General features: G+C 42.5%; 1 protein-coding gene across 3 annotated transcripts; it reads left to right on the top strand.

Moving 5' to 3' along the window:
• The first annotated feature begins 25,243 nt into the window (after positions 1 to 25,243).
• On the top strand, positions 25,244 to 59,902 carry UGT8 (UDP glycosyltransferase 8). 3 transcript variants are annotated; one of them, XM_058024177.1, is made up of 7 exons: positions 27,309 to 27,350; positions 27,516 to 27,570; positions 40,252 to 41,075; positions 53,564 to 53,706; positions 55,262 to 55,338; positions 56,454 to 56,673; positions 57,605 to 59,902. In XM_058024177.1, exons 3-7 carry the CDS (start codon positions 40,254 to 40,256, stop codon positions 57,966 to 57,968), a joined length of 1,626 nt encoding a protein of 541 aa, XP_057880160.1. In that variant the 5' UTR covers positions 27,309 to 27,350; positions 27,516 to 27,570; positions 40,252 to 40,253; the 3' UTR covers positions 57,969 to 59,902. The 3 variants fall into 3 exon arrangements, with proteins under 3 accessions (XP_057880159.1, XP_057880161.1, XP_057880160.1); XM_058024176.1 differs by lacking the exons at positions 27,309 to 27,350; positions 27,516 to 27,570 and adding an exon at positions 25,244 to 25,385; XM_058024178.1 differs by lacking the exon at positions 27,516 to 27,570 and having other exon boundaries at positions 27,297 to 27,350.
• The last annotated feature ends 1,046 nt before the right edge of the window (positions 59,903 to 60,948 follow it).

A 60,948-nucleotide genomic window follows, 5' to 3' on the forward strand; every position in this document is an offset into this window, starting at 1 on the left:
TTTTCTTTTCCAGGGCCATTCACTACACATGTTTCATCTTAGGACTCCAACTTCCTCTTGACGGATCATGAACCATGAAGAAAAATTCTTGGGTCCTGGCCACTGACCATTTTTAAGTGCACAGTTAAAAACAGCACTGGGAAATCATTGTGAACTAAGGTTACAGCTGATTGACTTCCCCATTACACAGGGGCATCTATCAGCAACAGGCTGAGACTCTGGCTGGGAATTCCAGGCTGATGCTGAGCACACTGGAGCTGGGTTCAGTACTTCAGTGCTTATGGTATAATGGCATTGTTGCCAGAACACACTTGCACAATTTCAACTATTGCTATGGCCTGTACACAATTAGTAAGAGACCATGAATTATCTTGGATTGAATATGAGTCAGAAGAACACAAGTGGGCTTCCATTACAGCTCAAGTAACTTATCAATTCAAGAAGTAACTATTGCATAATTTTATCTATGGTTGTCTGGTTTTAAATGTGTGATGCCCAGCAGATTATGCTTTTCCTTATAGAAATAGCAGCTTAACATCTTCATTCCTGTCTTAGCTTGCTTTTAGAATGTACAGACCATGCTCTATATGATGTATTGTTATCTCTAATATTTTGTGTACACAGACAGAGAAGTACTTGTGTATAGAACATTACCAGAGCACAGCCCCTTTGGAATGACAGTCATTTTCCTATCCAAGAGGCAAAAGCCATAGAAATGACAAGCTGTTATTTTTAACTACAATGCTAACTCCTATTCCTCAGCAGCCTCTATTCCATCTGAGTTAGGCTGGAACAGATTACATCTTAAAAATGTAGTTAACTCACGTTTGCTGTGGAGCACTAACAGTGCAACAAGCTCTTTGGGTCTCCTTGACTTGCTGAATCTTACACTGCCAGAAGAGAAGGTAGACAACACAGAGCATCACTTTTTGTCAGCATGTCAGACATTGTGTTAAACAGCAAGAAAATCTGAGGAGATGCAGGTTTTTGTCCTTTTCACAGCCACATAACTTGCAGTTGGACACCCCCATCAGGACTGAGAATTATGGAAACAACATTTGCACAGGAGCACACAGCAGTTTTAGCTCTGGAATGACCTCATACTTTTAGGAAATAAGAACTGTATCTGCTATTAGTGCAATGATAACATTAATAAGATGCAAGCCCAAGAAACATGCTACAGAAAAAAATAAACCAAACAGCTAGTAAAAATAATTAAATCTTGAACATTTACATTGATCAAGTACTTTGTATACTAATAACTTGATCATATTGCCTCAAGCCTTCAAGTCTTTTAAATGTGAACTAAGTATGTTTATTCTTCAAATAACATCTTTTGCTGAAAAAGGAAATTAAGACAAACATCATATCTTTGCTTCTCTAAAATGGATCAGTTATTGCTCTCATTTGTGTTTTCAGACACTCCCAGAACCCAGATACTGCTTTGCTAAGATACAAAAACACAGTTGAGAAGAAATGCTTCTATTTTTGGGTTCAAATTCTACTTGATAGTGTAATACTGGCTACTTAATGACAGGAAAAACAACTTCCATGTAATTGTTACATTGCAACATTCTAAGTCCTTAATACCACATAATAGCAGAAATAATTAAATGCAATTATGTCAGTGATTGTTGCTGATAGATACAAATCACACATTAATCACAATTGTGACCAATCCCAAGTACCTCACCCTGGACACCATGGCAAAGTTTATAATTAAAAGAGAAAATCCAATTGCAGAAAGGCAGCCCAGAGGCTGCACAGAACAACTTGATGTCCTCGGAATCACAGAATGGTTTGGGTAGGAAGGGACCTTTAAAGATCATCTCATTCCAAGCCCCTGTCACGTGCAGGGACGTCTTTGACCAGATCAGGCTGCCCCAAAACCCATCCAACATGGCCTTGAACACTTCCAGGGATGGGGTATTGACAGCTTCTCTAGGCAACATGTCTCATCACCTTCATAATGAAAAGCTCCTCCTCATATCCCTCCTAAAACTATTCCCATCAGTTTAAAACCATTGTTCCTCCTCCCCATTCCCACAGCCAGCCTCTTTCTGCTCTGGAACCACTGATACACAACCCTCAAGGAAGAATTCCATTTTCTGTACAAACAGCTTTTCTGAAAACTAATAAATTTCCCAATTGCTATTAATACAGACAGTACAAAAAAAGCTTGCATACACATCATAACTCCTTGGAAGAAAAAGCCCAACTACACAAATGGTGCTGTGAGACCTTGAGGAGTGACCTCGAGGCTGCTGCAATGCTGTGAGCAATTGTGCTACTCAGGCTGTTCAAATTAGGCTCTTCTTGCTGTGACAGCAATTCCCAGTGCATGCCTGACTGAGCTTTCAGAAGGGATCTATTTGTTGTTTCAGTGTGGACCCTTTGGAAACAACCAGGACTTCCAAATCCAAAATGCATCATTTTTTCACTAATCTGCACATTACTGTTGGTGCTTGGAACCAGAGTGCAGCTGTACCTGTAATTTCCTAATAACTGACCTACACTGGTTTTATAGTAACTCTGCAATAGTAAGAAAAATTTCTGGACCATAAATCAAGGACCACAGCTCAGAAGTTGACCAACTCACAACAGAGAAAATAAGGCATTTTTTAGTATTTCTGTCTGGGATAAGACAACAATTTCTCACATATGATGATTTAATATATTCCACAGAAAGCTCTTTATTTCCCCAAACTAACCAGTAATAAAATACAGCACACCACACACAGGGCGTACATTCTGTGATGCAATCACCTAGATCTGTCATGTTCCTCAGGCTACTCTTCCAAACAAGAGCAAACACCTGCCTCCCCTTGTACCAACACAATATCTGTATATGGAACAGTGACCTCTGTCACTATGAACTGAATTCTGGTTGGAGACTGAGGTTCCCCAAAACTGAACATGCAAGGCATCTGTGACTGTAGAAAAAGAAGATAACACTTCTGTACAATTATTTTGCCATTTAGAAACCTGTTTTGTACGAACACAGAAGTAACTAAGTTGATCAATAAAACTAGCATCAGATCAGAGACTCAGAGCTGCCATACAGAAAACCAGGAGTTGTATTTTAGTTTTTAACTGAGAGATTTTTCTCTGCTAATAACCATAAAGTGTACAATAAATTACTCACTAAAATGAGATCTTACATCTCAGGTGTAATAACATCTCTACTCAACTTCTAAGCACTAACATGGCTGGGAATGCAAACACCCCAAACTCAGCAAGTACCAGAAAAAAAAAAATCCAACATTAAACTAACAAAGTAGAAACAGTTTAGTTGTGTCTCAATAAGTCACCTTTAAGGTTATCTTGTCCTTTTTCTTACCCTTACACATGACCTCCCAAAACCACCCCATCCAATTCCCCAAACCCCAAGGAAAAAGTTGACAATTAAATCTATGCAGTTCATCAAACAGATAAAATGCCTTTGGATAGCTGTACGGGCACCTGCCTGAAGCATTGCATCACTTAACTGCATCACTTTCTACCCCTTGGTTACAACCTTGATTTTTTTCCCCATGATCATAAAATTTGGCTGAAACTAAGCTAAACACATGGCTTCCCCTGTGGAATAAAACTCCCTTTTAGGACGAGGCTGTCTTTGATCTGCCACAGCAGGAGTGCAGCAGCAGTGCCTCCAAGCATCTCTAGTCTCATATCCGTTTCTCCCAGGACGCGGAACTCCCTGGACAGCCCAGAGGCCGGCCCTCGGCTTGCCCTCAGCTGGTGCCGGCAGCTCAGGCGGATGCAGGAATTCCCCAGGCTACAGTTTCCGTGCCCTGGAGCCCCGGGCAACACTTGCTGCTCCGTACAGACTGCAGAGTGTATTACGAGCCCCATTGGCTCACGCATAAGAAATGAACTGGGTTTTTTTCTCAGCCTCACCTTCTGCACTGTTGTACCGTTGGAATCAGCCTTGCCTGGTCTGACACCAAGCACAAGATAGCACCCAGGTAGTGACAGGGCAAGCCAAGCTTCATACCACAGTATTCTGACATTTTTAAAAGCAGCTTGTGGTCCCAGGAGGGGTCACCACGGTTTTAACAATGGACCCTATTCACAGGAAATAGACCCAAATCTGGTTACTCTCCATGGACAGGGAAAGGTAGGACTTGCTGTCATCCCTGCTTAATTTCTTATTTAATTCTACATCTCTATTTCCCACAAAATGATGCCTAAAAGGGGTACTTGCCAACAGCTTGGGACTCTCAGTGAGGCATTCGCACCTCCTTGGCCACTGTGGGAATTGTGTAGAGGGGACATATTCATACTTCCCAACAGCAACAGCAGACAAGGAAATTACTTCTATTGCACAAACAGTACCTTTTGTTTGCATGGGGAAAAGATACAAAGTGAAGGTACGTTATTCAGAAGAATCCCATGTTTATAGTGCAACTTCTTTTACTAGATGTGACTGCCCTGCTCATCAGAGGAACACTTTTTATAAACATCTTTTCAGGACCACATCAAAGGACAACAAGTTGATAATATTATTGGTACTTAGAGGTCTAACAGCAAAATACTTCAAGCCAAGAGCACGTTAAACTTTTCTGCTTACTTCTGCTTACAGAAATCTTATTCTGCTAATTGAATTCTAAGACAATCTAATTTACTTCATAGCAAAGCAGGAGCACAGGAAAGCTCTGTACAACTTGGGGCAATACCAAAACTTTTAACAATGTGTGTGGATCCAGCATCACCAATATCTACATTCCCATCTTTAAAGCACATATTGAGATAGCATTATTTCAGGTAACTCCCAGAACTAGACCTGAAAAGGAAAGTACAGTTTAAGAAGGAAATGCATGAGATAAGAGAACATCCCTTAGGGACTTACACTGCTGTGTAGTGGGCAACACCCATGAAAGTTCAGTTTATGAACCGTTCAGGTTATACCTTGGAAACCACAGTTTGATTTGCTTCCCTCCAACAGCTCTAAGTTCTGGAGAGAAGGCTAACTGAGCTCGTCAGAGGCTTGCATTAAAACCAATGGTGTCCTAAAAGCATTAATACCTACAGAGAGCTTTAGAAGCCTTGCTGAGGCAAACAGAGAAGGTTTCTCTCCTTTTTTTTTTCCTGGAGGGAGGAACAGAGCTTTCCCAATAGTCAAGATGGCCATCAGATGTCAGAAGTTGTGAACACTAGGTGTCCTTGGTCAAATTGCCTGAACAGGTGAGAAAGTTCAGCATTTTTTTATTCTAAGCTATATTTTGGTAATTTTTAAAAACAATTTTTTTAACCATTGGGACAATTCCTCATCACAGCTACCTATATTCCCAGGTTGGTATTTTTACTTCCAACTTACTATCCCCCAAGCCTGTTACTCTTTTAAAAGGAATGTGGGCATGCTACAGAACTTTTTCCTGAACATCTGTAATACTTGAATTACAGGGAGACATGATCATAAAGACCTCATATAAGAAATCAACTTGCTGGGGAAAATAAATGTTTTCTTATTTTTAAACTAACCTATCAAATAATTTGAAATTCAACAGTCATTCTGTTACAAAAATCATTTTACTGATTTTCCTTTAGTGGATCCAGAGTATTTGAGACTAGAGTAGCGAAATCTGTATCTATAGAGGGAGAGAAAACCTTAATATCAACATTCTTAGAAGCTTCTCCATACCACAAAGTTCAAACAATATTTAATTCAAGGCCAGAGACACAGAGCTGTGAAAAATCACACAGCATAGGCCTAAAGAAACCAAAATCTTCAAGATGATTTAACACCTTTCCCCCCGATGAGTTGCTGCTAAAACTGTGTCTAGACCAAATGTGCTTGTGGTCTTGTGGGCACTGTACACCAGTCAACTAAAACCAGGCAGGCTGCCACTAAATATCCTGAAAGAAGGGGAACTCAGTGTAATAAGGAAAATAGATTAAAAAGTCTCAGTACATTATGATCCCAGTTTTGTGGTCATAAACTCTCTTCATAAACCCGATTTCCCCATTGCGTAGATAACAAGTCACCACTACCAAAGCAGCCAATGGCTTAAGTTGCTTGAATCTCACCATCATAATTGAGTTCAGTTTGCACTGGAACCTGAAATATTTGTCCAGAGCTTCCTTGTGATGCACAGTGAGTTTCCCCAGCAGACTGGGTGACAGTTACTGAAAAGCCAGAGCAATGTCTGTGGTATCCAGTGCCTGATGTCCTGGGACATGGATTGTACAGGCAATCTGAACGCCCAGCATGGCTCACAGGAGATTGTTGCTGTAGTGTTCATTACACAGTGTCACATATCAGCCCTTGCCTTCCCCTGCAGAGTCTGAGAGATTTAAAACAATGGATTAAGGCAGGACGTTTGCCTCTGGCCCAAACCAGAGTTAAGCCCACATTTAACCCTCACTGAAGCCCTTGTGGGATCTCACAAAAAAGTCACCATCAATTTTTAGGATTCTGTATTGAAATTCTCATCCTAATTTCACTCACCAGAAGGTTTCAGAATGAAGGGAGAAAAAGATTGAACACTTGTGTTCAGATTTTCTTAAATATATACATACACTGATTCTCACACATATAATTATAATTTGTAGCTGATAGGTAACTTATAAACAAATTGAAATGGAAGCAATAACAGAAAGATTTTATTAGATCAGCTGAATGACTTGTCACTAATAATTTCCTAAGGTGACAAAAAAAGCCAGAAAAGAAACCTCGCTTTTTCCCATGCTATCTGGATGACATAGTGCTATATAGTCTCTCCTTTGCAGAAGAGATTAAATCACCAGCAGTTTGGGATTTGTGCAAATATGAAGCACCTCCTGTAAACAACGTGCAGATAAAGCTCTTTGACTTCCCAAATTGGTAACATGCAACAGAGAAATCTACTACATAAGAGGCAATATGAGAATGAAATCATTAAGGCAGCACCACCACAACACTTCTCAGACAATAATTGCCCTAAGAAAAACTAAACAGCAGTCTTCATTACCTACAAACAGCCTGATTAAATAGCCCATTCTGAGGGGTTTCTGATCAGAGTAATGATAATATCTATTATTTCACCTAATTACTAAGTATTATTTCTTATGTTTGCAAACATACTCAAGGTTGTAGTCTTTATGTAATAACCTGTCCCTTGCCAGGCACAAACACCAAAACACCAGAGACTGCTCTGTAGAGTCATAGCTAAGGTAAATTCAAGTTTCTGAGAGTCCTGCTTAGGAGAAGTAGTGCTGGGAAAACGGCAAGTGGCCTTTTAATGGCTCATAGGACTGGTTAATGAGTGACATTTGAACACATCTGTTGTTTGGAAAACCTTGAGCAGTGCTATTTCCTTGTATCTAGTAAGGAATGCAGTGTTCAACAACATAGTGAAGTAAGAGACCAGACAGATACAACAAAAGCCTTTCAACTAAACAAAAAAAAAATGCCATTGAGTAGAAAAATATGAAATAGTATGACACCGATGGGATTTTAGATTTTGATTGCACATTGGATTATACTACTCTTACAAATATTCTTCATAGGCCTAAAGACTACATACAATTAACAGCAGCAAGAAGAACAAAGAAGTCTCACAAGTTAAGGAAAAGATTGCAGACCTCCAGACACAAGTCCTTTGGAATGCCCTGACAACAGCCCTCTTCACCCAAAAGAACTTCAGTTTTTGTCTGATAAGCATCATTAGAAGTGTTTTTCCATAAACATACAACATAACTGGGTGACAGATTCACAGAAGTGAGCCAACTTGACCACACATTCCCAGTCGTAGTACCATTTTAGCTATAGGTAGTAGCTAGGTCACAATTTCCTACACTAATGCATCAACTTAGCAGAGCTATGGCAGAGAGTCAGATCTCAAACCTTCAAAGCATAACTGATTTGGTCCTGTGATGCCCCTGTTCATGAATCATTAACATCATCACAGGCTGATGTTGGAAGGGAACTCCTAGAGTTGTGCTCTGATGCCTTTGGAAGGTACCTGCTGCTGTCCCAGCCTTGCTCTCAGATCTGGCTGTGACTTAGTGGATGCCATGCCTCTCTGGCCAACCTGTGCTGGTGCTCGATCACCCTCACTGCAAAAAAATTTCCTCACATTCAGAGGAAAACTCCCCTGTTTCATTTTGTGCCCGGTGGCTCCAGTTCCGGCACCAGGCAGCAAAAGTGGCCAAGTTCTGTCTCCTCTGTACCCTCACCCTCCAGCTATTTATCCACTGATGAGATGCCCTGGAGCCTTCTGTTCTGAGATAAAGAAGCACAGTGCTCCCAGCTGCTCCCTGCAGACAGGATGGTGCTTTTCTTTGAACACCTTCCTGGCCCTAGGCTGCACACTCTCCTGTACCTCCCTATCTCTCCTGTGCTGAGGAGCCCACATTATGCAATGCATGGTCCCACCAGTGCTTACCACCTTGAAAAACTGCTACAAGGTCAGGAACAGTCTGCACAGGAAGTGTGCAAAACTAATTCAACTTCTCTTAAAGCATACCAGCACACAGAAGGTTTCCTGATACTAAAGATTACCATTGTCTGACATAGCTTTACGGTTTCAACCACATTCCTAACCCAGATTTTAAATTAGAAAAAAATCTATTCTTAACATTATAGTTCAATAGAGAAAGCCCAAGATGTAATACTTTAGCATCAAGTTGCTTTCCAATAAAAGAGTTCTGAAAACACCCTGGATTCTTAGCTTTGGCCACCTTACATTTTAAACAAATAAAGGTCATTTAGCACAGAAAACATGAAGTTACTACATATTTAGAATCTATTGATGTCAAAAGCAGACCTCCAAAAGGTCTATTCCATAAAGTTTACATAGCCTTTGATTTCTGGGGATCTCTTCCTGTTGCACACTGACAAGAATAACTATGCAATACACAGATGATGATACAATCTCTACTTTTGGCATTTGTTCTCCTCAGTAACTTTTCTGAATGACACCACAAAGTTAATAGCACTCCTTCCCAATCCTACTAAAGAGAATATCTAAAATTAGTCATTATCTTTTATGCCTCCACAATGGCTGGAAAAAGTTTAGGGAAGAAATAGGTAGATTTATGTTAAATTCCAAGGCAGTAAATTGAGACAGTGAAAGATCAAGTAATCTGAATGAGTCACTAAAATTTGGCAAAGGAAGAAATTAGAACTTCATTTCCTGAGTTATGACCTGAAGCCTTTTGAACTTAAGCTACAAGCTTGTTGATTTTACCATCTGTATTCCAAATGCAACACACAGAGAAGGCTATGGAGTCAGCAATTTGAATTATGCATAATAATGTATCTTCTACCAGAAACATATGAATGCTTTCCTAAGCTATGATTTTACTGCAGCAGCACTTCAGGCTTTGCTCTAAGTCCTCACCATGCTCTGGCACACAGACAAATGGCTTCCAGAGCTTACCTGTGCATGAAGAGGTGCAGACGCAGGCACACACTGATGACCCTCGCCCTGGAGCTGGGCTATGAATGCAGCAGAGATGCCAATTGCTGCACTGACATCCCCACACCTATCTGGGGCACAACCAGCCCAGGCACTGTGGCCACACTGGCACTCAGTGCCAAGGCAATTGCCAGCCTTTGACACAACCCAGCAGTTCTGCCCAAGAGGAGGCACCTCAAGCGTGAAGATGAACAGAACCACATTTAGCATGCTTCTGTTCCCATACCATAAATAAAAGAAACTGAAATATTTGTCCAGAGCTTCCTTGTGATGCACAGTGAGTTTCCCCAGCAGACTGGGTGACAGTTACTGAAAAGCCAGAGCAATGTCTGTGGTATCCAGTGCCTGATGTCCTGGGACATGGATTGTACAGGCAATCTGAACGCCCAGCATGGCTCACAGGAGATTGTTGCTGTAGTGTTCATTACACAGTGTCACATATCAGCCCTTGCCTTCCCCTGCAGAGTCTGAGAGATTTAAAACAATGGATTAAGGCAGGACGTTTGCCTCTGGCCCAAACCAGAGTTAAGCCCACATTTAACCCTCACTGAAGCCCTTGTGGGATCTCACAAAAAAGTCACCATCAATTTTTAGGATTCTGTATTGAAATTCTCATCCTAATTTCACTCACCAGAAGGTTTCAGAATGAAGGGAGAAAAAGACTGAACACTTGTGTCCAGATTTTCTTAAATATATACATACACTGATTCTCACACATATAATTATAATTTGTAACTGATAGATAACTTATAAATTAAAATGGAAGCAGTAGCAAGATGGGTTGAGCTGGAAGAAGAACAAACAGACCAAGTGAAAAGCAAGTGGCACAGAGATATCTTATAATAAAGGGGTATCTTTATTACCACAGAGAAGAATAAAAAGAGGAATTGCATAGGAATGGAGAAACCCCATAGATAATGCTTCACACATGTCACAGTATTCCTCTTAAGGAGAAAAAGAACAGATGAAGGTATTTTTCTCATTCACACCAGGATATTATCAACAACTCTGACTGGAGAACTTGTGAAAAGAACCATTTTGCTTTTCTTTAGTACATCTAAAAACATGTGAGAGAATCACATACTAAAGACAATGACCATGGACCTACAAGCTTACCCTGAAGAATTACATGCCGGGAACTCCTGCACTAATGAATCCATTGTAGAGTTCTGTTCCTCAAATTACTGTAAAGAGTAAAGTGCATTCCCAAAAACCAAACCAACTTATGCTGCCCCAAATCCCTTGGTTAAACCTAATAAAATTTCCAAGTTAATTTTTGTGTTCTCCTTAATTGCCATGAATTTGTAAGGCAGTGCCTCAGACAGCTAATGGGATCTTCAGATCAAGATGTGCAGAAACATGTCCCAAAAGCTTTGCCAGTCAAGGATTTTCACAATAAATTGAGATAGTAATTCCATAGCTGTGGTGATCTAAGAGAGGTCAGGCTCATAGGGACAGGCAGTCTCCTTAGGCAAACCCTTGGGCACACAGTCACAGAAAATTCAGTGAAAGGTCACCTTGGTGAACTCAACTGAACACACTGAAAATCAGCAGAATAAGATGACTGAGCATGCAATGAATTCTTGCCTAACGTGAAACTTAGTAGTAGGGCCACTTGTGAGGTCTGCTCTGTATGTAAAAAGGAGTATTCATGACCCATCAGCATTACAATAAAACTACAGATGCTGATGTTCTGGATGCTGGAAAATGAAACCCTTTGCATATAATGATACACATGCAAGATATCATCTATCGGATGTGGCTTTTGGGTACAAAACCTCCGACTGCTTCAGGAGCCCACCACAACTCAAATGATACTTTGCTTACCAATTAACTTCTCATGGCACAAACACTGCTTTCTTGCTGCTCACATGTGTTTTCAGTGCATTACATGGCAAATAGCTCCAAGCTATTTCTGGAAATTCACCTATTTTTAATAGCAATGTATAGATATATTGCATGACTGCGTTTTGAAATATCAATATAGGCACTTTTTATGTCAGTCTGAACACAACCACCACTAAAAACTACATTTGGGAAACCCTTTGCCAATAAACCCACTGTTTTAAAAGCTATCAGGTCACACAGCCAGATTAGTGGACACTCAAGACTTCTGTTAGCCCAGATGCATTGTAGTGGAACAGAAATCAGGGGCATGTGTCACATCTTCCCTTCCAAAAGGAGATGAGCAGCATTATGCAAAGAAAATAATTTGACAGCCATTACACAGAACAGTCCAAGAAAGGACAAGAAAAAATACCCCAATACACTGCTGTCATCCTATTGCAAAAGTCCCATGCCTTCTCTGTGGTTTCTCACAGACAGCTCCTCCTCCTCGCAGCACTGGCTCCTCCTTCTCAGCACAGCCAACCAACTCCAGCTCTCCCCTCACCCAACTAATCCACCCTTTTGTAGCACTCATCTTCTTACTGGACACAGCTGTGGCCTGTTAAGGGCAGGCCTGTTCCTGATCTTTGGTGATCGGTACAGCTGCAACTCCTCAGGGTGAGACTGCCTTCTGCACTATTCTTTTACATTCTATCTCTCCACAACACACTAATACAAGTATGATTGGGAAACTCATTTATTCATCAACTACAATACCATGGCATAGAGGCCAGTGAGATAATGAAAATTCCACCACACAGATGAAATTCAACTCAGACTAAAGAAATGAAAAAAAAAATAAAAATTGATTGACTTGCAAAGAGTAATAACCAAAGACAGCAGCAGTGATTTCTTCACCTTATTGGCATAAAAGGCCTTAAAATTACTTGTTTTATTTAGTCTTTAACCTGGTCAGAATCAGCAAATGGATCGATTGTTAGCTAGAAAAAGTAATTCCATCTTACAAAGCAAGTTTTTCTGGTCTCTTTGGTGGGTTTTTTTGGTCTTTTTGTTTGTTTGGGGGGGTTTTTTGATTAATTGGTGGTAGGTTTTTCAGTTTGGCATTTTTTGGAGTTTTTTGGGTAGTGTTGGGTTTGTTGGTTGGTGGGTTGTTTGGTTTTTTTGTTTGCATTTTTCTTATTTGGGATTAGAGTGTTTTTTGTTTAGAGTTTCTGCGTGTATGTGGTGTACCAAGAGCAGAATACCAGCACAATACCAGTAGAGGTCCTTGGTTTTCAGGGCTAACCTGCACTGCTCCAGGCCCTAGATGTTCTCATACTTGACCAGGTAAATATAACCTGTATATAAGGAAGTCCCCAAGCATGAACTGTAACTTCCCATCTCATACAGTTGGTATCTAAATCAATACCTTTTCTCACACATAACTTGACACTGCATCATTCCATGACCCTTTCATTAATGTCAATTGAATCCCACCATATCTCCCAGCTTTCAGCATGCATTTCTTTCTCGTTGTGTCACTATTTACAAAACGCTTTATCTACCAGGATGTTGCAATTTTGGAATAGGAGCCAGTAACTTTTATTTTGGCAAGCTTCACATGCTTCAATTTCATTTACCTCAGCAACCTTTTAGGACTGAAGCATTTCCACAATTTGCCCACTGTCCTTGCTGTTCCAGTCTGTAGACTTTCTCCTCCTGTGTTTCCTTCTGGGCATATACTGTCACAATATGGAGTAAAACAGGATGTAATTTATGTTGCTAATGCCATGCATTAAGTGGTGGTACTGCTATGTACCGCAGACACAAAAAATTAGTTCTGTTTCACCTTCATTATCAGTCTGTAGTCATTCCCTCTATAGTCAAAACAGCTGGTCACTCTTGCTTATTAAGTGTATCTTTGAAGCTAAGCTGCCTGTTTAAAAACCATCTCAGCTCTGTTGTAACCAGGAGCTTCATAGGGAACTCTAACTCTGACAAGCAGCTTGTTTCCTTTCATTTCTAATGGTGGATTTTACCACAAACCTCATATCAATTCGTTGAAAACTGAATGAAGTTAGGCTGAAAATATTTCTAGAATCAAAAACATTAAAGGCATTTTCATCTTGGTAGTTATAGGTCATTTTCATGGGCCAAAAAACACAGGACTTCAAATCCCTTTCTATTTAAAGATGCTCAAATTCAGATTTTGCTCTCCAAATGCTCAAACAAACAGGCTGTACCACCCTACAGGGCAAGTCTTTTATGATGGATCTGTAAAGATGCCACCCTTACATATTCACATATTTACTGGGTATCAGTAAACACTTTTTCCTTGATACTTTTAAGGAAATTCAAAGATGCCTCTGCTGCTCTATATTGGGACACTAAAAAGGGCAGGTAGTGTTAATCTGGGAGGGAAAAATAAATTTTCTAAGAGATTTTCCCATTATTAGTCACAAAGTGTTTAATCCATGCAAGACAGCAAGGTGTGACACCATCTGCCCATCACTGTGGTTGTCAATGGTAATGAAATTTAGCTGTTCATGAACATTTCTTCTGTTTTCTAGAATGAAATATGAATAATTTTACAGCGCTGCATGTATTTGTGTTTTGTTCACTGACCAGAACAAATAAGTTATTGGCACAATGATGTCCATCCGGTTAAACCCAGGCTGTCGTATGGACACAACACAGCAACTACTGCCAGCCCTGTCACCAACACATGCAAGTCATTTCACAAATTCTTTGATGACTTGTCCTGACTTCTCAATGGATTCTTCACACTGTTGTATTCACTGACTTCTCACTCAGATTCTCCATGATTTACCGCTCCTTCCGTTCCTCAATTTCCAGCTCCTGGTCACTTGCATACCTGTATCCCATGGCGTTGCCTGCTCTGCAATGGGTGGCAAAAGCTGTCTCTGTCTCTCTGCAGCTGCCTTCCTTGTCCTTGTTTCACACCCTGCTTAAGTGTGCACTCCTTGTTCCTTCAATGCCATCCTTCTTGCTGCAGGGAGGGCAATATCCTCCTTACTACCTGGCTGGATCCAAAATATGCATAAACCCCTGGGGGAAAACCCCAAACAGTTGGAAGAACAGCAGCTCTCCTCCACCTACCCCTCCTGCAGACTCATGTCTGCCCCTAGAGCAGACCACAGTGCAGTACCACCTGTTTCTCTAATACAGCAACCATCTCTTTTACTTATCATTGATCACTTCTTGGAGATCAATCCATTTGATTTAAGCCCCTGTCAAAAAAGTTTTTTAAAAGGCACCATAAAGGTGGGAGGATGCAGCCAAATTTTTCCAAAAGTGAACTAGGCTGGTAGACAATCTGGAGAAATGTGCTTGAGCTTTATTTTTAGCAAAGGCAAAACAAGAGACAGATTTACCCCAGAAAGAAGCTACATAACCTATTCCTTAAGGAGCTTGTACCACTAGATGGTGCTTTCTAGAGAACCAAACAAATCAAGTCAAAGCAGCAGACAAGCTCAACACTCCAGAATGGAGAGAAAAAAGCACAGCAAATCAAATTACAAACATTGCCTTGTGGTATTAAACTTGTGTTCTAGGTCAGGCTGTGGTTCCCTGGCAGAGAAAGGGAGCCTGAACACACCCTGCCATCACAACAGGGACATGACGAGCAATGACATAGTAATAAACATTCCGAGCTCCCAATTGCTTCCAGCAGAGGATACCAGGGCATGGAGAGAAGAAAATAGACTGGAGCACCCTCTGGGCAAGCAGATGTCCTTTTCAGAAAAGAGATGAATTACACTCAAAGTGACCTGAAGCCGTCTCACTTACCACCTGTCACAGTCCCTCCAAGTGTAAGACTGGATCACTGGGCTCAGCGGTCTGAGAAAAAAAAAGGAAAAAAGTTGGTGTTTGTCCTTAAGGCTAGGCATGAATTGAGAACTTTTCTGATTATTTCCACCATTCAGAAGCTCATTAAACCATAAGAAAAGCTTGGCAACTGCCTTGTTAATTGTGTTTTAAAACACATGTAACATTGCTGTACAGATACACAGCTCAGCCAGCTGGAAGCTTCAAGAGGTTTTGTTTTGCCTCATGCTTCAATCAGGTAATGAATAGAACATGGCATAGAACAAATATATACATTTTAATTTCAGCCTTTGCACTGTTTTATTGTTTGTTTAAGCCAGCCCAACTGAGACTCCTTGCACTATACGCCCCTGGTTGCATTCCATTGGAAACAAAGGCATATTTGAGGGAAGTACCTCTCACAAAGAGGTATTGATGAACCAGAAATCAGAGTCTGGACAAATAACCATTTTTCTATAAACACAGCTCTATTGTTTCAGCTGTTCTTCTCTGAGGGAATAAATATTTCATTATTCAAAGCAGTGGCTGAAAAAGAAGAACTCCTCCCCCTTCAACCAATAATCTTCCCCTCTACACTCTAGGAAAACCAAACTCCATGATATCCATGATGCTCCTCTTGCAATATTTGTACTCATTTTTTCGCTCTTAACTTGCCCACAGGCATTACTGTGATATTAAAAAGAGAAAGTCTGAGCCAATTAAGGCAGTAGTGTCTGCAATCCCTTGTCCACCACAATTCCAACTTGCTCTTTGCATCTGCACCACCTACATTTAACTCTTGGTTTTGCTATTACAAATGCCTTCATTTTCATTAATTCTATTTTTTTTGGCTGTACTCCATCTGTCAAACTGCCACTTCTGCAATGAGTTCCTTCCCAAGTGTGCTCTCAGCCATCTCACAGATACAAAATCAAAGGGAGGAACCGGTTCTGTCTTCCCTCCAGCCCTAGCAGACTCCAAGATCTAATCCCAATCAGGAACACTTTCTTTTTGGGAATCACTGTTTCTGATCCACACAAACCCCACAGCACCAGAGTTACAAAACAAGCCAAGATTTCAGTAGGTGTAGAGGGATATCTCCATACTCTCACACAAAATCCCCACTCTGGCAAGACTGAAAAAATGCAGGTGAATAAATTCTTTAGTGTCCTATATCTCAAGAGAGCTGAGATGAGAACTCATTACCATCCTCAGCTGTCCAGTGGAGTTGGGTAAAGGAACAGCAAGGCTTTTTGGGAAGTGCTTAGGGATAGCATGAAAGGCAGTGGACACAAAGGCCAAGAAGAGCTGCCTAGATAATTGAAAAAACCAACATAGTTGTCAAACACCAAAAGAGGTTGCCCAGATAGGCTGTGGAACCCTGATTCTCCAGTGTTCCAGACTGAGCAGAGCAGGCCCTAAGCACTCAAAACTAATATGATCAATTCCTGCCAGGGGTGGGACTAGACCTCCAGACAACTTCCACCCTGGATCATTTTAGGATTCCTATGCTCAAGGATAGCTGTATCTCCAAAACTGCGCTCCCAAATTTCTACAAGGGCAACATGAAGCAGCAGACTTCTACAGAAGGAAGATGAATTAAGGCTCCCAAATATTCAACTCTACATATGACAGTTCTGTAATGGATTTTAGCACATCGCTCCATTCACAGCACACAAAATCAAAAATCTAGGTCTCAGTTAAAAATCACATATAGAAAATATCTAAACTCTCCCTCAACCACAACAAAAGGAGAAAATTACATTAACTGCAAATTGATCAAGATTTACCATGCATTGTCAATAAAAGAATCAACCTTCAAAACTGTTGGTAAAACAAGAGTGTAAGGAGAGAGGTTAATTGGGAAATGGCAGATTTTTACTTCCCCAAACATACACTTGGATCAGCTGCAGTTCAGTCACTACAGTTAGAGTAACAGGAAAATGGGACAAAAGGGAAGAGTAACAGTTCACTGCTCCAAACATATGCAAAAGCTCATGCTTTTGCATATGTTGAACACACTCTCGATATGAAATAGGATCCAGGTTCTCTTAGCAAACCCTTCAATGCATTATTTAATGTTCCTACGAGGGCATTAACATGGATGCACTCAGCAAGAGACAATAGCATCAATTAAATCACTGAGGGCTGAGTAAAGGACAAGGTCCTGCCGAGGAAGACCATTGATACAGGAGACAAATAGAAGAAGCACATCAAAGATCACTGATATGAGGAGACAAACACAGGAAACACATCATTATGTGATGGTATCAGCCCCAGGCTGCAGGGAGATGGAAGAGCTCTGTACTGGGACACAGCATGTGCTCTGCCCCACATCACAAGCTGGGCCAACATATCTGTCTGCAATTACATTTTTCCTAGCCAATTTTGGTGTACCTGGCACATCAGAAGCACAGATGGGGTTACACAGATACCCACAGATACAAGACACAAGCTAGTTAGCTCCATTTTCACACAACTATATGAGAAGGTAGTAATGAAAAAATAAAGCAACAAAAATAAACAGTGGATTTAACAGAAGGCAAATTTCCCTGCCAAGAGAAAAGTTTGCTAGAAAATAAAAGCAGACAAAAGGTTTATTTAAAAAGGAGAGAACAGATTTTCAGTGATAAAAAATATTAGTTTCCTTTTTCTGCAGTTGTTTAAAACTGACTTCCTAGAGTTGGTATAAATCATGTTGCTGATATTCTGTACAAACTTGCTACTTGCTTAAAGATATTTCCCCTGTTCTATTTAACACTTATTGTTATTAGAATGCAGCCTTTAACATTACATTATTCAGAATTACATCAAAATTGTTAAATGTGCTAAAAGTCCAAAAGTCAATACATAAACTCATTAAGAACTTGGACAAATATACATATGATGACTCATTTGAGACCTTTGACTTGAAAGAAACTAGTATGTCACCAGGGGTACGACATGGCACACCAATAGATTTCTAATATCTACATATGTAATTAGAAATTTCAGCTTGTTGGAGCACTAATTTGTTAAGGCTATTCTTTTCCCTAGTTTTGGGAGGAATAGAAATGGGTTCCTGACATTCTTAGAAATGTCTTTCCCATCCTTCTCTTGATATTTAGCCCATCTTCTAAATAAAAGGGAAGAAGAAAGGCTACACTGGGAACTAAATTAACAAGAGCAGTTTTGAGAGAAAATGACTTTCAATTTGTTCTCTCTTCCCCAAAGCCGATCGCCTGCCCTAAATGATTCATTCTGCACTTCAGGCCTCCAAGCTCTCTGGGTGCCTTAAGCACAAGGGCAGCATGAATTAATTGAAACCAACCAAAAAGGAAAAACTTGACATTGTAGGAAATGGTACTGGACATACTCCTTAAAAACAGATAAACCAGTAAGAAATGGTAAAGCCACAAAAGGGACAATGTAAAATGACCCAGGTATTTAGGTACTGTAAAAGGTGTAGCTATGAAAACAAGACAACTTCAGCTGCAAAAGGCTGTGATCTCTTAGACTTTGATGGTGGAATTGCACAGAAGGGATACATTTCTTAGGGCTGAGCAGAAGGGACACCTAAGTGAAAAAGGCTTCTGCAGCATTCAGAAAACAGCTTGTCAGAACATTTTTATTACTAGGGCTACTTAAAATGCACAGAAGAAGGAAAACAATTTGTAAGGCAGACAGAAATGCATAAAGATGAAAGTCTTACTGTAAAGATCAAATATAAAACCAGAAGATGTTCCTGGGAAGCCTGCTTCTCCACCTGAAGCAAAGAGGTCCTCTGATATTGGGTGCAATGGTTTCAGTATGACAGTCTCAGTATCATAATGCTTGCAAAACAAAACACAGACACGCAGGCGAGGAACTAGTTTGGAAGATCTGGCAGGAGGATGTGGTGGTGGCTACCCAAACATTGGGAAACAACTTCTTGGCATGTGGTAGGTACATGGAGTGACTTTGGCATGCTTCCCCATCACCCCCAACAGCAGAGCTACAAACAAGATGAACCAGCACTGCTGCTGAGGGCCCACAGCTGTGCCATGAGTTCCATATCCCAAGTTCCCAACTTCCCAAAGCACTGTAGAGCTGAGACATGCTTGTGGCAGCTGCAATGCCATATTCTCTCCCCTCTCTCCAGACTCACATCAGGGGCCATACTTGATCCCCATAGCAGACTGCATTCACCAGACTTGGGTTGTTCTGCTTCTTACCCATTGCTGGAAGTCACTGTCCCCAACCCCTCCCAGCTTTATATCCAAGTGTATTTACATCAGTCACCTGGCACTGGAGCTTAAACTCAGGACCTCTGCCGTGCTCCCAAACATCCCAAAAAGAAGGCTGGAGAGCCCTGTTCCAGTTCTTAATCTCTCACTTCTAAATATCTGATCAGCAATTCAGGACTGAAAGGGACCTCCTGGGCTGGGACTATTAATCACATAGAACCCAGCCCTACAATGGCTTTCACAGAGCCATCAAATTGATCTTAAAATCAGAGAAGATTTCCAACAAAGAAACTGGTAGAACAGGTTAGGGTCATAATTAGTTTACCAAGTAGAACTTAGCACTGCTTGAGGAGACAGAACACATCCAATGAAGGAAGGACATGATGTCTTTTCAGCAGGCATTTAATACTGTTTAACAAGTATTTTCATACTGCTGCTTAGTGTCACCTTTGACTAAAAAGGCTCCAAAATGCCAAGGCCAGTAGGGCTTGAAAACAGGAGGAGGAAAAGGAAAAGAGAAGGAAAAAGAGAAAAGGAGCCAATTGCATAAGACACAAAGGAAATGCAGAACTTATTTTGAAGAGTTTCACAACTATCTTTTGTCAAGCCTTTACCGTGCTATAGCCGAGGCTGTGAAGACTGTCCTACAATAATTTATGAATCAGAAAGCCAAACATGCACACACCATGCCACACCCCTATCACCTGTGTCACTGTGGGATTACCAAGCAGATCTCAGTTCATTTAACTATTCCCCTGAAGCCATTTTGAGGTGCCACCCTCTCACTCTGTCCCTTACTGCCCAGATGGGCTAAGGAGAGCAAACAAGATGCACAGAGCTTTGGCATTTGGTGTTTTGTTAATAGGTGCGGCAAGAGCCCTTTTATCAATGAGAAATGGTTCACGAGCCAAATACAATACACTACTGCTGGAGCAATACATTTGTTTGCTTTACTGCTCTTTTTATTCCTTTCAGTCAAACAGCAACACCTTTCAGTAGAGTATCCAGGCACTATTAATTATTTTACTTATTATACACAAACTAACCTTTTCTGCTTACACAGGAAAGATACACAAACTATAGCTCATTATCATGGATAATTTAAGTCAGAACCACAGATGCAAAACTAAGCAGTGCTTCCTGAAGCCACTCACAGGGAGGTGTAGAAACAGAAACAAGCATCTTGTTGGATTGGCTCACTTCTCTGCAGTCAGGTTTTAAATGCAGTACTTGCTCAAAGATATACATAATGTCAGTAGGGGCTGAAAAGCCTCTTGCAAAGCTAGGCATAAAATTAGTATTGGCTCCACGCTCAGGTATTTCAGCAACTTTTTTGCCTTGTGAAATAAGACTATTGCAGTAGCCTTTTGTAATTACTTCTTCCTCTCTAATGAACTAATTAGAACAAGCAACCTCCACCAGGTAACAGACTTGGAACACATTTTGGTATCTTAAGCTGAAAAAAGACTACCTCCCATACCTACTTCATGTTGTTTTCCTCTAATTTAAAGAGATGAAGTCCTAGTGCCTCTTTGAAGGATGACGAAGAAAGCTCATCATGATGTTATTTGCTGAGATAGAAACCTGTAAAAGAGCAAACTACATGTGCAAACATTTCTAACAGCAACTAAGAGAACACTGTTCTCACATGCAGGGTTTTTACACACTTAATCACTAATTTTATGAAATTGAATTTAAAACAGCTTTCACCAAAGCATGAACAGAAACATTAATATTTCTATTTCCACATTCCTTTTTAAAAGCACACTGAGGAATATGCTACCACACAATTCAAGAAGTGACTAAGCAATTGGGGAGAAACAGTATTGAAACACAGGACTGAAACAGGGAGTGGTACAGGTTTTGAACCTCCTTCACTAAACCACCATTAAGCATAGGAACAAAACCAAGTGAACAAAAAGTCACAAGAACACCTGACATAAATAGATTTATTCAACTAAGAAGCACCTACCCCATACCTAATACTTCCTGCCTACTTTTGTTTCAGGAGTACCTAGAACTTGAAAGGGTTCTGGGATAAACACAGTCTAAGTTTCCAGAAGCAACTTTTGTAAAAACATGTTATTGCCACTTACTAACAGGAAAGCCACCTAAAGGATCTTTCCATTTTCTGGCTATATTTGCACATTTAAAAAAAGTCCTCTGCTTAAAGCAGAAAAAAAATACAAAATAATAACTTTTTGAGAGTATCTACTCCTTGGACTATGGATCTCAACACAAGAACTTCTCTGAGGATTAATAAAGTTCTGGCAAGCCACTAATCAGCTTCTAACAGTGGCAAAAGAAGACGATCTCTATAAACAGCACAACCCCTTCTGCTAACCCACTCCCTCGCTACTCACTCACAATGCTCAAATATTGCATTTGTACCACCACAGGGTCAAAGGCAACCTCCAGAGCTGAAAGAGAGCACCCTCAGCCACAAACTGCTCACCCCACAACAAACCCTGCTCACCCAGCCCGCCTTTTTAACTTCTTGGGGTAATCAAGGAAATCAAGGTCAGCTGCTTGTCATTAAAATCTTCCTGTCCTCTCCTCTCCAACCTGCTTTGGTGCTCACTGCCCTGTTCTTGAATCACAGCTTCTAGTGAAAAGCAGCGGTGTAGCTGTCATCTCTACCCCCTTCATGCTTTTGCAGATCTTGACTAAATCCCCTCTCAGCTATTCCCTTTCCACACAGAAGAGTTCCACCTTCTTTAGTCTTTCCTCAAAGGAGAGATGCTTGATCTGCTCAAATGCTTGAAGTGCCCCTCCCTGTGCCTTCTCTAACCACAGAACATGCCTTGCAACAAGGCAGAGCAAAGTGGGATTTTATTGTTTTAACATTTTTCAACATTAAAGCCTCCTGGCCCCATGGTCAACAAACCTGCTCAGAAACTTACTGCCAAGCAAGGAATAAACAAGCATGAGGTCTCACCTAAATTTGTCCATAAAGGATTCTTTCTTCCTTTGTTAAAATGTTTGCCCCAGGAAATAGAACGTTGTGCTTTGTAATTACACGGGCTGCACTGAAAGAACAACTGCAGGTGCATCACAGATTTCTCACCGAGGAGAAAAGCTGTCTGCTGCTACCCAAACGGCATCGGCCAAGTAGAAATTACCATTTCACACCTCCACGAGCCACAGAGCACGGGGTGGTCGCTTTAGCTCTCTGTTGGGAGCCGCCGTTTACAGCTGTAGCACACAGTTAAGGGCTCACCCTTTGTGAGATTTAACCTCCGGCAGAATTAACTCGTGTGTTAGTGCCACTTGTGGCAGACAATAAGGCCAACACTTGCCTACTGCAAAGGCAGACTCATTTTGTACATTTTTCCCACTTTGGTGGGGATCTGTGAGCAGGTTCCAAAGACCTGACAGGCAGACCCAGAAGTGCTGGTTGTCTGGTAACACTGCAGTTCAATTGACTACTATACATTTCAGATGATCAGTTCCTTCTGGCATATTGGGAAGGCTAAAGAACTACAAGCCCTATTTAAATAAATAAATAGGCTGCTTGTGGTTTTGGCTGTTTGTGACTGCATACCAAGTAGGCAGCAAAGGCAGCTAACACTGCCTTGGGATCTGAGTTACAAGGAAGGTGATGGTTGTACTTTGCTCTGTAAAAAAGGTGTGTGCATGTATAGCCAAAACAATCAAGGCTGAGGACAAAACACTTGAAGAACGCCATGTGAATCATCATGATCCAGCAATCTACTGGAGAAATTCCTTCCTCTTTGGCCAGACCTGTGCAAATCAGCAGAAAGGCACGAGGGACATAATCTTCAGTATACCCTACACATATTGTCCAGTTCAATGAACTGGATTTGCAGAATCACAGATCTGGAATTAACAGTGTAGCATTTCTTGATTCTTATGAGCATGATAAAAACTTCACCAGGACAAAAACATGACAGGGAGCCATTGTCTTCCTCCAACACAAGTTCTAACCTCATTCTCTTGGATGAAGGCACTCTACAACCTCAGAGAAATATGTCACATCAAGAGGCATTTCTTGCTCCTCAGTGAGTAAAAATAACTTTGATGACATCACTGTCCAAATTAAAAGCAAATTAATTAAATTCCTCCCTTGAAATATAATATGAAGGTGTCCCTTTGGACAACAATTGAAGGTTCTTCAAAAATGCTTTGAAGTGTTTATTAACTCTGTAAAACTTTAACAAAAATTAAGAATGCTTCATATTTATAGCATTTTGTGATTTTATTTTTTTTTTTATTTGAATCTGATTTCTGTATCACAATTTCAGATTTCAAGACTCCAAAACTTTTGCAACACAGAATTTCTTTGACAGGGTCTGGAACATACTGGAGAGTGAAAAAATCCCTGTTTCAGTATTTTGCTGGATGCCTTATACACCTTAGAGTTATAATAATCATACCTTAGCTAATAATGAATGCCTCATATTTACTTTGAAAGAAATACAAAATTATACACATATCTGGAGTTGGAAATAAAATCAATTTGGCAATAACAGGCAGAGACAGGACACTATGATGTACATGATGGAAACTCAAGGCAAGTTGCCATTAGAAGGCAAGGAAAGATGTCATTACAATAAGTGTAGGATGTTATGAGAAAATCATTAGCTCTTGAACACTTTAATTTTTGGTAAAACATTGTGTCTGACCTATTCTCATCTGCTCAAGACAGGAAACTGGGAAGGCAGAACAATGACAAAATCAACCAAGTCTGATGTACTGACAGAAGAGTGGGTAGGAAATAATACAAAAGATTTTAGAAGTAACATTCACTCCTGAGAATTAAATAGCACTCAGTAATTAAATTCAGTATGCTACCAGCACTGTGAGACATCTTCAGTACAATATTCCATGAAGAAACCTTTAATTTTTTAGCAAAGTCTGGTAAATAATTGTAATAGAATTCCCCAGGTACCTGCACCAATTGCCACTTTTAGAGATTTGAGAAACTTTAATGATTTGTTCCATGTGTAAGAAACAGAATAGCTCTTAAAGAGCTGTATAACGAACATAGAGGAAAACTATAGGCCCCAAATAAATTGGATTAATTTGAATGAAAGTTGAGTTTCATTTTCTTTTGTGAGCCATCTTGACTAAAATGGAAATCAATGTAAAGCTTATGCTCATTTTTCTTATCATGCTGTTTCATTAACCTATCATTCCAATTTCATTAACTTTTTTGTTTTGTCTGATGAAACTTAAACCTTCACTTTTATTAAAGGAGTAACCTGATCTGTCAAATCAGGAAGACAATCTGACACTTCTTGTCCTTTAAAGCTCATTGCAAAAACTGCAGTGAACGTGAAAGTGAAAAGAAACAGGGAAAGTTTGGACTTTGGAGTGTGTGAGAGGTGAGGGGCAAATCTTGTTGTTTTTTAAGAGCTTTACTGTCTGTCAGCTATGCGATAACAGCTTTATTATATTTTGACATATCATTATTAGACAACGAACAAATAACACGGGAGAAAACCCCAAATCCGCATCCACCCAAACCACACAGACGTGAAACCAACTGGGTAGTTAATGCTTGTATTTAAAGACGGTCGGGGAAGCGAAATCGCGATAACAACGTTAAGTTGGTGCTTAGTTGGCTGAATAGTTGAACGCGGCTTGGAGCATCCTGGTCCGGCAGAAAGTATCTCTGCCCCCGGCGAAGGGCAGGATCTGGAGAGCAGCCGCGCTGGGGCCGATTGGTGGGGGCGGTCCCGGTCCCGCCCGCCAGAGGCGGGCCCAGGGGAGCTGCCCTGTGCCGGGAGCTGCCCGCCGTCCCGGCAGCGGGGCAGTGCATGGGGCGGGAGGGCAGTCGAGCCTTTCCCCGGACGCGGGGGCGAGCGGCAGCGCCGGTGCATGCGGTGGGGCGGAGCGGGGGCAGCCCGGAGTGATGCGAAGTTGAGGGAGGACGGAGCGAGGGAGCCTCCTCTGCTCGCAGGGCAGCCCAGCCCCGCAGCAGGTGCAGCAGAGCCCGGGCGGAGGCACCGGCGGGCCCGGCGCTCTCGGCGCCGCAGCAGCGCCGCAGCCCGGGCCGGGCGGACCCGGCTGAAGGACAAGAGCCCCGAGCGGAGCTGCGCTCGTCGGCCCCTTACCAGAGGCAGCGACGCGGAGGAGCGGCCCTGAAGGGAGAGCGGTGAGGGGCCTCGGCGGTACCGAGGGGGCCCAGGGGTCCCGGCTGCGGTGCGGAGCGGAGCGGAGGGTCCGGGTGGGGAGGTGGAGAGGCAATGTCGTTCTACCTCGCTGCTTGTCCTAGTCTACCTTCGCCCTCTTGCCTTCCCGCAAGGGGAAGGGTGCCTGCGGTGGAGGGTCTGGTGTAGCGGGAGGAGGGAAAGCCATTTAAGGGGATGGGGTGGGTGAGAGTCGAGGGGCTGAGCGAAAGAGCTGTGGAAGGGGGAGGAGGGCTCAGGGGAAGAGCCGTGGAAGTCGGGGTGAGAAGTGGGGAGCTGAGGTGAGAGCCGTGCCGTGGGGTGAGAGCTGAGAGAAGGAGGCGCAGGGGAGCAGCGTCGATGCGGTGCCTCCGAGCGAGGGGACGGTGTGACCTGAGGAGGGAGCTGAAGGGGTGAGGGGGAGCGCCATGTCCTGAGGGGCGCCAGAAGGACGCGTCCCTTCCCGCCCTTTTCGTGAGGGGCGCTCGGGCGGGGACACGAGAGGGGCCCGGGGGCGGCGCGCAGCTACCTGTGCGGCGCGGCAGGCGGGCGCTCATCAGCCGGGCTCTGGCGTGGTCCTCGTCCGGCGCCGCAGCGGCGAGTGCGGGGAAGCCTGGCAGGTGCTGCCGCTGCTCCTTGAGGGAGTTGGAGCGCCGTGAGGGAAGAGGGAGCCGGGGTGGGGGGCTGAGGGGGCGCCCGCCTGCCCGGGGGTCCCTCAGCGGCGGCTCCGCAGCCCTGAGGGGAGGCGCGCGCGAGGGGCTCGGCGCGCGCGGGGTGCTGAGGGCGGGAGCGGGGCAGGGGGGACGCGGGCAGGCGCCGCTTTTCGGACGCCGAATTCTGGCCGGTCTCGGCGGGTCCCCGTTTATTACTTGGTGTCGCCGTGAGGGGCTGTCGCCGACAGCGGCCCCGCGGTGGTGTCAGCGCGGGCAGCACCGTGCAGAGCCCCCCCCCCCCTCCCTTGTTGGGTTGCCACCCGGCTTGGGGATGCGGTGTGAGGGACAGTGGGGACCTGGGATGGCTCCCAGAGTGCCTGGGGTGCAGTGCCCTCGCTGGATATTCCCTCAGTTTCCATCCCAGCCGCCTCTGAAGGAACAGCGTTGCGTAATTGCTGCTGCGCCTCCCGGCTGGGCTCAGAAAGGAGGAAAACGGTGAAGCGTGAACTTTTTGGGCGACACATCGCTGAAGTTGTGGTATTTAAGCGGGTATCGAGTGGCATCTTGTCTCTTATTCTCTAAATAACCTACTCGTTTGAGCCCTGGCTGTGGAACAACAGGGAATTTTTGGAAATTGCGCAGCCCGTTTTGCGTGCTGTTCAGAGTTCCCTGGGGATGGACAGCAGGGAGCAACTCTAGTAGTAGGCATCCTTGAAGGTCTTCTCCTCCAACGCAAACACCTTTAAATAAATGGGATTTTATGTCTTTTTCGTGTTATGGCCAAATTACTTAGTTTTGGGAATAATTCACGTGATATTACTTATTTCCAGACTTTTATGCCAACATTTTCTTAGTTAGTGTTTCCAGTCTGAAGCTGCCTGCTTTTCCAAGCAATTATCACACAAGGTCACTTAGATTTTTAGCTGAGCTAGTTTTAAAGCACTGACACTACCTAGTGTGCAATTAACCTTTGCTTCACATTTCCTTGTTTTTGTTCGCTTGTTTCAGTCATTGATCCAGGCCGAACACTGGATACTGCAGTAACTTTTCTTTTCCAAAAGACCAACCAGTTTGTGCTGGAGTCTTGTGCTCAGAGACAGCTTTCATGCTGTTGTGAAAATATTTCAGCTGAAGTACAGGGAAATGATTATTTAGCACAAAATACTTGTGACTTATTTTTCCTTTTTCTTTTTTTTTTTTTTTTTTTGGTCTGTATTTCCTGTTAACAGAAGCTGTTTATGGAACCTGAGCAAAGAAAATATTTGTTTGGTGATGTGTCTTAAATATTGAGACTCAGAGGTGAGAATCATGTCAGTGTTTTATAAACAGTAGATTTTATTTTCTTAGGATGCTTCTAAACAGTTGGGTTGCTCTAAAGCAGCATTTGGGTGGAGAAACCCATGAGATTAACCAGGGCTGGAGGAGAGGACATCTGAAATGATCTTGCATCCTTCTTCTGTGCAGGGTGATGTCACCTGAGCTCTGAGTCCTCTCCTTGCCGGTGTGAGTGACTTGCTGAGTAAGTGCTAATGGAGCAGTGGGCTGGTTTTGGGCGATGGAGCCGTGGCAATTGCAGCTGGGTGCGTGGCTGCTGTGCCTCGCTGGCATGGCTTTGTGTGGGGGGCCTTCCCTGCCCCTGCTGAGACATGCACAGAGGACATGATTTGCTGGAATACTCTTCTTACGACTTGAAGAGTGTTCTGAGCTAATTAAAAAAGTAACAGCCTCTGTCCTGACTTGGTTATTTTCTAATTGATGCTCTTGACCATGAGATACATTAGTTTTGACTTAAACTGCTGAGCGTTTGTTGCCCTTGCCTACCTTTCCTGCTGTTTTCCACTTGGGCTCTTTAAAGTCCTTTTTGTCCACATTGCTCTTTCTGAAGGTTTCTCCCTTCAGAACAGTACAAGAATTTACCTTGGTTTGTTCCTTATTGGTCAAATCTCTTGCCTTTTACTCACCAGAGAAATCCTACTGCAGTATTAAAGCCTATTGGGTTGTTTGTGGTGAGATCAAATTCATGAGATGATTAGCAAATGAATTAACTTTTTTCCTCCAGCTCTAGACTTTCAACAAATATTTTTATTTCTTTTTGATTATTACAAAGTCATATTTGTGAAGGGAACAGAAGTGTGTTTGAGAAATGCTGACACGTGAGAAGCATTTGACATCATTCACCTCCTTTGTTGGTATTTCTAGTCCTCACAAAAATTTCATCATGGATTGACTTCTTATTGTTGTTTCAGAAAGTATCTTTGGGCTGAAAACTGACTTTCTGATACAGCTCCAAGTGTTTGTGAATAGGTATTGTGGAGGGCTCTTCTCCCTGTTTTTCCAGGAAGTAAAATCCACTGGAAGCATTTAATAGAATTCTCTGTCCTTCCTCCAGGACAGCTTTGCTGGGAGGAAATTTCCAAGACTTGTGACATAAGGTTTCTTGAACCTTTTGATGAATTGTTTTTGATCTTTTATGACACTTGGATGTATGTCTGTTAAAATGCTCAGGGTGTGAGGTCCTGCTATTCTGTGCAAGAAATAAGCGTTTAAATGATTTGTAGCCCAAACTGTGCCTATAAACTGGTTTGTCATGCCCATAACTTTATTTGTATAGGGAAACAAGCATAGCTTTCTTCTTTGCTCTGTGCTGTTCTCTCCTCCTATGAATGATTCAGCTGCACAAAAAATAAGCAACTTAAGACTATTTTCCCTTCTTACTCAGTAACTAAAGAGAGTTAATGGGAAGTCTTGAGTCAGCTTCTGATTCTCAGCTGGAAGTGAGCCTTGATGCCCTGCAGAAACAGCATGCTTTAAAAAAAATGAAATATTAAAGCTGTGTCTTATACTTAGAAGGCGGTAACAGTGTGAGTGTAGAAGTTTGAGGACCTTTCGAGTTTCTTAATTCAAGACTATATTCCATTAGAGAAATTATTTTCACCACCAGTCTGGAAAAAGTTGTTTATTTCTTATAAATAACAATTTATTTCTTATAACTGTTTATTTCTTATTTCTTATAACTGAAGATGGAGTGCATAAGTGTAACCAAAACTTTCAAACATTGATTGTAGATGTCCAGGATTTAATCTAAACTGCATTTAGATTGAGATGCAGTTACATATTTTGTATTTTGTTTTAGGTTTTTTTGGCAGCCCCCATCTGGTTTGAAAGTTATTTGACTTAAGTCAAATGAATAAGGTGCTTTAGTGCCAGGAGTACCAATTCATGAAATTGATGTTTTTAAAAGTATTGAAAAAACTTTGAACAAAAATTAAGTACTGTCTTTAAAAAAAAAAAAATCACAAAAAAGCTAGCACAAAGCAAACAAAGCTAGCACTTCATCTAGTAGCTGCTTCAGATTTGTGAGTGCTAGGGATTTTTAAAATGAGATAGTTATTAGAGATCATAGCTGCTGTTTGCAAGGAACTAGATTTTTTCTTTTTTGTTTGCTTGGGAAGCCACTTGTGCCAATTGATCAAAAGGCAAACACCTGTTCAGCAGTAATTCTTTTTAGCAGCATGGTTTCCTGAGGTGGACCTTGCAGCAGTATCCTTCTCTGGAGTGTTCTGGGGTGCTGCCCCTGGAGAGCTGGCTCTGGCATGGCCCAAAGTCACCACAGCTCGGTTCAAACCTGTGCATCAATGTGCTGTGAATGCCAGCAAAGCTTCACTGAAGGATTGCACCCCTGATGAAGCCTTGCTGGTCCTTAGAAGAAAATTATTTCTGGAAACTGAGCTTTGAGGGGTGTGTGGTGATGGGTGTGGTGATTGGTCCCTGGACACAAAACTGTATCACTTTAATCAAGCTTAAAGTGTCCATGTGAAGCTCTGTCCACACACATTTTGCTTCCCAGCAGCACAAAGTGGAGAATTCCATGTGTATTATTTCAGAAATGTGTCTGGATAGGCCAGTCTAGTGCTTGGGGCATCCATGACTTGTGGGGCTGAAAGGAAATGGGAGCTGTTGCTGTCAGTCTTGTGAGGACTTGTGTGGAAACTTGCCCAAGGACAGTTGATGGTTATCTGGGGTTGTTTTTTTTTTTTTTTTTTTTTTTTTTTTTTTTTTTTTTTTTAAGTTGAGAATCTTGAGAAACAGATCTGAGTGTGTAAAATATAGGAGTGAAGCTGTCATATTTCTTTAACCACTCCTAATAAGTCATTAATTACTGCTCTTTGTGACAGTTTGGTAATTATTTGCTTGTTTATCAATTAGCTTTATTTTTGTGGCAGTACACTTGAGGATTGGAGTATTCCAAATAATTTTGTTGCAGACTATACTTTTATTAGATAAGTCTTGCCTTAAACTCCTTACCAATGAAATAACTACAGATATAGACTATGAAGTTATTTCTGTTTTAAACCCCCATCAGGTATTTATTGTTCTGCAGTGTTCATGTTGAGAAAGGTTTAGTTGCTTTCCAGAAGTGGAGGAATACCTGGCAAGTGCCATTTTGGTGGGTAGGAACAGACATATGCATGTGTAGAACCACTTGGGGTGTACCTGGATGGATTATTGTTCATTTGTTTTGGTTTTACACCCAGGTTATTCTGGGAATTGTGGTCTTGGATATGGGAATCATCTTTGTCTTGACCCTGTGTAATCTTTGGATTTATTTTCTCTTTGCCCTAGTGTTTGTGAATTAACAGATTGTACTGAAGTGTCAGACTGTCTTGGAAAATCTACAAATCTTGTCTTTACATTTTGAATTATACTCTAGATTTTCCTTTCTTGAATTATACTCTAGTCTTACTCAACTACTAGTGCTAGAAATTTGCAGGAAGCTTATGTGTGTTTAAAATTTTTGTACAGCTGCAGAAACATAAAAAGTCCCAACCCTTACTGGAGTGTGTTTTGTTCCTTCTAGAAGATTCCCAAGTTCGTTTCTGTCCACTGTAGCTCTGGTAAGTGATATGGTTTTGCTCTTAAAATCAGAATCTCAGGATTAAACTATACAGGAAAGCTGTTACACTACCCTTTTATCCTTACTCTAGGCCCAGATTCTACCAGGAGATAGTTGAAAGAAGGCACTCAAAATACAAATCTGAAAGCAACACACAACAAGTGAATTTGAAGAAAACCGACCCGTAAATTTCGAAACAGAAGCTGTTAATTAACAGACTGAATAAGCTAAATGTTTTTGGCATGTGTGGTGGTGTTGCAATTATTTTAATGGAGATGAATAAGAGCAAAGCATGATGAAATGCAGTGTTTTTATTTTATTCCAGGTTGTATTTCCCACTGCTGAAACAAACCTGTGATAGTTTCCTTTGTGATTGTGTTTGTGTGGCTTGTTAAAATGTGCTTATTTGCTATAGGATGAAGTCAGAAAAGGAACAAAGAAATTCATTGAGTGCTACTGGGTGTCATGTGATGGTGTGACCAGGGAGAGCTTGTACCAAGCTGAAGCCAGCTGGAGTGAAAAGCAAAGCATCCCCCCAATAATTATTGAAGTTAAGTGAAAATCCCAGTAAAATGGGTTTCAGTTTAAAACTAACGTTGTCTTAGGGCCTGGGGCTTGTTTGTGAGCCAGAATTCATGCTTGGGTGATGGTAGCACATAACTACAGGCACCAAGGAATTAGGCTCACAGCAAAGTGCACTGCAATTCTTCCAGCCCCCTCTTCAGAGGTTCGTTATAGCAAGGGAGATCCAGTCATTAATTCAAGTACTGAAAATCAGAGTGAGGTTTTTTTCTTTTTTCCTTTTTCCATCTCTTTGGCACTTCGTTCATCTGCTCTTTGAGCCTATCTTTTGATGCCAGTGAGAGAGCAAAGACACCATGGGCAGCTTTGACCCTTCAGTGGAGGCATCTTTGTCTCCATCAACTCCTGTGGCACTTATGCCTTGTCCTCTCTGCAGGTAGAAAGTTTCCTTTTATTTTCAGCGCTTAGTCCTGTGGTGAGTTATTCTGTTCCTGGGCTCTTCAGGGCACAGTAGTCACACAGCAGAAACAGGGATGGTAAAAAATGTCTTCACCAGCACTGGTGTCCCCTGGAAATGTGGAATAAGCTCTGTTGATCCCTCCAGCCCTAATGTCACAGGAATATTTCTGGTTCTTTCTAGTCCAAAATGGCTGCAGCAGGTGGAGGAACTTAGGGTTTCGGGTCTGGGTACTTGGAGGGAAGATCTCCAAGGAGCTGAGGAGACTTTGTCAAGGGACTTGGGTGTTGTTGCCAAAACACAGTGAGTGAGTTCCCAGAAGCTGCAAAGGAAGAGGTGCAATTTGTCAGGGAAGGTTCTCCTGTTGTGTTGGTGAAGCTGACAAATCTCTCCCCCAGGAGTGTGTGTCTCACTCACAAGCAGATGGCTCTGGGCTGTGCAGGCAGCAGGTGTCTTTGCAAGGTGCCAGGGCTGGGATAACCATGGGCAGCACGGAGCGGAGCTGTGTCACGGAGAGCGCCAATGCGGAGAAATCTGAGCTGCTGCTGCACCCAGTCAGGCTGCCCTGCTGGAAGGCTCGCTGGTTTTGGAGCAGTGTGCGAGTGCTTGGCTTTGCTAATCCTCACCTTGGAAAGTGTTACAAATTATAGGGATCTTGAAATGCCCTGTTTGGGATGCCCGGTGTAAAACAGGGCAAAAAGGACTGGCTGTTCTTGCTCTATTTGCTTTTATTTGGGTTATTGAAATGATTCAAGAATGTGTTTTGATTTGTTTTGATTACCCTACCTGGTAGGTCTACAGAGGTTAATGTTTCACAGGTTTTAAAATCTTGATGAAACTCAATTCCATGCAGTTAGTTGGGCTGAACTTGGAAAATGGATGCTCGTACAATGCTGACCTTCTGTAAAGTTTATAATTTTTGCTGTGCGTTGTTTGCTCAGTTTTAGTGCGTGGAGTGTTAAGGAATGTAGGTCATGTGGAGTGGAAGATGCCTTGGCCCTGTTGCAACTTAGTTCACCTTATGAAAATATTTAATTAAACTTGAATCCTTTACTCTCAGGGAAATCAGATTTTGACTGATACGGTCACTACTGCAGCATTATGACTCCAAAGCATGTACATTTTAAGGGTCTTGATTAAAAGATCAAATTGTTGCTCTTAATAGATTTGGAAATCCTGAGTAGATTTAGAACAGAACCATTATAAAGATAATATTGGTAAGTATTTAATCTTTTTAGATATGATCAGTGTTTTCAGAAGTTTGGGGCAGTTTTCCCTAACCATGAAGAACCACAGAGCGCTTCTTTCCAAAAGCCAGTGTGAAGTGTTACCAGGAGTGTTATACTTTGGTAACTTGCTCTAAAGTTATTTCAGTAGGACAGAATGCCTTGCATAGGAGTTCTGTTCCCATGTGACTTCTGAAAGATCCATCTACTGGCATGCTTTTTGAAAATGTTATGTATAAACTGTAGAACCTTTATTTTGAAGAACTGCCTCTTCTGCCATGCTACCTGTGAAATGAGGATTTCTAAAATCCTTTTTCTACCATGGTTGAGTACAAAAGCTTAGGTAAAACCCTTCCATGTTTGATAAAACCTGTTGCACATACAGTAAGTGGTTACTAAAAGTGGTTTCATAAATTGCATATCCTTTTGACTCCCTCTTAACAGCTCCTTTGCTGTTTGCATAGCTGACACAGTAAGTCTAACATTGTAATGCCTATAAATCTTCCTCTTTTGTCTGTGGATGAGATTTTCTTGTACTCTTTGAAGTGCTTCAGCCATTGGATAGGAGCTGTTGTTTGGGAGACTCTACAAAGCAAATGCAAAAACCTGCTCTTGTTGATACACGTGTCTTCCTAATTTCTTAATTTATTCATTTAGTTGAAAAAAGGAGCCTGTGGTTGGAAGCCAAATCACACCACTCATCTAAAACATTGCAACACAGAATAGCAATCACAGCATACACTGTGCCTCAGCAATTAGTAACAGGATGTGTGATAGAGAAAATCTAAGGACAGAAATCCAAAGGCTGTACAATGCCTTGTGCCAGAGTCTCTTCCCAGATGATTTCCTGATTTGTTGCTCCCAGGCTCTGCACGTTTCTGCATTTCTGGTGCTTTTTTGCTGCTTTTCAGCATGCAGGTCACTTAGTACCAAGAGCTTCCTAATCTTAAACTGCAGTTTGCTGCCTCAAGTCATCTTGTGCAATGCTGACTGTGATGTTGTAATGCTCCTAAAGGAGTAGGGTATTTCGGATTGCCTGTGGAATATGTACAGCACAGCAAACAGTATTATGGGCTAAGAACATGTTTTACATTTCCCTGCCTAAAGGAATGGTTAGGAGGCAAGGTTTTGCTTGAAGATAATGGTCTTCCTTACTGTTGTCTGTTATGCCATTAATTAAAATCTTCCTGTCTCCACGATAAAATTATATTCTGAGATGTGCTGTCAGACATAATGTGGTCAAGTGTGTTTCCTCACATAGGTACCATTTCTGGGTGCTCAGCAAAAAAAAAATGCTGATGTGGAGTGCTGTTAAATCTTAAAATATTTGGGGGAAATGTGAAAAATCAGACTTGTTGAGGGATGTGCAAAAGGGAAGAGTTTTTGTTTTCTCTGGTCACTCCTTTGGTTTGGAATCAATGTACTTCATGCATATTTGTGTGTATTTGTATTTTGCCTTTATTATCAACTGCGTGTATTTGGCTGGCACAGCTAAGATTTGGGTTGAGTACTGCATTTTTAGCATAGAATCATCCTGTACTCAGGACTAGTGAAACCTTTGCTTTGTCTTGAAGTATTTTATTTGTCTTTCAGCATTATACCTAACTGCAAGTGCCTACTGTTAATCATTCCTGCCTATCTGGGGCTTGATAAAAGGCTTTGCTTACAGGGCCTTTGGTCAGGCAGCCTGGGTTGTAGGGCTTGGCTCTGTGTTTGTGTAAGTGAGGTGTTCACAAGCCTCTGGAGGATGGGTATCATGTTTTACCTGTAAAACTGTTTTTAATAGCAGCTAAAGCAAACAGAACTGCACACAAAGTACGCTCATGTCAATGGAGTTTGGAGTGGGCAGGGCTGGAGTGGCACTCAATTGGGTAATGTCAGGCAACAATTGGGATCAGTGGTCATTTCTTTCCCTGTTTTAATGCTTCCTTTCTATTGAGAACAGTAGTAAACTATAATCAGCTAATGCTTATGGGTTTTTTGGTTTTTCCCAGAGGCAGTTTGTAGTGCTCTCTGTGACCAGTTCTTCTGCAGCTTCCCTCAGCGTTTCTCTTGCTATGCTTTCAACCACGTCTCCTCCTACAGCTACAGTACATCTGGTCTTAAAAGGAATGAACACCCTGCTTGTGTTTATCTGTGGTGAAGGCTGCAGTTGGGCATGGTGGGGTGGGGTTGGCTCCTGAGGTGACACTGCCCTGCTCATGATTCCAGTTTTTTGACCTCAGGTGGGATAGCTAAGGCCAAATAGGCCTCACTGGGAGAAAACCACCCTGGCATGGGTGGTTGCTGTATGTAACGGGAAACTGGTCAATGTCCCTCTACCTGTGTGAAAACTGCATCAGATCTGCAGCTTTTAATGCAAGTTTATACACCTTTCTTTTGGAAAAAAGGTAAGATGAAAAAATGGTGTTTCTGCCTTTTTGTTCCAATTGGCTCAGACAGTAATGTCAAGTTTTAGGGAGTTTACAGCTTCAAGAGCGGTTTGTGTTCTTCCTTCTAAAATAAGGAGTTTTGTGTAGTGAGCTGTAGTAAAGGGAGGGGGACAATACTGAGAGCAAGATGAGGGAATAAATCTATATGTTAGCACCACAACTGTGGCAATTGCTGGTTTGCTGAATTACATGAAAATCTCACATTTCCCCACTTTAAAAAATAATAATATTCCTGGGATGCACACATTAGCTTTCCATTTGGGCATAGTCATTTCATTGCTAATCAGCTCCCAGATTTGGGCTTGCAGAGGTGGCAGCCTGTTCCTTTAACCTGTGCTGTCTCTGGAATGGTAATGAGTAATTTGAGCCCTTCGGGTAAGGTGAGTGATCAGCAGCTCGGAGATTGCTCCTTTGCTGTCAGAGAGTGCTGCTGTTTGGGATGAAGGGCACCTTTCCCAGAAGAGGTCCTGCTCAAACTGCCCAGGTAAACCTTGCAAATCTTAACAGATCTAAAAAAAGGCTGAATGGGAGGGAGGAACTCAAAAAAGCAGATTGAATCGCTGAACTGAAGCTCTGTCAAACTTCCTGTGCTGCTTTTGAAGTCAGGAGTGTTCTTGGTTAGTGAATAAAAAGGACTCTTTATGTCCTTATGCCTAAGAACTGTTTAATCTTTTGAGTAGTGATAAATGTGGGTGCAGTTTGCATTCAGGCTGTGCTGGATGGAGGCGAGTGAGAGGCTCTTCTGCTTCTGGATCTCTCTACCATGGAGGAAAATGTGGATAATGATATTGCTGGCATGAAAATAGCTATTTCTGAGTTTCAGAAAGAACAGGTAGGCAGCCAGGAGTGTAAAGCAGGAGAAAGCCCTCAAACATGCCAATAAGTTCTATTAGCAGTGATTAGCAGATTATTAAGGATTGGCAGCAAATCTAAATGTAATCTTGGGTACGTGTTCTAGGACTTTAATTGACTGTTATACCAATTATTACTTGGAATTCATCTAAAATAATTTAGGATTGATGTTTATATAAATGACATTAAGTCTTAATGTTTAAATTAGTATTCTACAAGTCAGCAAGCACTACACTTATTTCAAAGTCATTACTTCATTTCCACATTGCCCAGCCTTCAAGTATCAAACTTTGTGACAAAGGGAGGAGAAGATCCTCCCTCCTATTTTTTAATTCTGAAAGTCATTATTTTCTGTGTAGTCACACTTCTTGTTGTAGGTTCTGCTTGGTTCTTCTGGGTGAATGGAAAAATACTTCCTTAAAAAAAAAAAACAGTTGTGATTTAGAAGTGTTTTGGTCAGCTGAAAACTGTTCCAACAGTCTGACTGTCCAGGAGTGTGCTTGATTTTCTGTAACACTTTAAAACTCATGCTTCCTCTTTCATTTGAAAACCCCCACACAGAAGTCATTAAACTTACTCCAACAGCTGCTCATAAAGTTAAAGGCATATCAAGAAGTTATACATTAACTTTTTCTTGTTATGTTCCAATAGGAAAACCCTTTACAATGAGTAGCTGGTTTCACTACTATAATGCCGCTCTGCATCTGGCCTTTCTCCCTATCTTTGGTTTTGGGCCTTTTTGGCTGAAAGGAATGGCTTCAATTCAGTGATGATTTTATGGATGTTGTTTGGTTGGGTGTTATGTTTTGGGGGTTTTTTAAAGTGTTAGCAAATTTGGATTTTCCTTTTCACCCTCTGTGATAAAAGAATGTTGCATGGCAGCTCAGATGCCAAAACAGTCACCTTTAATGGAGGCAAATCCTAAGAAGAAGGACTTAAGATAGAAGTACAAAATGGTTTTATATTGTCAACCATCTTAGAGAAATGCATCATTCTGTGTCTCTGGGCTTTTTTTTTTCCTCTTTTCTCTCAGGACACCTGACAGTTGCTTTCATGCTTCTGGTGTGCAGAAACAGAAGGCAGTTGCCTTGGATGTTGATCCTTTTATCCTTTGATCCTTGGATGTTTATTTCTTTTGGCCAGTGATTTGTTCTGGGAGTTGACAGCTGGATTGTGGCTGGGAGTTAGTAGGAAGAATCCCTGAGCTCTGGTTTTTACTAGCTGGCTTCAGCTGAGCACCACCTTGGCCTTGTCCTGACACTTGTAAAGACTTCTGTGCCTGGGTGCTGCCTGCTGCTTGGGGAGATGGGCTGAAGCAGAAATTCCCACTGGAATAGGCAAGTGTCCCAGGGGAATACCTGCTGTGCTGGGGGAGCTCACTGCTGAGGGCCCTTGGAGTGGGGGAGTGTCTGGGAGAGAGCCTGGAGCTGAGCTTGGGTGGTTGTGTGTTGATTCCCTGCTGATGGCACCAGGCACCCACCCACTCCCCAGTCCCTGTCTGCCCAGTCTCCCAGGCTGGTGATGAATTGGCTTACAGAATGCTGTTACTATTGCCCTTGTTCCTGCAGAATTCAAACCCGAGCTCCCTGCTTCGGTCTGGCCAGGGTATGAAATGATGAGGCTGCAGGTTCCTGGCAGAAGTTCAATAGAAGGTCAATGCAATTTTCCCCAGTAAAAATGTCACTTAATCGGCCTTGCTCTAATAGCATCATGTGTTTAATATTTTGCTATGGCTTGGCAGGTCCTGTACATATATTTTCCAGCTCCTGTGGCAGCAGGTGCTTATGTTGAAAAGGGGAGTTGCATAATAGGTTTTTGAGAAGTGGTGATTGTTTTACCAGTTCTGAGGATATCACAAGGTAGAGACTGCCAGGGAAGTGTGTTGTGTGATCTCTTGACAGTGATACACTGCAAGAGGATAAAAAATAATGTTTGGTAAATGGTTTTAGTTATATGGCCAGGTTTTCATGTTAGTATTTATAATACCTTCACAAGGAGTAGCATGTGCCATGTGGTTCCTGTTTAAAACTTGGCTGCCAGGTAAGTGTGGGGACAGGAAGCAGTGGGGAAACACTGTCGACATCCTAGGGGAAGGATAGCTGTAGTTCCCATGGCTTTTGGTGACACGTGTGTCACCCCAGCCATGGAAACTATGCCTTAGGGCTAAGGATTGTCTCTTCTGTGCTGTGCTCTAGGCCTTGCATCAGGACATGGAAGTGGAGCTGGCCTGTGGCAGCGTGTTGGATCCTCAGGGGCCCTCAGGCTCCTGGAACCTTTGATTTGTGCTGCTGATAAAACATAACTGAGTTTCCCAGTCCTGCGCCTCCGTTCGTGCTTTTGTAATATCGCTCTTGTTGACAGGAGTAACTCAATACCGTGGGAACGCTTCTAGCATGGGGACATGGAATCAATATTGGGGTTTTTCTGAGTTTGAGTCATCATTTTTCTTGGATGTTTCATTGGTGAACTGTGTTTACTTCCTTTTCCTAACACCTTTCTTAGCTAAGGAGCATAACCCTCCAGCAGGGTCCTGTTCAGGATAACTGAGCATGGGCCAGGGCAGTGATTCTCCATCTGTGCTTGGCCCTTTGAGACCACACCTTGAGTGCTGTGTCCAGTCTGGGCCTCTCACCTCATGAACCATGTGGAGGTGCTGGAGCACATCCTGACAAGGACAGTGAAGCTGGTGAAGGATCTGGAGAGTAATTCCTGTGAGGAGTAACTGAGGGAGCTAGGGGGAAAAAGAAGCTCGGGTGAGATCTAACTGCTGCCTACAGCTACCTGAAAGGGACATCCTTCAGAAAACTTGCTACAGAGTAATATAACCCAAAAAAACCCTTAAAATTTTTACATAATATGCATATAGGAATGTAGTAATTTATAAATAGCTATATAAAATGCTCTATTTGTTAGCTGGTAACCCATGTAACATTAACTAAGAGAAAGTCCTGAGCAATCTCAGGAGGGAGGAGGGTTGTATGGCTATACCATAAGGAGATAAGAAGGACTGAGTAGCAGTGCTATCTGTTGTTTTTATTTAGGAAGGACACTGCAACAGACTCAGGCTTCCACCTGGATTGGTTTGGCACGAGGCAAGAGCAGATTGTTTGGTTTGGCTTGTACTCATTTCTCTGTCCTAGGAGGGTGATGGTGACTGAGGATTTTCTGACATGTCCTTGTTGTGCTTCTGAGGCACTTTGCTTTCCTCTGCTGCATACAGCATTTTAAATCACCCAGCCATGTGTGAAAAGTATTTTCCCTTTCCCCAGCAGTGTGCTGCTGTCAGGAGCAGTGCTCTCAGGATGGCAATGGGGTTTTTCAGCTGGTGTTGAAGTGGGTGTTTAAGTGCTGATTTAAGTAGGTTGAGCATCAAGTGCTTCAGTGGAAGTTGCCGTGTTCACGTGTGCAGTACTAACTCCTGTTATTACATTTGTTCTTGTAGGCAGAGTGTCATTTTTGGAGGCTCAAAGTTGGTTCTTACTCAGTGGTAGCATCTTCCTGCCTGATTTTTTGCTTTCCACTCCTATGTATCTGATCATCATTGATTCTAAAGAAAAACATGGCGGGAATTTGCATGTCCTTTTAGGAGGAAAAAAGTCCTCTATCTTCTCTGACCTGTTAGCTTATGTGAAAACAAAACCCCAGATAATGTTATGCTAAAATCAGAGTAAAGTTGCAGCTTGAAGGAGAGCAACTTGAAGCCTGTGGGTAACTATCAGAGAAGAACTTGTAACCATGCAAACTGAAGGGTGGTGTGCCTAAGCAGCAAAGTGCAGTCCTGTTGTCTGTGATGTAATGCTCTGATTTCTCCTTGCAGCTATGAAGCCGTACGCTCCAGCCTTCATTCTCCTGTGGAGTGCTGTTGGGATAGCGAGGGCTGCCAAAATCGTTGTTGTGCCGCCAATTATGTTTGAAAGCCATCTTTATATTTTCAAGACTCTGGCCTCAGCCTTGCATGACCAAGGTCACCAGACAGTGTTTCTCCTCTCTGAGGGCAGAGAGATTCCTCCATCTAATCACTACAGACTGCAGCGCTACCCAGGGATCTTTAACAGCAGCACCTCGGATGATTTCCTCCAGTCCAAGATGAGGAGCATCTTCTCGGGGAGGCTGACCGCCCTCGAGCTCTTCGACATCCTGGACCACTACTCCAAGAACTGTGACATGATCGTCGGCAACCGCAACCTCATGCGTGCCCTCAAACAGGAGAACTTTGACCTGCTCCTGGTAGATCCCAACGAGATGTGTGGATTTGTTCTAGCCCATCTTTTGGGGGTTAAGTACGCCGTGTTTTCCACTGGCCTCTGGTATCCAGCAGAAGTGGGCGCTCCGGCTCCCCTGTCCTACGTTCCAGAATTTAACTCGCTGCTCACGGATCACATGAACCTATTCGAGAGGATTAAAAATACTGTTGTTTATCTTATTTCAAGATTTGGAGTCAGTTTTTTGGTTCTGCCAAAATATGAAAGGATAATGCAGAAACACAAGGTTCTTCCAGAGCGGTCCATGTATGACTTGGTGCATGGATCCAGCCTGTGGATGCTTTGTACTGATGTAGCGCTGGAGTTTCCGAGACCTACGCTACCCAACGTTGTTTATGTGGGAGGAATCCTAACGAAGCCGGCCAGCCCTCTGCCAGAAGTAAGGTTTGCTGAGTTTTACAGTAATTCCAGTGCTTTCTGCTTGACTTCATGTCAGTGATTTTTCAGGTGGGACCTGTTCTTGCTGCTTGGTGAAATGTTCTGTGGAAGTCACTTCCTGTGGTGGTGAGGGGAACCATTGGTTGCAAATTCAACAAAATGAATCATTTTTGGATGCAGGAAGTACTTTGCTTTTGAGTGAGGTGTTTAATGCTGCACTAGAGGTGAGAAAGTGCACTCTGCCTTGGAAATCACATCAGTAGCTTTTAACCAGACATGGTTTAAAATGAACCTGAGGGAGAATGTTTGAATACTGTTTATGCTTAAAGAAGCCTGCTGATAGTTTATGCTAGGTAACTTCATGGTATGGGTGTTTTTATGGTATTTGTTTTTGTACCTCCCTTAGGTAGGATAATGACTCTAAGACTAGGAATACATGAGCCTGGAAAGACTGTACCAAGTGAGAAATGGAGCTAAGAGTTGGCCAGAATACCACCAAGGCTGCACTCAGATATGAGTTGTTACTGTGCACGTGCACAACATCAGGCTCAGAACTTCAGACTGAAACAGTGATAGTGACTGGACTGGCTCCAGAAATCCTTGCTGCACAGATTAATTATTAAGTTTGATTAGTTCAGTGATCTGTGTTATGTTGTACCTAAGAATGCCTCTGTTGAGCAATACAGTGGTGAGTGACAGAACAATCTCACAGAAAACAATGTCATTTGCACTTTGGTTTATGTGTCCATAAACTAATAGGTCTTGAATTGGAGGGGATTTTTAATGGATGCTTTTGGCTGGATGACACAAAGGGCTAGGTAGACCTGCAGTGCTCAACAATTTGCTTCTTAAAATGGCTGTTTCAACCTTTGGTTATTGTATGAAAAGTGCTACTGTCTGTTCTCCAGGATGTCATCAGAGATGACCGTAGCAGTGCTGCTTCTAAGTGGCTGTTTCTACATGTGCTTCAGTGTGTTTGTGTTAAGGAAGGGTCAGTTATCCTGAGAAGGTACCCTTCTGCTATCTAAATTTCATCCCTATTTTTCCCTCCAGGAAAACTTTGCTGGCTGGATTGAGTTTTTCCTTTGTTTTCCAGACTGATATTTCCTTTTCCTGTAAGAGAAAAAGGGTATTTGAGTAATTGATTTGGGTAATGAGGTTAATGCTGTCTGTTTTGTGTCTTTTGATGTTCAGGGTAACAGGAGTGACAGTGACCTTGAAACAGACCTGTAGTGTCTGTTTCAAGTAAATGGTGGGAAATATTTGTTACAGAGGGGGAAAGAAACTGCTGATAATTATTAGTGAGCTGAGACGTTATTTACTTTCTCAGTTTTATCAGGCAATTCTTTCTTAGTGTGTGAAGCTTGAGTTTTCATTGAGAGTGAGAGAGGGACAAAGTGAGCACATTGCTTTTTTATCCTGTCATTTGTCCATGCCTAAGCTGTTACACATCCCCCCGTGGTGTGTATGGTAGGTAAATGACTGGGCAATCAGTTTGTGTTTGCTGAGCAATTGGATGCAATTCCTGAGTGTGGGTAGCCCGTGCTGTGGCTGCTCTCTGCTCCTGCTGCATCTCCAGGGCAGCCGCCTTGGCTAATTTATTTTCTGCAGCTTCTAGTTTGGTGCATTAAGGTGAGCCAGAAGCAGAGTTCATGTTCCTGGGCTGGAATTGGTGATGCTTCAGCAGCTCTCTCAAGTCATTTTCTTGTCCAGGGACAATGATTAGAAAAGGAGAGTGTGAGCAGGACACAGCAGCTAAAATGTGCCCACTAAAGCTGTTACTAAAAGTCTTTCAGGTGTCTTGAATTCACCAAAACTGCATGTAAGTAGCCTAACTTGGTCGGCTAGGGAAGTATTGGGAAAAAATCAGGGGTGTTCTTTCAAGTCCAAAATACCTGCTCAGACTACCTGGGCACCTCAGTAGTGGCATCCCTGAGTTGTCAACAGTTTTTTCCTTTTTTTCCTCCCTCACCAAAAATAACCCAGTAGTTTGTTTAATCATAAGGAATGCCTACATGTAAGTTAAAAGTTCTAGCTTTCTGCTCATAAGCAGCGTCTTAAAAATAGGAGGCAGGTAGTAACAAGCAGTCAATGAGGAGATAAAGGTCAAGATCTTTTAAGGTGTTACATGGCAGCCATTCTTTTATTCCAGGGGATGGGATAGCTCTGTTTTTTTTTCTCAGATTCTGCACCTGTTCCCTGAACTTCTTGAATAGAAAGCTGGAAAAGCACAGATTTAAAGGTAGCATGTAGCAGTGGGTGCTGAATATTCATGTCGTGTAACAGTGTGAGGGGAAAGAAACCTGATGCAGCTTTGCTGGTCGTCTGTGTTAATATTATATATGTAAAAATACATAACCTGACCCAGCTTTGCTGTCCCATCTGCATTAATATTTCGATCCTGGAGCACATGGTCGCTGCTGCTCCTGCAGTTAGCATGTGCCAAGCACGATTTCCAGTCGCTGCTGAGCTCCGTAGCAATTACGCTGCAGCCCTCGGCTGTGGCACACGACCTGCGAGCCTGCCTTTGGGCTGCCGCTTGCCCGGATGCCTCGGGAAGGCTCCGATGCCGCTCGCTTCTCTCCCTCCCGGGCAGCGAGTGCCCCGGTGTCGGGCTGCGCTTGGCGCAGTGTCCCTCGGCAAGTCGCAGTGCTCGGCGTGCCAAGGAGGGGGAGCCAGCGGCGAGAGCCCGGCTCCTTTGGAGGTGACCGCTCTGCCCGCTCCCTGCGGCGCCCTGGGCAGGGCAGGGGCGGCCCCACCCGGGCAGGCGGGGGCTGCAGCGCCCGGGCGTGGCACATCGCCCCTGGGATCCCTGCTGCGGGGGCATGGAGTGAGCGCGCCCTGTCACTCTGCTCTGCCGTGCTGGGAGGGCCCGTGGTGGCTTTGCCAAGCTCTGCATGGGCGATTGTGGTTGGGTTCTGTGAGAGCCAGTGTGACATTTTCACTGGTTACACTGGGTTTGGATGGTGCTTCTTGCACGAAGTGTGCTGTGCTGCTCAGTAAAAGACCAGGAGATGGTAGAGGTGACTTATCCCACGTGCCTGTGAAATTGTATTTTGCTTATCGGTGGTGGGTGCAGAGTCCATGATTTGTGTACATATCTCATGAAACCGTCTGCTGAATTATTTAGAGGACAGCGTGAACAGAACTAGCCTCAAAGGATGAAAAGCTAGAAACAGACTGGCTATCAAGTCCTTAAGGTCATCAGTGCCTTAAACTATTTGAGGGTATGCTGTTCCCTGGCAGCATTTTGCGGATAACTGTCACTGGCCATTAGGAAAATCACAGGCTCCTCTGCCTCTTCCTCACTACACTTCTCCAGAGGGACCTGAATGAAGCTGGCTTTTTAAAGGGACACTCTTTTGGGAAACCTCTTCTCTGGCATTTCTGCCTTGTGACCCGGTTGGTGCATACCAGGCATTAATCAGCCTGCTAAGTCCCTGAATCAGGAAGCTGAGGGGTGCTCCAGGCAGCTGCCTTGGGAAGTACTGAGTCCATGAGGAAACTGAATTTATGCTGCAGAGGAGGGTGCTCTCATTTTGGAGTAATAACTTGTCCTTACAGCTGCAGCTGTCAACAGATAATTACAGGAACTTCCTCACTCCTCCATGGACATCTCTTATCTGAGCTCGTTATTATACAGATCAAAGTCTGTGCAGCAAATTGGTGCCTTTGGAATATCTTCACTAAAAAGTAATTTAGTTTTTTTGGTTTATTTTCTTGGGGTTTTTTCTCTCTCTGAGCCTTGCTGACAGTTGTATGTTTAACTCAGTGTGTTAGCTAATACTGATATGTGTCTTGAACAAGGGATGAGAGAATCAAGAGATGTTTTATTCCTTAAACCTGGCTTTTCTCCTTCATTCAGATTCAAGGACGCATCTATAAGCCCTTGCAGACTGTAGCAGTGGATTGTTGTGCATGGCATAGCACCATCACTTTAGTATTATTTTTCAAGTCCAGGGACTGGTTCTTACAGACCTGTTTGGACAGTAAATTCCTGGTGATGTAAAGCAATTCTAGAGCTGTTTGGAAATGCATGTGTTTGTCAGCTGGGGAGGCAAAAAGTCTTTTAAGGATGGTGGAGATGATGCAGCACTGTGTGAATTCTGTACTGAACTGTATGATCATGTCTTTTGGCTCATGTCTTTTGAAATTTGTTTTAGATAAAGCTTCTTCCCCCCAGAATTTGATGTTCCACAAGAAAGAGTTGTAGCCACCGTCCTAAAACTGTAGTGTCCAGTCTCAGCTGCTCCAGCAGAACTGGGTTGGTGAACCATGTCTGGTCTGCTGTACTGCTGCATTTTCAATTTGGGAAGAAATGTGACTCAGCATCTGTTTAGTGCAAGACACAGGGAAAAGGACACAAGGCTGACTGTGGAGCTTTGTTGTGCCTCCAGTTAAATTTGTGAGGAAGGCAGGTTCTCCAAATGCATAAAGCTGGCATCCCATGAGCTGACCAAAGCTGCAGTGAGCCTGATCTGTCCCTCAAAAAGTGAGTTTACTTGGTTCATGGATTACAGTCCAGGATGGTGATTTGTTGAGTTCAAGCAGTTGTTTGTATTGGGAATGGAAAGTAGAAGTTGCAGACCATAGATGTTGGATAGGTCAGATGGTGAAAGCTGAAAGCTAAAACCAAGAGAAGTGACTTTTTTTTTTCATTCATACAAAAAAAAAAAAGCCCCTAGCAACCCAACACTTTATTAAGCTACTGCTGTAAATAGGCTTTGTGGTTTTAAATATTCTAGTTTATCATGTTCATATTGGAACTCAGAAACTAACAAGATTTATTCATTTTGGGAATGCGCAGTGGTTTAACTGAGTGTCTCTTGGAAATTTTGAGGCATGACCTCCATTGAGGATAAATAACAAGCCAGTGTTTTCCTCATATTTCTCCCATTTATAACATAAAACAGAAGATAGGAATTTATTTGAAAGGGTTTTCTTTTTTCCTGGGGTATTTGTAATATCCTTGAGTTTGGGTGCCATATTCCTATAATTTGGCACGTTGGGATGTGCTCAAAACTTGACATTTACAAAGTAGCAAACCTAATTATTGATATTACTGACTTGAAAAAAAAATCATTAATCAAGACAGCTTTTCAGATGTCCTAGTTGCTTAAAGGTGAAGTGGATAATTTGTTTATGGCTAATACCTTGCTTTGGGGGATGAGGTTTCTCCAGCTTTGTGAGGAGACATCTTCCTGAGCCTTCCCAAGGGGAATTCTGCAGGCAGCATGTTCTGCTGCTTACCCTGAGCAAGGGGAGTCTGGCTGGAAGATGTGGGTTTTACACAGGCTCAGAAGCCAAACATTTTCAAAGAAATTGTGGGGACTGATGGCTTTTTAATGTAAATATAATATAAATATATATGGGTTTGTATATGCATATTTATATATACACACTTTACATGTATTTATAAAGCTGTTAAAAAAAAGAGAAGGGAGGAGGTAAACCCCAGGAAGAACAAAAAGCTGTTTTATCCGAAGAGGAAAATGAAGAAGAAATTGGAATTATTAGATTAAAGGATTTAAGGCTCCAGTTTAGAGTTCTTATGTCCTACCATGCACAGAGCACAGGTGTCATACTAGAACAATGACAGACAAAATTTCTCAGTTAAATGAGGTTATCATGTGGATTTATGGGTGGGGGTGTATGTCAGTAGCTGTAGCACAGAGGTCTGTATTTATAATTTAGCTTCTTGTCAATTTCTTTCTTACCTGTATTTTCACCAGTTGAATTTGTCTTTATGTAGGCAGAATAAGTAAAAACAGTCTCCATACTTGGTACTGTTTTTTCTTAACGCCTGTAGGGTTTTTTCCTCCATATGGAGCAGCTCAGAGGGTTTCCATTTGATAATCAAGTTTTCCATTCCTGCTTAGGAAGGTGGTTTTGGGGGGTGTTTTTAACAGAATGCTGCCTGTGGGGTAATTCCAGCAGGGTTTTCTATTGGAACCCTGGGTGTGAGGATCCCTCTGCAGTGATTTTAATAACCTCTCCTGAAGGGCAAGCTCCTTGTTTTCCACTCCTGCCATTCATTTGAAAGGCAAGGTTGCTTTCCCAGGGTGCTTGCCAGAGCTCTGGTGAGTAATGGATTTTTGCACCAGGGAAGTCCTTGCGCGGCACTTTCCTGCTTGACCTCTAGCTCTGGGTAGAGCCTGTTCCCAGAGCTGCACTGGATATGCCCCCAGCTCCAGAGGGGGCTCAGGTGAAGCAGCAAAGGCTTGAGGGACTGCATTTCCTCACTCTGGTTTGGAGTGTGAATTACATTCCTCTTTAAAGTTAAATGGACTTAAACTTGCTGTCCCTCTTGGATGCTAAATGGGAAAAGGCAGTTAAGATCTGGGATCAGAAAATACAACATTCTAGGCACTGGAAAGCTTTGTAGGATTTTAAAACCTTTTTTTTTTTTTAATCTAATTTTATACCTCATATGTTTTGGGGAAGGCAGATGCACAGTGTGTATATAAAACCAGCAAATAATTTGTTAAAATATATGGCAGGAAAATGTCTGTATTTCAGCAAGACTCAATCTGTGTCTAATATTGGAAATGCTAACAGCAATGTCAGATTAGTATGTGGTGACTGTACTTAGCAATGTTTGGGGTTCTGATAGGAAACAGTTCAGATTTTAAGAGTTTGTTTCCCAACAGGTAGCAAAAAACCAGATTTAGTCTTCTTAGCCGGCAAGAAAGCAGGGATTTAGTGTAATGCCACAGTCTGGGTACGCTTCTTCAATGGGCACAAGGTATTCTTTTGGAGCTAGCTCACTCTGTGCCGGTATGAATTACAAAATAGGAAGAAATTGTGTGAATATGAACTGCATGCACTATTTGTATATGGCAGAGTTCATTAATCAAGCCCAGGGAGGAGAAGGATTAATTGTCATTAATGCAGAGGGACATGGGGGCGCGGGAGGGTCCCGTCCTCATTGGGAGCTGCGTGTCTGCCCGTAATTGAACCAAGAACTTAATTAGGATGGCTGATACGGAAAGGAGCAAGTCCTGATAAAATGAGACAATGGCTTTTGCCTGGTGGCCCCTGGTTTTTACAAGGCAGGAGTTCAGGCAGTGGAAAATCACCTTGGGAGTGCAAGCGAGGCGCTGGGCGATGCAGAGCCAGCAGAAGCAGCTGGGTGTGCGGAGTCAGGGAGGCTGACTCCATCCTCTGCCTCGTGCCCTCCATGTGCACTGGCCTCTTCTGTGTCCTTTGCTGCTCCAAGCAAATAAAAACTCCTATTTTTGGTTCTAGACTGACTTAAAATTCATGGCAAGTAAATACAAACCGCTTACTTTGCCTGGAGTGATAGTTTCTCTGAGTTTGCTGTGGAATTATGGGATTTTATAACTTTCAGGTTACATGGCAGGATTCTGTTTGTTTTGGGATAGTCAAGGTTGTATAAGTGCACCTGTATGACCTTAGACCACCTGTTCTGATATGTTGAGTTAGTAAAATCTGAAATAAAAATGTATTAATACAGAATTGAACTATGTCACTACTCAGAGGACAGCAGAAAAGTTTAGGCACTCAAGAAAAATGATCTTTATACGTTTCTGTTAATTTATCAGCGAGTATCTCCTTTCTAAAGATGGCTTAATGTGGCTTCTTAATTTAAAATAGATCTGTTTTTTTCTGCTCTAAGCAGCATTTTGTAGAAGTTGCATAGGATGCCTGTGCTCTGCCTTGGGGAAAGGGTGCTTTGCAACCATATCCGAAGAACAGGCGTTTGTGCTATTGCACATTTGAATGGAGCAGCTGAACAGGGGGAGCTTCGGATATTACACCCGGTTATGTTTGTATTTGTGCACTTTGTTTATCTGAAACAAAGCTCAGTATTAGGCACCACTGGTTACTGCCAGCTGGGCCCTCGCTCCCTGCTCACAGCTGTGTGCTCAGCACTGGGGCCTGCAGAGAATGGCTAATTAGACAACCAGGCAGAACAAAGCCCACACAGTGGGGCTGGCACAATAGCATTCCTGTCTCACACTGGTCAAAAGATGGATTTTATGTCTTTATTCCTCCCCCCTCGCTCCTATAGTACAGCACGGATCAATAAGTGCTTCTTGTCCCTATGCAAGCACAGAGTCCTGTACTATTTCTCCCAAAGGACATGGATTTGCACAGAACTTGCATGGAAACAAGCAGAGACCTGGCAGGGTTGGGCACAGTGTTTTGAGTAGAGGCCCTTTAAGCTTTTTATACTTTAGTATGCAGTTTTTATTAATTTTTAAAGTAACTTTGGAGAAAATGGTAATTAATGTAGGGATTGGGTGATATTTGCATTATTTACTATTTTTAAACTGTTTAAGTGAAAATTTGAATTGGTTATAATATGTGTATTAGGTGGTCCTTTATTATGAATGTGTATGAAGCTGTAACTGCATGAAAAGCAATATGGAGCTGGAAAATACAGTTTACAGTTCAATTCAGAATGTGAATGTGCTGTATTGGGCTTGCCAGGCCTACACTTTCAATGGACATGATGTACTCAAGCTCTGGGAGTCTGTTCCGATTGCTCATTATGCATTTCTATTGGCAGCTTTGTGTCAAGTTCATCCAGGTTTGGGGGTTATAATTCCTCCAGTTTGGTTGCTGGTTTGGGAGGGAAGAGCCTGATCCCTGTTTCTAAGTCACTGCTGGCTTTGTCAAGTTGGCAGTGTAGCCTCAGCGAGGCAATGTTGTCTCTTGTCTGTGCTAGGACTTTGAAAGAAAAACCCTTGCCTCACTTTTAAGAAAACCTGAAAATGACATATTTCTGTGTGAGGGAGAGGGTTAGGTGTTCTCTTCCAGTCACTGAAAGAAAGAGCCATTTAAAGAAGTGCATGTCCTGATGACATATATCTTAAGTTTGCATTAACTTCTCACTTCTGTGCTCAGTTGAAGTTTGAATCAGAGTTTGAGGAAGGCTCAAAGCAGCTCATCATGTAAAAAACTCCCTCCCCCGACTTTTTTCTCCAAAATGGTAATTTCCTTTCCTTGTGTTAAAAGAAAACCATCCTGAGTTTATAGTAAACCTGGAAATCCTTTAAAGTGGGCAGAAGGAGGCGGGTGTGCTGCCCGACCAGGGAATGCTGATTTTAATGAGGATGGCTCTAATGACTCATCCTGACTCAGTGCCTTTTCATACAGAGAGTAATTAGATCGCCGGGCAGCATGTGCTGGAGGTCAAAAGTGTAAGTGGATTTAAGGGGAAGAAAGGGCTGAGTTCAGGGGGATGAACTTGGCTGTCTCTGAGGGCTTTTTTGTGGGTTCTTCGAGGCTGCTGTGGGGGATGTCAGGGCTAATATGGCCCTGGAGAGTGGAAAGGTGACTGAAGGCTGCTGAAATTGTAGGCAGAAAAAACTGTTCTGTGGCATCAGTGTGTGCTTTTTCCAGTGCTCAGGTTCTGTGAGCCTTGCTCCCAGCTTCTCTTTGGTGATCATTAGGAGTGTACATGCAAGAATGAAGTGACATTCACAGCCATAGTCACAGTGCTGCTGAAGTATTCAATCCCTTTCAGAGATGTGCCAAGAGCACAGCCTGCTCTTTATCTGTTGTGGGTATCACAGCTACACCTTGTATACTGCACAAAGAACAGGCAAAATACAAGCAAATACTGAGGCTTTGTGCCATGGCCTGGCTGATTGTACCAGGACACTCAGATGTGTCTTAAAGCCAAAGGCCTGGCAATGCCACTCACTTGGATTCAGTTTCACTTGATCCTCTGTGTAGAGACTCCATGCTAAGGAGCTGTCACAGAGATCATTACAGTAAGTTTAAGGAGCTGGGAATAATGGACTCATCCAGATCACAAACTCGAGGAGCTCTAAGAGGATGCAGTGTAAGTTTCCTCTTTTCCATAGCCTAATTTTTACCCAGCTCCCTACATTTGTAGTGATTCCCTTGAATCAGGGCTGTGTTATGCCAGGAATGACACAGATGTTTGCAGGAAAAACCTTCATCCTGACAAGTCTGTAGCTGATGTTCTGCAGCAGTGATGTCTGGCACCCCTCTGGGGAAGCAGGCTGGGAAGGGGCTGCAGGTCAGAGGGCAGGGAAGCAATTCCTCTAGCTAACAGCACCGTGTAAAACACAGATAAAATCTGGGGTAGGAAAGAACTTTCCAGCTGATGTCAAAACACACCAAGCTGAGATCAAACTCTCTGGGTCTTCCTGAGGTTGGCATTGGGCAGTTTTGACCCTGAGGAATAAATTGCATTCTTTCTAATTTAGCATTCTAAAGGATACTCCATTAGGTTCCTCTGCTTCAGCTTTGGCCAGGCATCATCCAGCTCTGGTCTGGATATTAAGGTTCTATTGATAAAAACTATTTTATTTTCAGTATTCCAGCTTTTTTTTTTTAATGTAATCACATTTTATATGGCAAACAAATCCCATGCTTTCAGCCTGATGGTAGGATCTTGTCTTGCCAAGACCAATCTTGTCAAGATTTTGAATTCACCTTTGTCCATGTGATGTTCCACTGAAGCAGTGGGATTACCTTCAAAGGGAAGGATTACAGAGGCTTGGCTATGAAACCACCATAACAACACAGGGCAGGTTGCTTTCGTGTTGCACAGCAAAATGCAAAAGTCTGTAGGTGATGAAATTCCTTTTTTAAAAATTATTATTTTTCTACATAAAATTATAAATACTTAGCAGCTATTTGTATTATATATGGTGACTTTTTGAATGCTGTTTTAGAAATTCCATTACAGGGAAATATTTATACTTCCTCTATGCTTCTATAATGAAGTGTGGTTGTTACTGTGTGAATACGTGGGCTCTGTGAATTCTCCCAGAATTTCTCATTAAGCACAGAGGAGCAGTGGCATTGGGAGCCAGTTCTCAGCTAGAACAGGCTCCTCTCCAGCAGCAGAAATTGAGTGTCTGGCCAAGGAGAGGTAGTCACAGGTAGGACCTTCTGATGCCGGGATGGTCCAGGATTCTTTTCCATCACTTTCTAGGGATCAAATTGGGGCTTAGTAGACTGCTCCATGGATTTTCCTCTATGAAAGCACAAGTGACACTTGCTATTTTTCCTGTTTCCTCACCCATTCCACACCAGTTTCCAGGCACCTGGCATTTCTGTGTTCATCCTATCAGGCCCTGTGTAAGCAGTCTATGTCCAGTTTATTTAGACTTTCCCTCTGCTCTGAGGGACCTGGCATTGCCAAAGGTCAAGCCAATAAAGGCTGAAGTGAGGAAAGCAGGAAGCACTTGGAGCTTCTTGACATCAGGTCCTTAGTCCCATTCACCTTTGGCTGGGTGAGTGCCTGTGAAGACCAGGACCTGTGAATATTGAGCTTTTCAGGATGGTTTGTCCTAGAGCCCACAAAGAGTTCGTTTCTCTTTAGTTTAAACAGCTGATGGGAAAGACTTGAAGCTGTAACTAGCTGAAGCACTACAGTGACTAATATAATGACATTTGCAGTGTGCCTTAGGTCCTGAAGTAAGATTCAAGGACGAGCTTTAAATAAATCACAAAACCACTTGGAAACTTTGGTGTCAGAAGTTCAGGCCCTAATAAATGATTCAGCTTTGAGGCAGGTCAGAGCCACTTCCCCTCCTTTGCCTTCTCTCTCTCCCTCCACATGAATTAAAAAAAAAAAAAGGAAAAGAATGCATTGGAGAAGGACAAGCAGTGGATTTAAAGAAAATGGAAATTATTTTGCTTTACAGCAGAGAGCAGTACACAGCCCCCGGTGCAGTGTGCTGGATTTTGTGCTGGGATACGACAGCACGGCGTTACTCCATTACTGTCTGCCCTCCTATTGATTACCAGGACAAGAGGCACATTGTGAGCAGGGCTCTTCACTTTCTCTTTGCTCATTTCCTATTGCTGCACTGGTGTTGAGCAGGCTTGTGCTTAAACTTGATGAGACCAGAATTAAACCATATCCTGAGATATTCTTCTTCCGACTGATATGTGTTAGGAAAAACCGAGAGTTTAAATCTATGCTTTAAAAGGTATGTTTTCTTTACTCCTTGTGCAGTAGGAACTGACAGTGTTTTTAGAAGCTCTGGCTTCTTTCAAGTTGTGTTAATTCTTTTTATATAGATGAAAGCAAAATGAGGCGTTTGAAGCACTCTCCCATTGCTGAAGGCTGGAAATCATGCAGCTGAGTCCCGGGCTTCATTTGCGCTTCTCCCGTGCGGGGCTTCCAAGCTGAGACTATGAGATGGATCTGTTTAAGCCTTGCTGAGTTAAAATGCAGCCTGGTAACTTGTCAATGTGTGTCAACTGCTCCTTTAAGGAGGGACAAATTGTCTGAAGCTGCTGATGGTTAATAGTGCAGCTAAAACAAACAGGGAAGGGTTTTGCTTTTTGTGGTCTCTGCTCTGGATTCTGAACCTCGAGCCATTGTTCCCGGTGACTTCTAGGATGTTTGAGATTTGTGGACCTTAGCTTCTGAAGCATCAAATGCACCACCAACTGCTCCTTCACAGCCACGTTTCCTTATTGTTCCTGTGCTTTGCCTGCAGTGCTCAGTGTGAACTTTGTTTCCCACAGGATCTGCAGGCGTGGGTGAGTGGCGCTCACCAGAACGGCTTTGTCCTCGTCTCCTTCGGCGCTGGAGTCAAGTACCTGTCAGAAGACATCGCCAATAAGTTGGCACACGCCCTGGCAAGGCTGCCCCAGAGGGTCATCTGGAGGTAAAGGCCCTGTTGGAGCAACTTGGGGGGGTTTGGAGAGTGCTTGTTTCCCACTGGAGTTGAGGCTGCCTGGGTGGCACAGACAATGTGACACTCCAGAAAAACACTTGACATGAAAATACTGCAATATCCTGGTAACAAGGAGAAGCAGTTACTGTTGTGGCAGAATAAGGTGTGGTTACACTCCTGGGCTGAGTTTATGTCCTTGGAAGGATTAGAGACAGTGAAAACAAGCTAAGGTTATACCGTTAAGGACATACTGTCTCTATTTTTGATGAAGGAACTACCCCGGGGCTCAAGAATGAATTCTGATGATGAAAAGCCTCCATTTTCTTTCTTCTTCCCCTTTTCTCTCACTCTTTTAGGCCCTTTTCCTCTTTTATGTGTAAACATAGCCTTTCATTATTGAATTTCCCACTTGCTTGTTCTCTGTGAGAAATTGAAGGAAGAGAAATTTTCCGAAGTCAGAGTCAGTAAGAAGCATTCTTAGTTCTAAAAACATCTTGAGTGGTGCTCACAACTCCCTGTAAAAATCCAAAAACTGTTTAGTCAGCTCTGCTTGGTGTCAAGCATCTCTGATATGATTTGGTGAAGTTCATGTGAACTATTTCTTTTTTTTCAAATATGCAGTGTCTTAGACTTCATGTGGGTGTCTCACAACCCTGCCACACTCTTGGAGTTGTATTAATAGTTTTGGTGGCCTGTTCTCCACAATATTTTAGGGACTGTCCTTGCTGCTGTCTGTAGTTCAAGGATCAAATCTCACTAATGAACAGGAAAAATGGAATTTTTTTCAGGCTCTGTCACAGAATCTGTGGTAGTGAAGGTAACATCAGTTTTTGTTAGGAGTAGAGCCATTGTTTTCTTACGAACCCACAACACTTCTTGGCTTCTAATTAATAATCCCAATTTATCTTAGTGCTTTTCTTCTGTCCTTTTACTATGTTTTCCCTGGAATATGCCTCTTTAGGAAGCATCCATGTTTTGTAGTAAATAAATCTGGAGGATTTTTCATAAGGACAGCTTTTTTTTTTTTTTAATGCCAACCCAACAATTTCATTTAAAGCCTTCTATTAAAATTTAGATATTTATAAATCAGTCAAGTGTAACTTGGAATTTTTGGGGATTTGGGGTTGGTTTTGTTCCTTAGGTCATGGACCTGTGTGTTGGACAGAAAAATAATGAGTACTACTTGGCAGTCTTTATGTCATAGTGTTAAATCAAGGGATTTTTATAGGTTTTTATGCCCTTCTAGTTAGGGCATTAAAAAACTATTTATCTAGTTAACATAATTAATTGCTTTTATTTAACTTAGCATAAATAATTTAGGCTTTTTTCAACGTACAGAAGTACAGGCCACTTACAAAGATGTGTTGTGGATTCTTTGTACAGTAACCAGAGTTCCAACAATGTACGTTTTGCTTCATTGGGAAAGTGTAGCTGGTTCTTTCTGAAGTTGCAGTTCCAGTCCTCTGTAATGAACAAAACAACCCTTTCCTTTGGTAGTTACTTGGGAGGGTTTGATAACTGTTTCCATTTCATGTTACTGGTTTAGGTTTTCAGGAAACAAACCGAGGAATTTAGGCAACAATACCAAGCTGATCGAATGGTTGCCACAAAATGACCTCCTTGGTGAGTATCTGTTTCCATTATTTATTGCTTATTCTCTCTTGAGTTCAGTTTGTTCTTCCAAAAATACTCTACTGAATTAGCAGTTGTTACAAAGCCAGGATAATTTCTGTCATGGAGCAAGAATATGAAATTAGGATCTGAAGAGAGATCAACACCTCTCTGTTAAATGTCTTTTTCCCTGATGCAAATTGCATGTTTTCCCTAAGTTCAAGCACTGTTCAAGGAGTCCTGAAACTGAGCATCAGAGTAAGTTTTAGGAGTCTGTAAATACTGTTTTATAAAGGCAAGAAAGCTCTACCAGAACCTGGGTATGTGATGCAAGCTGATAACCTTTCTGTTGAACTGAGGTGCTTCAGGTTCTCAGGGGAAAATGAAACTTGACATTTTATTTTTCTTTCTCTTCCCTGTCAAAGGGTGCCTGAGCCCCTTGCAGATCTGAGAGGCCGCTGAGTATTTGACTGCTTCTGGTACACCTGGATGTCTGTGTGTTCCCAAAACAGCTCTGATGGGAGCTGATGAGTGCATTAAGCATCAGTGTGTGTGAGCTGGAGAAGGTAGTGAGTAGGCAGATGACTCCTAGAGCAGGTAGATTTGTTTTGGTTACAGCGTTGCTCTGAGGCAGCCAGGCTGCTTTTCCCATCACATGAGGCTGTTGCTGTGATTGTCAGGTCTTGCTAAGCTCAAGTAAGGCATGTGAGACTTTAGGGAGAGTGTGACTTCAGTTGTCCTGCCATTTAAAAAAATGATATTCCATACAAAAGTGTGGTCCCCCTTGCTCAAATGTACTGCTGGACCTTCTGGACTCACCACCTGCAGCTCCTCAGGAGTGGGCAATGCATATGAATTACTCCATTAATCATTTTACACTACTCATACACATAAGAATTTTCTTTCTTTACTTTGGCTGTTCTCTCTCTCAGTGTGTAAGGAAATGATTTAATGCATGAGGAATTTCAGCAGAGTGAGTTTAGGTAGAACTTCAGAACAAGCTGCAGTAATTTTAATCTGCCTGAGTTGCAGTTACAGAAACATGGTGATCAATTTGTTGTACCCAGGTGCTTCAACAACAGGAGATAAAGTGCATTTTGTAACCTTCATGCCTCTTGTGGTTCCAGGTCACTCTAACATCAAAGCTTTCCTCAGTCACGGAGGCTTGAACAGCATTTTTGAGACCATGTACCACGGGGTGCCGGTGGTGGGCATCCCCCTCTTTGGAGACCACTACGACACCATGACCCGTGTGCAGGCCAAAGGGATGGGAATTCTGCTCAACTGGAAGACCATGACTGAGAGTGAGCTCTATGAAGCCCTAGTAAAAGTTATTAATGACCCCAGGTATGGAATGAGCCATTGTGTTTGTGTGTGAATGGATAGGAAACCGTTGTGCAGTGGAAAAAAACTGCCTTGTATGATTTGTGTGTGCAGTTGGGGCAAGTCTGGGTGTTTGTCCTATTTCTCAGGATTACCCAACAGCTGAAGTTTCTGTGTGGGTGCTGGGCTAGTTGCTCAGCACCAAAACTCAATTGTCTTGCTTGTGCTTTGTAGCAGTTGCCATGTGGAGGGCACAGAGGTTATGGAAACAAACCTGTCCCAACTTATTCTGTGTTGCAGACCAAGGTCCCTTTGTGTCTGTTTTGATTACTCCACACGAGCAGTCTGGCTGTGGTGCTGCCTGAAGCAAGATACATGTACATGGTTTGGGTTTTAGCTGAAATGGGGAGATATTCAGGAAGAGTGACTCTAAGTTCTGTGATTTTATTGTTAAAAAAATTATACTTAGTGTTATTTTCATGTTCTGGCTGATAATACCATTCATATCCAGATAAAAATGAGTGAGGGATTGTCTGGCAGTATATTGTATTGGGATAACCCTAACTTCGGAGCCTGGTGCTACTGATGCTTCTTGCTTTCATGGCAGCTGAGTCTTTCTGGGAAAGGAGATTGCTGTCAGGAGCAAGCAGCAGAGAGGGGGAATGTTGAAAGCAACCTCGATAACATCAGTTGCATCACCTTCCCCTTGTGCAATTATCCTTGGTGTGAAAGCAAGTCCTGTGTAAATAAGCTGCAGACAGGAGAGGGAGAAATTGGCAGGGTCAGCTGCTGGGGTGAAAACCCAAAAGTTTTGAGCGAAACTCCGGACCTGGGCAGAACTGGTTTATTGCAAAATCAACCCCAGGTTTCTCACTGTTGTCCATTTCTCTGGTGATTCAGTAGCACAATGAGATGACAGCTTTTCCTTTCTTCCTTGTTTGCTTCCCTCCCCCAGCTATCGGCAGCGGGCACGGCGGCTGTCGGAGATCCACAAGGACCAGCCTGGCCACCCGGTGAACCGGACTGTGTACTGGATCAACTACATCCTGCGCCACAACGGAGCCCAGCACCTGCGTGCTGCTGTTTACAGCATCTCCCTCTTTCAGTATTTCTTACTGGATATTGCCTTGGTCCTACTAGTGGGTGCTGCCTTACTTTACTATGTTTTGGCCAGGATGGCCAAGTTAATCTGCAAGCAGAGCAAGCATCTCTGGTCCAATGACAAACATAGTGCTGTTAATGGACACTATCAGAACGGGATCCCCAATGGCAAGTATAGAAGGAACGGCCACATTAAGCATGAAAAAAAGGTGAAATGAGCCAACAGCCCCATGTAAAGTAGTAATGAATCAGATCAGTAATCGAATTTTATCGCTGTAACTTAGTCTAACAACTACTTAAAACCTCAATAAGCAGTTCTAACACTCCCCTTCAGTATGTAATATTATGTGACAAAATTCTGCGGAACTAAGAGAGGTCTTTAAAAAACAAAACAAAAAAAAAAAGGCAAGCACAACCTAAAATGGAAAATATTTTATTCTTAATACTGATATGCAGAGAGGTTATTTTGGCACTGAAGTTTTTAGAAGCCTTAATTCTCTAAAGTTCTATACAATGACCGTATTTATGAATTTTCAGCTTTTAAAAGCTCAGTGTGTGTGTCCTAAATGAGGAGAGGTTTCTTTTTATTTGCAGAGGTGTTCTCCTTTTATTTTTTTATTTTAATATCTCCATCCTTTTAGCTGAGAGAATTCTCTAGTGCTAGTTCTGTGTTTCCTTTGTGGAAGGTTCAACCTGTTGTAAGAATGCTGTTTAAAACACAAGTGATTTCCCCCAGTCTTTATGTGAGAAATAGCAAGTTGTGGACTGAGAAAACAAACGTTAAAAAAATAGGAATAATCTTAAAGAGCACTGAAGAAAAATGGCAAAAATATGTACTCGTTTTACTGATAAAGCTGCATGACTCTTCTGCTCGCTACCAGTACTTTGGAGAAAAGGGTCCTGAGTGAGTCTACAGTGTGTCCTAACTTTAACTGAGACAAAATGTTGTCGCCTTTCTCTGCATACAGAATTTATGCCACAAAAATATTAGGGAGTCTTATTTCAGTTCCAAATACGGCTGTGTGGGAAGTAGATTCACATAATTAAGAAAAATAAGTGAAACAACAGCAACAGAAAAAAAAAAAACTTACAAAAATCTAGCTCTGTGCTTAGCGCAGGAGGTTTTGTGATGGCCCAGAGCTGTGCGAGACTCGATCCACTCCCTGGGGTTTGTTTAAAGGGAACGACCCCCACACAGCGCTCCCCCAGAGTTGAATGTCTTTCCTGTTAATTCTCATTAAGTTCTTTCTGAATCGCAATGTTTGTAGATGTTCTCTTTCAACAGTTGTCTCTGGAGAAACAGCAACATTACCTTCTATTAGTCTGGGCCACGCAATCCATGTTCCACCTAGTTGCCAATAGGAATTCTGTGCTGCGGGCTGTGTCCGGCCGTCCTGCCTGGGGCTGGTGGCATGTGTGGGGTGAGGCCTGGTCACTTGGCTGTGGAGGTGGCCCCGTGTCCCCCTGCCCCCAGCAGCCTCCTTCAATCACTGTCGCCGACACGGGGCCCCGCGCTACTGGGGTGGGAATGCCGGGCGCGGGATCCTTGCTGCCCTGCTGAACCAAAGTTGGCAACTCTGAGTTTTATTTCTGCGTCATTCTGTTTACTTGGAATTTGCACTACACACGTTGTGAGTGTACGCTTTATTTATTTGTAGTTCGAGGTCCCGTGGCTGAGAGGGAAAGGAGGGAAGTCCAGAGGTTTTGCCTTGTGTCGCTCACTAACATGGGAGGAGTTGGGATGATGACGGGATGCTGAGCTCATCTTCATACACAGTGATGCAAAATTTCATCACCATTTCATCAGGAGCCTCGGTCCTACAGCAATAAATAACAGTGCAGATATGTTTCTAATACGCAGGGCGGCTCCTTGTGCTGCTCTCTGAATACTTGAACACAAAAATGGTATTATAAATATAAGCCTCTTAGCTATACCTTTTTACAATCTTGCAGCCCGTGGCAACTACAGGAGCACACAGAGGCAATGAATGGTGGGATGGTGAGAAGACTTCGAGTGTATGAATGACTTGGTTTAAAATGTGGGGGTTTTTTGGCATTAAAGAAGGTACAAAAGCACTGACCGGATGATTAAGCATAATTTAATCTCCACTGTGATAAAACTTAAGCAATAAACATGGATTTAATAGAGAAATTCTGTTGTTGGAAGTATATTTTTGTTCAGCTGGATGCTGGTTGTCTCCAAGTACCCACTGTATGTGTGTACTTTAACGTGGATGCTTACCGATATACACACAACTTTTCAGTGTTTACTGTGGTGCATGATATATATTTGAAATCAAAAATATTGCTGGTTTTTGTGAGTGTAGCTCCATTTCCTGTAGGAGCTTTGAATTGAAAGAGAAAATGATTAATTACGTTTCTTGAAAGCAATTCAAATTTTTTGAGGTTGGTGGACATAGCTGGCACAGTGGTTTCTGTTTTGTTGTTTTCCTGTACTTGGTAAAATCTTCACTTCAAAAGCAGGGCTGAGGAGTTTTTCACAGTGATGATAGCTGAGATGATGGATTGGTTTCTTGAGTAGTCTCTGTAGGTAAAAACATGCTGCAATTCTTTTGCAGGAAGAGGCAGTTGCTGTGTTCATTGTATTGCCAAATTCCTGACGAGGCTGATCCACCTCATGTCTAGAAATACCTGTTGTGTTTCAACTTCCTTCTAAGTTCAACTTCCTTCTAAGTTCAGGCACAAGCTGTTACTGTGGTTATTTCAATCCCCCTCTTTGCCACAGCAAGCAAATTGTTCCTGTGTTTCAGAGACAGAATGGAGCAGTGATTTCTGTTGGTGCCCAGCCAGTGTTGGAATCAGCCAGATGGCTGAAGGAATGTTAAAGCAATGGTTTAAAACACATGTGTATCTCCAGAGTGCATCACAGTGTCAGGGCTGAGGCTTTAGTCACCTCTCTGATCAATATTAGTTGCTAGGCATGGAACAGAGAAGATCCTTAAAAGAAACTGAATTCATCCTCCAAGACAGTGCTCTGCCACCAATTGGAAAATACCACAGTTGGGCCTTACTTATCCTAATGAAAACCACACCTTTTGGAAGCTATAAACCTCATTTATTTATGGGTATGAGTGTGTTTTCTCAAACAGAGGCCAGCAAATGCTGAATCTCATTTCACTGTAAAATGAAGAAGCACACTGTGTTGGGCAGTCTTGGTTATCCTGTTAGATAGAAAAA

Source organism: Melospiza georgiana, chromosome 5 (assembly GCF_028018845.1).
Source record: "Melospiza georgiana isolate bMelGeo1 chromosome 5, bMelGeo1.pri, whole genome shotgun sequence".
Lineage (NCBI taxonomy): Eukaryota > Metazoa > Chordata > Aves > Passeriformes > Passerellidae > Melospiza > Melospiza georgiana.

Bases quoted from the DNA above. Each gene is read 5' to 3' on its own strand.
- UGT8 (XM_058024176.1), top strand. From the start codon at position 40,254: ATGAAGCCGTACGCTCCAGCCTTCATTCTCCTGTGGAGTGCTGTTGGG. The intron at 41,076-53,563 runs GTAAGGTTTGCT...TGTTTCCCACAG, and splicing joins CGGCCAGCCCTCTGCCAGAA to GATCTGCAGGCGTGGGTGAG. The intron at 56,674-57,604 runs GTATGGAATGAG...TCCCTCCCCCAG, and splicing joins AAAGTTATTAATGACCCCAG to CTATCGGCAGCGGGCACGGC.